This window comes from Castanea sativa, chromosome 7 (genome assembly GCF_040712315.1).
Source record: "Castanea sativa cultivar Marrone di Chiusa Pesio chromosome 7, ASM4071231v1".
Classification (NCBI taxonomy): domain Eukaryota; kingdom Viridiplantae; phylum Streptophyta; class Magnoliopsida; order Fagales; family Fagaceae; genus Castanea; species Castanea sativa.
In genome coordinates this window covers 18,519,621-18,591,709 of record NC_134019.1, presented here as the reverse complement: position 1 = coordinate 18,591,709, position 72,089 = coordinate 18,519,621, and the positions used below count along the sequence as shown (strand labels likewise).

At 36.6% G+C, this 72,089-nt stretch overlaps 3 protein-coding genes and 1 pseudogene across 9 annotated transcripts; all 4 read right to left on the bottom strand.

The window, feature by feature from the left end:
• Positions 1–57: 57 nt before the first annotated feature.
• On the bottom strand, positions 58–19,617 carry LOC142642675 (putative DNA helicase MCM9). The gene is made up of 20 exons (XM_075817078.1): positions 19,412–19,617; positions 19,214–19,316; positions 19,032–19,137; positions 18,774–18,912; positions 17,746–17,812; positions 17,139–17,313; positions 16,833–16,932; positions 16,345–16,442; positions 15,953–16,018; positions 15,640–15,732; positions 15,291–15,407; positions 9,071–9,143; positions 7,528–7,594; positions 5,587–5,668; positions 5,229–5,350; positions 5,068–5,135; positions 1,504–1,613; positions 1,376–1,423; positions 1,136–1,288; positions 58–471 (listed from the first exon to the last, which is right to left on the bottom strand). Exons 1-20 carry the CDS (start codon positions 19,567–19,569, stop codon positions 389–391), a joined length of 2,028 nt encoding a protein of 675 aa, XP_075673193.1. The 5' UTR covers positions 19,570–19,617; the 3' UTR covers positions 58–388.
• A 12,786-nt stretch (positions 19,618–32,403) lies between these two features.
• On the bottom strand, positions 32,404–32,522 carry LOC142605424 (U5 spliceosomal RNA; annotated as a pseudogene).
• Positions 32,523–38,078: 5,556 nt separating this feature from the next.
• Positions 38,079–44,471, bottom strand: LOC142642583 (uncharacterized). 4 transcript variants are annotated; one of them, XR_012845684.1, is made up of 3 exons: positions 42,512–43,822; positions 38,621–39,078; positions 38,079–38,287 (listed from the first exon to the last, which is right to left on the bottom strand). XR_012845684.1 is itself a non-coding variant. In XM_075816968.1 (2 exons), exon 1 carries the CDS (start codon positions 43,734–43,736, stop codon positions 42,540–42,542), a length of 1,197 nt encoding a protein of 398 aa, XP_075673083.1. In that variant the 5' UTR covers positions 43,737–43,822; the 3' UTR covers positions 38,297–39,078; positions 42,512–42,539. The 4 variants fall into 4 exon arrangements, 1 of the variants encoding a protein (XP_075673083.1); XR_012845683.1 differs by lacking the exon at positions 38,079–38,287 and adding an exon at positions 39,561–39,672 and having other exon boundaries at positions 38,291–39,078; XR_012845685.1 differs by lacking the exons at positions 38,079–38,287; positions 42,512–43,822 and adding exons at positions 44,081–44,183; positions 44,277–44,471 and having other exon boundaries at positions 38,297–39,078.
• A 4,174-nt stretch (positions 44,472–48,645) lies between these two features.
• On the bottom strand, positions 48,646–68,940 carry LOC142642048 (uncharacterized). 4 transcript variants are annotated; one of them, XM_075816400.1, is made up of 14 exons: positions 67,090–67,481; positions 66,168–66,244; positions 61,254–61,412; positions 60,125–60,338; positions 59,045–59,131; positions 58,804–58,943; positions 58,222–58,302; positions 55,797–55,861; positions 55,079–55,254; positions 52,898–53,028; positions 52,694–52,781; positions 50,145–50,358; positions 49,782–49,888; positions 48,646–49,603 (listed from the first exon to the last, which is right to left on the bottom strand). In XM_075816400.1, exons 1-14 carry the CDS (start codon positions 67,255–67,257, stop codon positions 49,157–49,159), a joined length of 2,154 nt encoding a protein of 717 aa, XP_075672515.1. In that variant the 5' UTR covers positions 67,258–67,481; the 3' UTR covers positions 48,646–49,156. The 4 variants fall into 4 exon arrangements, with proteins under 4 accessions (XP_075672515.1, XP_075672516.1, XP_075672517.1 ...); XM_075816401.1 differs by lacking the exon at positions 67,090–67,481 and adding an exon at positions 68,736–68,940 and having other exon boundaries at positions 48,647–49,603; XM_075816402.1 differs by lacking the exons at positions 66,168–66,244; positions 67,090–67,481 and adding exons at positions 63,483–63,526; positions 65,000–65,218 and having other exon boundaries at positions 48,647–49,603.
• Between the last annotated feature and the right edge of the window lie 3,149 nt (positions 68,941–72,089).

Here is a 72,089-nt window from a genome sequence, read left to right as displayed (position 1 = left end):
AAGACTTCAAACTACAAGCGGTTCAATGACACATCCAAAACCAAATATATCCCAAAGGATTACCACTTTGCACAGCAGCAAATAGGGACCCAAATCAATTAAATGTTAATCATCATAATGCAACAATCCAATTAAATGTAGCACTGCCACCAAATCAGAAAATAAATCAACAGCATAAATGACATGGAACAACATTTAACAGGTATTAAAATCAAATATTTTTCCATTAAGCAGAGGACATATATTCAGACAAAAAAAAGCGGAGGACATATTTGCCTTACTTTTGGTTGTTGTTGAAATTGGCAGTGTAAATAAATCCTTGCCTTGAGATCATGAACTAGAGTTATTTGGCAACCCTAGATGCCTGTCCTTTCTGTAGAGTTTCATTTCACAATCCTTCAATGTCATTTATGTCAGGAAATTCGTCTATGGACCTCAGCTTTTCAAGAATCAGCTTTTCTTGCTTGACATCTATGTATTCTCTAGTTAAGGGTCAAAGTTACATGCAAAACGACATTAAATTTAGAAGATGTGAACAAAATTTATCATGCTTGCTGTAACTTTAAAATGCATAAGCAGTGACATATATGTTATTTTTATTTTTCTGCGTAGTATAAAGTAATGAAGATAAAAAATATAAGAAGATAACAGTCTACTACATGGCTAAAAGACATAAAAACAGACAGATGCTCTTGGCTATAAGCTCAAAAGTCCATATTATTAACCCTCAACATTGAGAAATTGTATTTACATCCTACAATTGTGTTTGAATTAATTTTGCAAAATATGACTTTGGTACCCTGAACAAATTGTTTGAAAGTAATGCCATTACATCCATGATGAATTTTTTTCCATGACTATGCTGAGAGTTTGGGTTTATTTATTAGACGTCACATGTCAAGGCAGACACAGGCACCACTTCACCACATACTGGACAATATTATTTTCTCAAATTAATGTCAAAATCTCTTGGGTAAACTAATACAAATGATAGACATGTCATGTTCCTTTTTATTGGCATGTTTGCAGTAATGTTTTCCTCTTATTGAAGTTGCACATAAGCACAGCTTGTTGAGAGTTGATGCATGCATGCCTACATGGTGGTTATGCATGCAAAGACAATAGGAAAGGATACATTCCTGATCAGGGTTTTCAGCAAAATTGGAGTGCAGGGCATTCCCAACACTATCCACTATAGCTGACGTAGTCATGGATGATTCAATGCATAAAATGGCTGTAACAGCATCTAACCGAGTCACCTCATTTCGGAACATTAGTCTTGCATGTGCTGGAAATGATTCAATGCAGAGTCAAACTTGTAAGGGAGAAAGAAAAGAAGCTGAGATAGGATAATTGCTTATGGAAGGTAATGTACCTTGAGCTAGTCGTATCAAACTCTCCAGCATGCGCACAGTTGTCCTAGCTGCATTAAGAATGCACGACCTAAACAGATGGAATAATTGAAACCACTGATTTAGCATAGACGATTAATTTAGGTCGAACCTGCATTATGAGCTGCAGATTTTCTTTGGAGCTGATAATAGCTTGAAATAACTGTTTCAGCCTCCTTTGTTAGGACCGGTTTGAAGTATCCTTTTACAAAGTGTATATACCTGCAACTTTGAAAACTTAAAAATTCGTTCCATTTCTGTGCAAAAATGTAGATTGTGAAGAAACAATGGTTGAAAATTGTTAGAGAAGCATTTAGAAAGGAATCATATGCAAAAGATTGAAAAAAGATAAGCTAAAAAATCTTGTCTAGCCTCATCCACTATATTCCACATATATGGGATAGTTACTTACAAAAAATAGGGAAGATTCTTGACAATGACAACTGGTGAGGTACACCTCTCCCCTAGGATAGTCTAGACTCTTCAATAAGGTAACAACACAATTATTCTAGAGTACCATGGTACTACCAACACAATATTGACTCTCTAAAATTCCCTTAAAACTAGAGCATACATATCATACAAGTCCAGCTTGGAACAAATGTACTCTAATCATTTCCTACAAAATGACTTCGTAAAGGTATCTGCAAGTTGATATTTAGACTTCACAAATGGCGTAGTAATTTATCCATTTAGCAAATTTTCCAGTACAAAGTGGCAATCTACTTCAATATGCTTGGTCTGCTCGTGGAACACAAGATTGGAAGTAATGTGTATAGCAGCTTGGTTATCACACTATAGTGGAATAGGAGTAGGTACTAAGAAGCCTAACTCCTAAAGAAAGTGTTGTAACCAAGATAGCTCACTTGCAGCAAGTTCCATTGCTCTGTATATTCAGCATTTGACCGAGCAACTATGTTCTCTTTCTGACTTTTCCAAGTTACAAGGTTCCTAGCGTTAGGCCCCTATTGAAGGCGTTACTGCCCAATATGCCACAGCGAAACCTTCTATTCTGAGATGACCATTCTTAAATAATACGCTCGGACCTAGAGCTTTCTTTAGGTAACAAACAATCCAAATGAAAAGATCCCAATGTGAAATTCTCGGGGCTTATAAAAACTACCACACTAACTGCAAGAGAGGTATTTCTTACTTACCTGATTCCTTTCTTATTCCACTCCACAGAGGAGCTAGCAGAACAATCAACACAGGAGAGGAAAGTGAAATTATATATTATGGAAAGCAGTGCCATTGTATGTGTTGTGGACAATTTGATGGGACAGAATGACGCAAGACAAATCCAAAAAGATGCAACAACATAATTAATGAACAGAAAGTAAAGGATAGGTAACATAGGAGTCAGCACCTAAGGCTTACTTGGAATCAGCACCAAAAAAGGAAACCTTATGTACCACTAAATCGTTAAATTCTTCTGGAATTACAAAGTCAATGTGGAATCAATGTTACACATAAACAACCTGATCATAAAACACAGGGTGGACCATTGTATCAACAGTTTCCACTTCATCAAGACTTTAATCTTCATGCACCAAGGAGGGCTAATTGCTGACCAGTAGCACATGCACCAAATTATATTGTCACATAATGATGCACCCTCTGACTGTTTCACTCTAGTTGAGTTTCTCCTCATCAATTATAGTGAAATCTTCCTCAACAGTAAGCAATATATCTGACTCTTAAACAAATTAGTAAATGTACTAAACATGGTTCAGATATCTCACCTAGTTGTTTAGGATCTACAATATGTTCCTCTTGCTGCACAAACATTGAATTAATAATTGTTGGCACTTGTACTCCTTTTTGAACATTAGGTTCTGGTGGTACTTGCTGTCCCTTCATTATTAGGATCTCATTATCAATGTAGTATTCTATGTGGGGAGCAGTAATCTCATCACAATCAATCATCCTTGAGGCTTTTAATGAATTAAGGAAGGCATTGGTGTCACCATGCATTCAAACACTAGCAGACATGTATTGAATAATTTTCGCTAGACTCTAACTTGGCTTCATGGTGGACTACACTGCAGTGAGCTAAGGACTAGAAATTGCACAAACATTTATCTTGTTTTCTTCACGTTGTTCAACTGACAGTTAGTTCCATTGTTTTATACTATCTCCTCGATCTAGAAAGTTACCATAATGAGATTGGGCCAGATAATTCTATTGATAAGACTGGTAAATATTCCACACTAAGTTGTTCTTTCATTTCTTCCCAAGTAATTCGAAACATATAATAGTTCCAGTGATCCTAAGGTCAGCCAAGTTTGTCTCTGTCATCTGATAATTCTACTAAGTTGTTCTTTCTTTTCTTTACTTTTTTTTTTTTCTTTCTTTTTTGGTGTGACTTGTCAGCTTTAGTATTGGGTGTTCAGTTTTTTTTTTTTTTTTTTTTTGGCCAGGTTAGGTGAGAATTTAAATGGGTTAGGTTGGGCAAAAGGCTTGGATTTCAAAAAATTGGGTTAGGTCACGGGTGGAGCTGGGAAACAGGGGGGATTGAAATGTGGCATCACAGCATAACACTAGAGTCACAATAAAGCAGCAAGACGGTGATTGACAATCAAGATCAAGGTTTGCAGCACACGAGCAGTCTATATGAAACCTTATCGCCTAGCTCAACACTGCCTTTCTTCCATCGGTCAATCAGACCAGATCTCTAGCGAGCAGACTAAGGTGGAGACGTGGGCTGGATGGAGAGAACTTGATTGGTCCGAGATGGCTAAGGCTAGTTTGGGTTGGGCTCTGAGTAGATCTGGAATTGGAGAGTTTGGGGTGGAGTTCCAGATCTTAGCAGCAGCAGTGGCTTGGGATTGTTATTGGTTGTCAATGAGAGATGGATTAAAACAATCTGGGTTCCTTTTCTTCTATTCTGGCTTAATCCACAGCTTCAAATGGACTGAATTTTGCTCTAATACCAAATTTGACTTAAGAAGACAAAAACAATACAAGATACGACAAAAATTAAAATGAAATAAAGGATAGGTAACCTAGGCACCCAGGCCTGCCTGAAGTCAGGCCAAGAGAACCTCTAGGAGGCAACATCTAGGGTTAGCTGGAGTTAGCACTAGACCATAGGGACAACTTGAAGAGAAATATTATTCATCATCTTAATAATCCATCTTCATAGGCATAAAATACCATGCTTATATAGTTTACTAAACCCTAATTTTAAGTTTTTAACTGACATAGGAAACCTTATTTCTAATCAACCTAGGAAACCTAATTCTAAATGACCTTAGAAAATCCCCATTATTGGATTTTAAAAATAATTTTAAAATAGAACTCTGTCCCCCCGCATCATAGGAACAATAGAACTTTTGAGGGTGTCACCCAAAGCATGTTTTTAAGCAATCTGTAATAGGATCTTCAATGGATTGGATGACTACCTTGGCTTAGATCTCTTAAATATCTCTTATTTAGGAGCTGTCCAATGCACACTTTGGGTATTCAAACTAGCTCCTCTTTCTATCGAAAAGAAAACTAGCTCCTCTTTCAAATGAAATTATCTTACTTATCAAAATAATAATAAAATAATAATTGAACTTCTTTCTACACAAAAACCTAATTTTTTGTATTCAAAGTAGCTCCTCTTTCAAATAAAAATAGACAGGGCATAAAAACTAAGGTATTAGTTGCTAATTCTCTTAAGTAATTTTACCTCTGAAGCATAGGAAGTGGCCAGATATTTGCTAGCTCTTCATCATGCTTGCTTTTGTCTGATTCACCCTGCACATTACTTTCATAAAAGTCAAAATTTGTATTCAATTAAATGCTTGATAACACCACAGAACCAGTTACATGATCTCAGGAGCAGATTACCTCAGCAAGAATGTGAGAAGAAACAACTGCATCCCATTCAGGATTCTTTGTATCCAAGAGGACCAGGACAATATCAAACCTGCTCAATAAGGGTCCGGAGAGTGTTGTATTGACAGACAGAGCTAGATCAGGTTAAGGAAAATGAAAATGAGAATGATGGAAACTTTAGAGAAAGCCTGTTCAAAAAGAACCAAGACTTAAGGAGACCATGTATGTTATATTTTGCATTTACCTGAAGTCATATATGCAATAAAATTTAAATTCATAGCTGCCTCATTATAAAGCTAGTCTACTTCCAGAATCAACAGTTATCTCAATAGTAAATCAAACTATCATATACTCTGAATGAAAGTGATACATTGATCAGGATCGTAATGTCCCTTAGGATTTGTTGCACCAAAAACGATTGTTCTAGTGCTGAGAGTCGTTACAAGACCAGCCTGGAGAGAGTGAGAATGTCATTGAGTAGCCAGGCTTCTACCAAGCATCCAATAGAGCAAGATACAAATTAATCAATAATCATAGATAAAGAACCTTCAAACAAAATAATCATAGATTAAGAAAGAACTGATATTTATCTTGACGAATTTTTAAGAAAGTGTAAAACGATAAAGTAAATCAAATGGCCACACTGTAAGGGCCTAGACAAGGGGGCACATACAATATTATTACACACCATCAGAACAAATATTAATAAAACAAGACACAAAGGGACATGCGATTAATAGACATTTTATCTTTAATCAAGACATTACATTCTAGTATTTAATGGTATCCTACTTGTCTTTCCTCTACTATCTTTTTATAATTTTCTTAATTATTATATAATTTTTCAATAGAAAGGAAAAGTGCGTTGTGAGGTACTCGGGCATGTTTAACCTGAATTGTCAAATATTAGCCCTGAATATCATATGTCAGCGTGTATGACATCTAAAAGCTTGTGCACAGTCCCAAACATGACCTCAACAAGTCCAACATGTCTAAGAATGTTGAGTCCTGAGGACATGGCAAAAGATCCTAATAGAAGTGTCCGCACATAAACTTCTAAGTTCTAATTCACTAATTCCAGCTTAAAAATGAAAAGGTGACAAATGTCATATCTCAACACAAGAAAGCATATCTCACCTTAAGAAGAGTTATGTAACTTTAAATTTTAAAATAATGAAACTGTCAGGGACTAACGAATAACTATGGGAACATTATGTACAGATAAAATCCACATACTCTCCAACAGCAGGTACTAGATTTGTAGAACCTTTTTAGAATTCTTAACATCCAAAGGCAGTGTTGCCAAAGCCTTTAGGAAGCTTCTAGCTATTGGGCCTTCTTAATCAACACACTAAATCTCAGAACAGGATATGAAGCAAGTAAATTTAACCAATGTATCCAAAATTCTTGATTTAAATCTTCAAGGTTTCAACCTACTTTATGTAAATGTTAAAGAAGATATATAACAAGATGTTATAAAATAATTGTAAGTGAAAGATAATTCACATTCATTTGTGCATTTGTTTGACTCACAAGCAATAAAACAAATCAAGACATTGTGAGGATTGTTATACCTTATTAACCTATATTCTACATAATGTTTAATGCATAGAAAGGACAGAGCTAAATCATATGCTACATAATAAAAGTTATGTCCTACATGTTGTCGATACACCATATGACTCAACATAAGTGTTACACATCATATGGCACATTATAATTTAATTAAAATTATTGACATAGTTGGTTTTAAGTGAAATTCAAGAAGTTTAAAAATACTAGTCCGATTAAAATTCTATTACCACAGTTTTAAAATATTTCTCTAATTAAAACTATTGTACCAAAATTTCCAAGAGATTTAAAAGAAGTTTCATTATTTATTCCAAATTAGTTTTTAATCTATTATAGTTTTTGGTTTTATATGTCCTTTCCCCACGTAACTTAAAGGGATTTTTTTAATGCTTATCTTATCATTCAAATTCAATTATATTATTGAAATATTTTGTAGTTCACATATAATGATAAACCCATGCATCAACCAGGCATGACAGTAGTTCTCTATAAAATTCCACAGTGACAATTAATAGAGATGAAATTATTCATGTGTCGTCAATCCTCTTAGAAAACCCCATGCAGGAATTGAATGGCAGGAACTCATGCTTGAACTGGATCATGATTACATCAAGGAAAACAGACGTAATTCAAGCTTAGATGGATGCCAAATATGATATAAATTATTAAAGGACTAGTTAACCACAATTGACATAGAGGCTTTGATAATTATTACATCAACTAAAACAAGATATTCTACCTTGGCAACACTTATGGTCTGCTGCTCCATGGCTTCATGTATGGTTGACCTATCATGTTCTCTCATGCTGTCAAGCAAAACTTAAGTTAGTTTCTTGGCAAATTTAAAGAATCAGAACCAAAAATCATCTTGGTCTACACAGCTTTGCTTTTCACGGGAAATACTACTTCATGTCCAATTTGCATGTTATACATGCCACTAAAAGTCATTTAAAGGAAAATTTTCATGCTCCAATTGTTTAAAAGTGAGTTTAGGGGAGAGATTGCATTTAAACTGAAGCGCACATGCATCTTTTGTAGCCTCCGGTATCATAATCAAGAAAAGAATGAGTGCAACTAAAGTATTAAGGCTTTTGTTCCTACCCTAAGGTAGAAATTAGAATAGCGCTTTCTATAACATAGTTTGGATATAATGCTATTATAATCTTAAAAGAGAATAAAATGCACAGGACAAAGACCTAAAGTTACTTGATGTTGGAGAACCAATTGGCCCAAAAACTTAAGCTAGTAGGGCATGAGCCAACTGTGTATATGAGGCTTCACACATATTAACACTTATATCATTATGTCCTGTAAAATAATTTGATTCCGCATACTCAAATATACAAAGATTTTCTTGCAATTTTATTTTTTCTCTTAACTACCAACTTTGATCACAAGCTATGTTTGGCCTAAACAAAATAGAAATATCTTAAGAGATTGCGGCCCTTTGAGACTAAATGCAACCCAAGTTTCTTCAAAATAATAAGTTTCTAAATTCATAGGTGAATTCAAAGGAGATAAGGATAGAAATAAATATCAAATGTCTTCCCATAAACTTTTAAAATAAAAAAGAGAACTATGAACTTATATTTATAAAAAATTTCCAAAAAATTTCTGAATTCTAATATCTTAAAGAGCAAATCACCAACACATGGACTATAATCATTCAAACAGAAAGAAAATGCCAACAGGCCTACTTAGCCCGTTCTTGTTGACATGCTCTGCATAAGAGAAAGAGACACAGAGATGCTTAGATTAAGCAGACATGAATACTGTGGAAGGGAAGTTGCCCTGGACTTTGATGGCTTTTATGCATCTCTCCTAATAGTTTTTAGTTGTTTTGTAGTTGCCAAATTTAGCTTCATTTCACAAGACTGTTATCTCACTAGTCACTACTGTAGTCAAATTACCAAAGCTAAACCAATAGACCCAACACAAGCAGCAATCCTACAATCAAAGGCTATCAAACTACGAGAATGGTCTCACTGAACATTCTAGGACCTTTTGTCTTCCAAATCTGAGATTGCTCCAATCACTGCCTTTTCATAAATAGTCTCATTGACCAAGAGTCACTTTTTAAAATTAGATTATCAAAGTTATACATACAAAGCAAATGCAAATACATTTTTGGACATGATCCTTATCCTTATAATCATTATGATAAGCTAACACAAGGAAAAATCTGACACTGGAGTATGAAAAAGATTCGTACTGAAACAGTGAAGTTGAGCACCAAACAGATAAAAGCTAAAACAGAGTTCTTTCTTGGCATCGCTTCTTACCTATCAAATTCGTCTATGCAACAAATCCCTCCATCTGCAAGAACAAGGGCTCCAGCTTCTAACATCCACTCCCCTGGGAATTTGATAAACATGGTTTATTAATGTAAAACAAATATAGGAATATTAAGCACCAATATGGATATGGATAATGATATTGATACAGATAATGTAAATTCCCAAAAAATTTATGATCTAATACACGATAGGGATCTACTAATTGATTAAAACATAACTAAATGTTTTAAGTAGATACTATGCTAATGTTTAGTTTGATAAATATCAAAGCCATAAAATACATATAAATAACAACCACAATCCATGTTTCGTATTCATTAAAAATTCGGAAATTTCAAGAATTCTAACTTTCTAAAACATCTGTTTCTTATGAAAAACCAACTTATACAATCCAAATATGGACATGCTATATACACCAGATTTGGATTGATGGTGCAATCATAGTGATTGGAGAAGCAATACCCTCTTTTGAAGCCTAAGATTAAGACAAAAGCCAAGAATAAGTGTCCATCTAGGAAGCACGGTTTCCCTGATTGGGCCCACGCACCCAAGTCGGATACGAACGGATGCGCCGTGCGGCCGTAGACGTGGCCAAACTTTTTTTTTTTTGGTTTCCGATTCAGCCCGATACAGTCCGATTTGGGCCAATATGTCCAATTCAGTCTGAAATGGGCTGAACAGGCCCCAAATAGGTCCGATTCGGTCCAAAACAGGCCTCGAATTGATCCGATATGGGCCAAAATAATTGTCAAAAAAAAAGTAAAATATTTCATTAAAACACACCGTTTTGACAACCTACTTTAAAGAAATAACCCTAAAATAATTTCAAAGTTTCTTGTTCTCTCCAACGCTCCCTCAAACTCCCTCTATCTCTCGCTTTATTACCTACTACTGCTCTTAAATTCTATGAAGCACGGGTGCGGGTGCGGGTGCGGGTGCGGGACTCGGCAATTTTTGAAAAAGGTGGGTGCGGGTGCGGCGGGACTCGGCGATTAAAAAATTATTAAAAATATATTTATTTATATTTTTAATATATTACTAAGCATACTTTTTCACATTATATAAACATATACCAAATTTAAGAACAACAGTAGATAATAACTAAAACATGATGTTCATAAATTAAATACAACCCACAAGATTGAAACTAAAACATTCCAAGATGTTCAGAAATTAGAATACAACTCATAAGTTTGAAACTAAAACTAAATAAAAGACAATCAACAAGACAATCAAATCCCAACATCTTCATCATCAAGATCAATAGATTCACTTCGAACTTCACTTTCACTAGTAGCAGCACTAGTGCTAACATTCCCAATAACTATGGCCTCCAACTCTGGCTCATCAAGAGTAAGGTTTGCACTCTCAAGAATTCCAGCTCCTCCATGTATGTCGCTCTCATTCCAAGAGTCTCCTCCAATGTCCCACATCTTTGTTGCGGTATGTATGTACTCCGCATTGCGCCTTGACAAGAGTCGAAGATTAGAATGCACATATACCAAATCATCAGCACGTGCAGGAGCCATTTTGTTTCTTTTTAAGGAATGAATGAATTTGTATGTGCTCCAATTCCTCTCAGCACATGAGGATGAACAAGGTTGTCCAAGAAGCTTAAGGGCAAGGGTTTGAAGAGTTGGAAATGCGGTACCATGGTATTGCCACCAATCCAAAGGTTGTAAGATCCACCTATCTGTCAAGGCAGCTGGTGAAGGAAACCTCCCTCCTGAAAATGCTGCAAACTCAAACTTCACCACACTTAATTCATTCCCATCTTCAAAGTATCGATCTAAACACTTGCACCTTTCCATAGAAATTTCATAATCTCGATGTGGAGCAACGCGTTTTGGATTTTCCGAAAGCCATTCAATGGAGTAATACCTAGAGTTAAAGATTAAAAAACAAATATAAATAAAAGGTGTGTTTTACTAGAAAGGGGAACTAAAGAAAATAAAAAATAAATGTACTTACTTAGGATTTAAGGAATGAGCTAAGCAATGTAGTGGTATACAGTTTTTAGTCCATCGATCAATGAGTATATCATACACCACACTCCAAAATGAGCAATGCTGATCATCTTCCAAGCCTTCGTGCCGATATATTGTTGCTTTCACCTTCTCTATCATTGAATCCCACATTTCATACATAAGATGAAGACAAGGCTTATCTGGGTGTCGGCCATTCGTAGCATATCATAAATAGGTGCTGTGAATTCAAGGATATAATCAATATTATCCCACCAAAGATCACTTAGAATCGATCTTTCACTTTTTGAGCTTTTCCAACATCATCCTCCCTATAAGAAGCCCATTGGTCACTAATAGCCATGGCTTGAAGGCATCTTTTTATCAACTTCAACCTTTTTTAGCATTACAACAACTCGAAGCAAATCTAGTATCGCAACTTGGAGCGCTTTAATGGACAAAATTCATTAAACATTGCCAACCTCATTGAATGGTTCATGATAAAAACACGTATGAAGGATGCATCATCACCAATACGTGTAATCCAACTACATTCCTCATATGTAACTTCATTCTTTTCTGTTTTTTGCCACAAATATTCTTCAAAGCTAGATTGAGAGTGTGGACAACGCGGGTGTCCAAAATATTTTAGGATACTCACTTTCAATAAGAGATCCAAGCACTTCATCACACTAGCATTATCGTGATGACTTGGACAACTTTTTCATGTCCAATCTCTTTTATAGCATCCTTCAACACCCCAAGAATATAATGTTTGTCTTTGAATTCACCTTCGACCCATCAATTGCCTTTATAAACACCGGACCCCCATTCGATACAGCCATAATATTAATAAGAGGCCTCCTTTGTGGATCGACCATCCATCGAAACTATACTTACACCATGTTCAAGCCAAAAGTCCTTAATTGGTTTCGAAGTCCTTCAACATGAGCTCTTTCTTTTTGCAAAAGTGTTGTTCTCATAGCATTGTAGACAGGAGGAACATAACCCGGTATGATATGAGTAGCAGCATATGCATAGGAATTACGATAATATGGGTTCTTTGCAAAATTAAACGGAAGCCCGGCCGGTGTAAAACATCCTAGCAATTGTACTATCCAACTCATGTCTAGCATTATCTCCGGTATGCTTTCTCCAAAGTATTATTTACACCACCTTCCTCCTCTTACCATCAATCGGATTTGTACTATCACTCCTTTCATGTCTCCGAAATTGGGAAATAGGTATAGGCCCACGGCCTGGGGGAGGTGGGGGTAAGGGAATTTGACTTCTCCGTTCTCTCTCTAACTTATCATTCTCAACTTTATCATACATTTGTCGCATTTCCAGCCTATGACTCGGTGTCACCTTAGGGCACGGTTTAATTCCTTTATTAGGAATTTTTAACAAATGAGCCTTAACCCTAGAATAAGATCCCATATAAACTACACCACAATAATTGCACTTAAAGTATGTGTTTCCCCCTGATTTAACAACATGCACCACTCGGTTTTTCTACTTTAGTCACATACCGCCAAAGAGAAGATTCATCATTTGGCACTTCTTGATTAGACGAAGGTGAAGTTTCGTGCTAGTAACTTCGTTCATTGCAAATTCAATAAATTGAATTTAACCTACAAATAATAACTATTAACTAAATAAATTTAGAATAAATCAAACCAAGTTCACAAATTCACAAGTGTCACATTCATAGATTCACAACATGATATTAACCAAGTTTACGATTCACAAACTATTATTCTCAACTCAAACTATTATTTGATAACTATTAACTAAATAAAACTAAGAATTTGAAAGTGAAAGCTAAATCAAACTAAGATTCACAAATCACATTCACAAATCACAAACTAAGATTCACAAATCACAAATCAAACTAAATCAAACTAAGATTGAAAGTGAAAGCTTTATTAATACCTGAGTTGAGACTTGAGAATGCGTGAGAGAGAGTTGAGAATGCGTGAGAGAGATTGAAACTTGAAACTTGAAAGTGAAGGCCGAAGGGTTGAAGGCTTGAAGCTTGAACAGGGGAGACGGAGAGAGTAAAGGCAGAGATGGAGGGCTGAAGCTTGAAGGCAAAGACCAAGATGGAGGGCAGAGCACACAGCTCACAGCTGAGAGGCAGAGCACACAGCTGAGAGCAGAGAGGCAGAGAGCTATGAAATAATAAGAGCACGGATGAGATTTTTTTTAATTTGGTGAAGTGAGAATGTAGTGTTCTGTTTTGGCTGAAGTAGGTTTAGGTTTAGTTCATACGGTGCGTTTCGCACCTTTCTATTTTTTTTTTTTTTTGAATTTCGGCCTGAATCGGCCGTATCGGGCTGAACCAGAAATTTCGGCGATTTCGCCCGATACGGCCGATTCCGGCCGATTCGGTGCGATTCCGCCCGAGTCAGCGCGAATCGCGCCGAGTCCACGCCGCGTCGGCGCGAGTCGGCGTGAAAATCCATCTGCCACGTGGCCGACGCGGCCGGACGCCGCACCGACGCGCGAGCAGCGGCGTCCCTCGCGCGTCGGCGAGTCCCGCCGCGTCGGACGCGGGTGCGGCACCTCCGGTGCCGCGTCCGTGCATCCCAGCTTAAATTAGAATATATTTACCATTATATGAAAAAAAAAAAAAATGCTTAGCAATATATAGAAAATATAAATAAAAATATATTTATTAATTTATTAATAAACATATCCCGCCGCACCCGTATCCTATTTTTTCAAAAATTGTTGTGTTGCCGCACCGCACCCACATTGGCACCCAAACCAAAATCCGCACCGTGCTTCCTAGGTGTCCATGTTAGTTAACTAGGTTTTTATATTTGATGTTATGTTTTATTTGGTTATTCTAGACTCAAAGATATTTTAGTATTTCTGTTGGGCCTTGGATTTTCTTGTATTAATAAGTATGTCGTTTTTAGTTTATGGGTCTTTATGCATGGGCTTTGATTCAATTCAAATAGGATTTGGTTTACTAATCAAAGTAGAAGTCCTAGTTCTCCTAGGAGATTTGGGGTCTATATAATTTTGTCATTGTACTAAAAAAATATGGAGTTAATCAATAAAAATATTGAGTGTTGTGAGCATTGAAGTATGTTGGCTGTGGGTACTCAGGATTTTCACCTCGGACCAAGGGCTGGCCTTGTAGTCATGCTGGCTTGACACCTTTGGTATCCCACATCGAAGAGAACTCCTCCCACTTTCTCACTTATAAGCTTGCGCCATGGTGAGGAGTGTACCATCAGTTATTAATAACTGATGGCGCAAGCTTATAAGTGAGAAAGTGGGAGGAGTTCTCTTCGATGTGGGATACCAAAGGTGTCAAGCCAGCATGACTACAAGGCCAGCCCTTGGTTCGAGGTGAAAATCCTGAGTACCCACATTGGCCATCATGTGTTTTTCTTTTTTTCTCTTCTCTCTTTTCTTTATCTCTTTCTTGTGCTACAGTTCATGAACACTATTCATACAGCCTTTGAACATCATTAAACAGAATAAAATTATAGAAATGCAACCTGAACAATAGGATAATCCCAAGGTTCAAACACAGGAACTCTTAAACATATAACTTTGGACACCAAGTTTTGAATATAAGAAATAATAGAAGGGGAGTAAAAAGACATAAAAGAGAAAGGAACAATGTCAAAATTCACTTTAATATCCAATGAAAGACTGAAGGTGGTTTCAACATGTGTCCAGGTAAATCAGAATAGCATGTCAATAATAGCATCGGGTACTGTCACAGCTTCCACTTAGAAGGATCTGCTCTACATTTGTGTACAAGTACTTTCTAATTCTATAGTGACAAACTGCAGCTTGTCCCAGAAGTTTAAGCTATTAGGAAATGGTGAATTTAATTATTCAATCAATATTCTAATATTCGCCATCACATGTGGGCCTAGACTCTCCCTCAATAAGTGCGTCTCAACTTGTGAGATTTTCAACTTTTTAAATGGGAGGTATAGTGGAGACAAGGTTCAAACTGAGGACCACCTGATTTAATACAATGATAAACTACCCATTGTCCCAAAAGCTTAAACTCTCATGAGAATGTAATTTAATCATTATTCTAACATATAGTACAATTCTAATTATAAAAAAATAGAAGAGGAATAAAGAAGTTAAACCACAAGAATAATGTCAGAATAAATGAAGAAGAAATTAATGGAACAAGATATTTGTAAAAATTGTCCAACCTCCAAAAGAAGGTTTAAGGTAGAGGTTAGGTGAATGTTTACCTCCATCCTTGACTGCAGTGACAGTCAATCCAGCACTGGTGCTTCCTAACCCAGTAGTGATAACAGATCGGTTGCTCAACTTTGCAGCAAACTTTAAGAACTGAGACTTCCCAGTACCTGTGAGATATATCTAGTAATGTTTACTTAATATTTATCATGCAATTTTCAACAACTTGTATGGATCCCTCTTATTCATCCTATCAACATCTCCATAAGCAGATGGAGTATAGAAATACACACACACACGCACGCACACTTGTATGTGTGTGGAGCAAGAGAGACAGAGAGAATGAAGAGTATCATATAATTCAAAATAGAAGTAAAAAGTAACAAAAAATAAGACTGCTACCTGGATCACCAACCAGAAGCAAATGAGACTCTCCTCGAACTTTTGTCCCAGAAGCATCAATATGTTGCACACCCCCAATAAGTGTTAACGCAACTAAATTGAAGATTGAAAAGGTAAATGTGATAAGTAGGAATTGATGATCATACTAAGATTTGGGGGGGGGGGGGGAGAAAGACACATCAATTACATTTTTTTTATTACCAAATTAGGCAAAAATTTTAATCCGAACATTTTGAACCCAAACAATGCAATGCAGTTTGAAAGTATAAAACAGATATATAATTATTAGATGTTGTATGGGATGACAGCAAACCTGCAAGCTTGACAGTAAAGAGTCCAAAAATTTGTGGGCAAATACCTCGTAGGATGGCATTTCTCCCTGAGTAAACATTGAACAGATTTTAAGTTATACTAGATAACAACATTGTAAATTTTGCAAAATAATTTTTTATTGATAATTCAATAGTTGGGGGAGGTGGGATTTGAAGCCTAGACATATACATTGAAAACACCAAAAGGTGCTAGTTGAGCTACAAGGTTCTTGGAGAATCTAGCAAAATAAGAAAGCTAAACTTTAAATAATATACACAGAATGAATAATAAATATAAACTATTCTCTTCAAATGAAATATTGACAGTCCAGAAAAATAAACTCTTCAGTTGCATATTAATTTATAAGATAAGTATATGGTCAACAATTTTTACCTTTTAATGGTGCATCATGGAAATCTGACCAGAACTGCTTGAATTTCATAATAACATCATCAGGTATATCAACTTCTGACTTTAGCTCATTGGTTCTTCTAAAAAAATGAAAAGCTAAACTTTAGCAGAAAAACACAGAAGGACAAGTGTTGTAGCTTTTCATTGCATAGAGTGCCAGAACAATTGACTGTTTTTTTCATAATAAAGTAACTAAATTTTATGTTGGCCATCAACCCACCATGACCACCCTCTTTTTTTGGGGCTTGGAACTGGCTATAAACAAAATATATGACACTAAGCACAGAATTAGGTCGCAAAAGCACCAGAATCATGCATTGCTTAACAAGCCAAAAATGCACCTTTTCCTAATTTTCTTGCACCTTTACTTCTAAATAAATAAATAAAAATTTGGTGGATAGAAACCCCCCAATTCTCCATAAGTAGTATTAAATCTTTTGACAATTGAATTCAATAAGTATAAGACTTACCTCACATGATTAGCAATTAGTATGGGATCAAGGTCACAACGCACATCTTTTAAGTCTGGAGACCACTTTGCGGTTAAAATTCCAGTAACGATTACGTCATCTGTGACAGGAAGTAATTACCACACAAACCTCCCCTCCCCCAAAAAATTAGATAATCTAAACCATATAATATGTTCAAAGAATGGCATGATTCAACAGCTAGTATAAGCATATAATTGGATATTTGTTATGAAGTTTTTGCTCAAGGTAATGCTAGGAAGTAAATTCATAGAAAATTGAAAAATAGAGCTTCCCAGAATTTCTTACCTCCAGCTTTAACAATGTCAACAAGATCATCCTTCAATATGACAGGAATTGAACGAGGAATCGCCCCAACACCCAACACTTGTGTGCTTTCTTGGATTTTGATTTCCTGATAATCATGGCGTATTATAGAATCTTCTAATTCCTTGAACTTCGTGCCTTCACAGGGTTTTGAACTCTAAGATTGAAGACAATCAATTTACTATCAACTCCAAAAGAACAACTAGATAAGACAAACTAGACATATAGCAAAGAGCCAAATAATGTCTTGTTGCAAACATAAGAAGGTAAAATATATAATACAAAAAATATATTAAATCCATCAAAATGATGATAAAGTAGAAAAAAATAAACAGATCTCATGCCTCAATTCATAAAATTCTTATCTTAATGCACATGAAGATCAAGAATGCATCCTAAAATGCAACTGCACTTATAAAATTTTGCAAATAGCTTAAGCACATACTATAAGTGATACTTTTATCATATTACATAAAAATGTATGAGACCATCCGATTGTTGCTACCACCACTTATGTTTTCTTCAAAATTTTCATATGACACAGTTAAAATAATGTGAGATATAACCAGAAATTGAGTAAAATATATACCAGAGAAGGGCAATATGAAGGTAGTGATATTGAGTTTCTAGCTTCCAGCTCAGGATAAACTAGGAATCTGCAAACATCATCAACCATAAGAAGGTAAAAGTTTAGTGCAAACTACAATTGGCATAAAACAGGTATCTCCAAGTAGATTATGACAGGAATGTTAGTCTCAAAGATAACAGATCAATACACCCTAGGTAAAGAATGTCAGTGACTATAATATGTCATTCAGAAAATTTTGAGGAAAAGTGACTGACTGCGTAATTATGGATTTCAAAATTATGCAGTCCATATCAGCTGGAGTTTGAAGTTGTTCAGATTGTTGTAAGGCCCTAGAGGTGGCATGGCAGTGTCAGAAACTTGGAGGACACTGGCACTTTCGTGAAATGCACCCAACATGCATCATATGTGCCATGAGCCACAAATATTTTTTTCATTAAGGGAAATGCCTGGTCATGTACAGGATATGGTGGGCTATGCAAGGGATATGGCTGGAACACACAGAGGTTCCAGATTGGAAACAGCTAAATACTCAACAATTTAAACTTTTTTTTTTTTTTGGGCATCTTGATTATGGATTGGACACAAAAGGAAGACATAGTACAAGCATGCAAGGATTGAATGCTAAAACTTTGTTGTTTTGCTTGGAAAAAACCAACAGATGATGTTAACTTGTTATGTCAGAATATTTGTTCTCTCTTTCATATATCTTTTTGAAATTCTAAGCTACTTGATTGAAAATTTTGAAATACAAAATGAAAATATATTTGGCAATGTTTGAAGATGTGTTTATCAGCATATCCCGAAAATGTCATACATGTCATTGAGACATGTAATTTAGCTTAAAGGCAACCCTCTTTCCTTCACAAGGTTTAAGAAGAAACTAAGTTGACAAGATAGATTGCACTATTTTTTCTGCATTCCCATTCATAACCACCACAATACACCAAGAAAATTAAGCTACTAAAAATGTTATAGCACAATACAAATGTACATTGGTGCATCAAAAGTAACCAAATTAAAAACCCTACTTGTGCTTGCATTTCTGGCACATATACCATCTCTCCCCTTCATACATCTTGATCGCTCCGGAACGAATCACGGTCCCTTTGAGGGTGAGAAGAATCCCACGATGCTTCACTCGAACACTTCCAATGCGTGGAAAAGTCTCTAACCAAATCCAAACACATTCACACACAAATCAAACAAACAATTATCCAAGCAAAGAGTTGAAACAAAACCAATATCACAGAGAGAAGAATAGGGAAAGAAAAAAGAAAAAAAAAAACCAGGGCATTCGAGTGGGGAACCGCTGATGTTTACACGAACATGAATGAATTTCTTCTCAACCACACTTTTGTGACCTTTCAATTTCAAATCCCCCAATACAATTTTCTACATACACAAAGCAAAACACAGCCAAATCAAAAAGTGTACTTTACTCGAAGGAAAACAAAATGCGCATACTGACATGAGCCCAAAGAGCAGCATCGTCGAAGAGGCGCAGATGATCGGTGGGTTGGGAGAATAGCGATTGCGCAAGCGGCGGGTCGTCGTCCATTAGCTCTGCAAAACTGAGAAACATGGAGAGAGAGAGAGAGTGAGTTTTAGAGAGAGAGAGAGAGAGAGGAAAATGAGAAGAATAGAGATGATTGATTGATGATATTACTCGATGTGGAGAGGGTAATGAAGGTTGGGGTCAGGAGAGAGAGCGATGGAGCGGAGCTGGTCGGAGTGGCGGCGAATGAGAAAGGCAGCTTCGGCTTTCAGTTGAGAGGGAGAGGGAGAATCGTCCATTTCGTTTTCGTGCAAGGAGGACATCGCCATTATTTGCTGTGCACTGTGCACACTGCACACAAAAGAGGAAAGGTAGGAGACGGGTTTGGGCGGGAAGATATAGATACATTGGTCACCAACCTAGACAAAGCACTAATATACTATACTATGGGTCAAGATGATTTAAAATTTTTAAAAAATAATAATAAGATAAAATTTCAACTCATAGGTTTAATTTTATTATAAGTCAATAATTATTTTTATTGTCAAAGTTAAGATATTAATTGATTTTTTGTTCTATATATAAAACTTTTTTTTTCTTTTTTGAGAATTTGGGTTTTGCCTTTTGCTACATTAAATTAGTCCATTGATAAATGGATTTAATTAGTGTAAGGACACAAATCGAACCTTCAATCCATAATTAAATGGGAATAGGCTTGAAAGGCCTTTTACAATAAATTTGTAGAGAGTGAGCTTGAAATCTAGATTTTGAGGGTGGTTCAAACAACAGAAAATAAACGAGCCTCGGACCCAATGGCACAAACAAGGATCACCTATAAGAAGATGAATGAAAAATCTCTTCCTCGGACACAATCCGAGGATAGTTTATAGTATTGCTTCTCAAGGGTGATTACAATTATAGATCGTTAGCTTATCATCTACTATTGTCTTTCTTCTCATAGGAAAGAGCTCTCTCTCTTCCGAAGGTCTTTTCCTTTATTTATACTCCCTCTTCCCCCTCTCTATCATCCTCCACCTCATGGTTATAACGCTGGCTTTGGATACTTGTCCCATCAAATTTTTCCGAATTCCTCTAGGATCAGGGACCAAGTTCCAAAACCCATGTTCAGGTCTCCTTCCTCCATTAATGTAGTCAGTATATCAATTGCAAAGTCTTTAATGTGTGGGCGGTGGTAGCAGCTTTACCTTAGATATTCCACCGCCCTTCTACTGTCTTCCACGTGTACTGCATCTTCCCGTAGCCATAAGATTGTTTATATTATAGCTTTGGGGATATTAAACCTCCTTCCTATGACCTCGGCTTCAATATCCGAGGACTAATATCTTCCTCGGACTCAATTGTTCACTTTTTTATCACATCTTTACCTGGCATTTCCTTTAAGAGGTACACTAATGTACTCCTAGTTTGTTTGATGTCCTCGGATTGGGTTTTTAGCCCAATAGACTTTGTTGGGCCATCCTTCATAAATTACTGGGCCCAACGTCCCTACAATAGCCCCTCGAGATTCTTATTTCTTCAACTCGGGATGAAAAAATGATCTCGACTTAAATCTCCCTTTATCCTGCAGATTTCTAGCAATATTGCTGACAGGGACAATGACCTTTGAACTACTCATCGCATATTCCCGAAGCTTCGGCATGCGAAGCGTCCCTGAATTAAATTCTGGCGTCTCTATATTCCCCACGTTCAGCGATGTGACACATATCTAACGGTTGAGATTTGTTCTTGGGATGAGGCGGGAGTTCTCCCGCTTCATAATTCCTATTGACATATAAATATTAATTTCTTTCAAATCTTCTTACACACTACAACACTCCTGTATCATGCCTGCCATAATTTGCCAACTCCACGTGCTTTCTCTTTTTACCAAATACCTTGTCCGAGGTGACCGTGCCTTCTTCTTTTTCTTAAAGTAAATTCTCCCCTACTCTCTCCATTTCTTATCAGCTCTTGTTCTTTTTGTTTTTCTTCCTTTCTTTTTCCTTTTCTCTGTACTCCGTTGTCCTCGGCTTAGTCTAGTTAGTTACTTTACACCTCTTTTTTTTTTTCTAAAAATGGGTAGATTTGCATCCTTGGTGGATTCAAACGAAAAAATAGAGCAATTTAAGACTAAATACCGAATTCCTTCGAACGTATCAATTAGATACTGTAACGAAGAGGAGTATTTTGAAAAAAGAAAAACGGGGGAGGTAGTAATCCCGATGATTGCATTCATCGAAGGAGGAATGAGAATTCCAATGGGGATAGTGACTAGGGATTATCTTAGGGCCTTTAAACTAGCCCCTACCCAATGCGCCCCAAACGTCTTTAGGATCCTAGGTTCTATAGATGCTTCAAATGAAAAAATGAACCTAGGGCTCACTCATCATGATGTGAACTGGGTTTATAACCTCCATTACCTAACAAAAAAAGATGAGTATTACCTAAAATCTAGATATCTAGCAGTTAGGTTAATTCAGTGTCTGCCCGAATCCAATAAGGGTCTAAAAAACGACTTCCTGATCATATCAAGAGATTGGCACGACGGCTTACCCTGTCCGACAAGGGAGGGGACCCCAGGTGAAGTTTTGGATTTTTATTTAAAACTCTTAAAAACTATCCCTTTTATCCTCTTATTTATTCTTACCTTTGTCTTCTTTCGGACAATACTGTAGATCCACACGCAGCAGATCGTCATCCTTTCCTCGTCGATTTTGGGCGATTGGACAGAATTTTACAAGCCGAAGTTTTCGTGCATTCAGACGGTCAACTCCAAGCGGCTCATCTCATCCTCGGCTACGATCCAATATCCAAAGCTTTCCAAGCGCCGAAGTGTGTGATCAAAGCCAAGGACCCCCGCCTTCCCCGGATCAGCGTTGTCGTTGAAGGTTTCCTACTACCCGAGGGGGCTCTTATTCCTCAGGGTACTCTGGTTACTCAACCTATACAACCGCCACAACCCGTTCCAGTTGGGATTCCCCTAATCCCTATTCCAACACAAAGCATACTTGGCGAAGCCACATCTTCCCATCCTATCGTAAAGGAAGAAGAAAACATCGTCGAGGTATCTGACTCCGAGGACGAGTTCGAGGTTTTCAATCAACCCCACTCTCCCGAAGACCCAATTCATATCCTCGATAACCCCTCTCAAGTCCTCCAAGATACTGTTCAACAATCTGATAGTATGGGCATTCAGCGTAAGGCCAAGCCCAGTTTAAAAGACGTACTTGAGGGTCACGCAGGTTCTCAAGAGCCTCCTAAGGAACTACGTCCAAGACCCCAAGATAAGGGTGTTGATAAAGGCCCCGAGTCTAGGGTCCCTCCTCCTCCTCCTCCTTCCCAACCTCAACGTACCAACCTGACTGACCTTAAAAGGAAAAGGCATCAGCAAAAGGGAAAGGAAGTGATAGAGGTAGGAAAGGGCTCTCTTCCTAAAGAGCCCGAGATTGAAAAAGGTGGGAAGCAGGCCCGCACCATACAGATGAGGACGGACAAATGGACCGAATCCCAAGTGGCCGTGCACGCTCCATTATGGCTCCCAGACATGACGATGGACAACCGGGCCATTACTGTTGACGCGTCCATCAGAAACTCCGATGAGGGCACTGCTGCGTGTGTAGCAGACGCACTGGAGCAAGCATTGTTGCTCCCTAAGGACATGGGTGAGCTCAGAAAGAAAAGAGACCACAATGTCTTCATGATTCTGAAGAAGGAGCTTGCTATGGTAAGTTTTTCTTTTAGACCTTATCTGTTGTATATATATATTTTTTCTATTTTTATAAAAACTTATATATATATATATATATATATATATATATATATATATATATATATATTGTTCACAGGCTGTTCAATCTGTCCATAGGGCAGAAGAGATTGCCATCAGCTCATACAAGTCTCTGAGGGCCGAGGAATCAAGGCGTGAAGCCGCCCAAAGGATCTCGGATATTCAGAAGAAGAAGCTGCAGGAGGTCTCAGCCAAGTTGGTTAAGGCAGAGAGTGAAAGGTCAGGTTTAGAGGCCGATCTCAAAACAACCACTAAACAGGCCGAGGACCAGAGACTAATGCTCCGACAAACCGACGAGAACCTCGCTGCAGCACGAAAGCTTATTGAGGATCTGAAAAAAGATCTGAAGGAGTCTGAGAGGGTTAAGGAGGAGGCCATCAAGGGAAAAGGCAAAGCCCTTGAAGAAAAGGAAAAAGCTGAAAAGGCAAAAGAAGAGGCCGAGAATTCAAAGGAGCTAGCTGAACAAGAAGGTTACGAGATAGGTGTGAAGGAGACCACGGAAATGTTCAAGGCTCAGGTTCCCGAGGTATGTAGACATTACTGCCTCCAAGTGTGGAACAAGGCACTTTCCCAGGCTGGGGTTGATGCCTCTTCTACTCTTTGGAAAGCAGAGAGTGTCTACTATCCTCCAGCAATTCGAGCTTCTGACGTTCCTCAAGCTGACAATGAAGCTGCCCAGGTATCATCTGAGGATAAGAGAGGTGAACAGGCTCAACACTCACCTCTTTCTGAAGATCTCCTCAAGCAAGTTGATCCCATACAAGAAAAGGCACTAGAAGACATACAACCTTCAAGTGACCTTCAGGAATCTTCCAAGGATGAGCTGGATGATCAAGCAAATCCGATAACCTTAAAGGATGATTCCAAAGGCAAAGGAGTTGCCGATGAGGCCTCGGCGAAGCTTCCACCTCCTCAAGACCCTAAAGGCCCTCTGAAGATAAAATTGAAGCAGTGACTGCCTTTCCTTAGCTTTGGTTCTTTTTTCTTTATTTTCTGCTAAGTGTAATTTCGCAAGTTCCTTGTATTTACAAAGTACTTTCTAAATCTAATGTAAGCGCAAGTTCTTTTTTGTTTGATGGCGTTCACTTTTGTTTTGTTTTGATCATATCGCTTCATATTTGTTTTGCTATATATTTAGAACAGTAATTCTTTTGCCCTTATTAATTTACTAAAGTCAAAGCCATAACCTGGATCGAACTTGATACCATAGGTAGGTTCAATATGCCAGGAAATGCATTAAGTGATGCTTATGAATTTCTTATCCATTTATCACTATGTTAGGGAGACTTTAAGCAGTTGATTTTTCATTTAGACCTCTAATTGATCTATGTCAAATATATGAAATAAGGCATACCAAGCTTTGACACTTTAAAAGAAAAAGGAATGTTAATTTTCCCAAAGTAGATGATCCGAGGACTAGACATAACTAAGGTTCTGTTTAACACTTAATAAAAATATCAATTTAGACGAGGCATGTGGTCCGAGGATCCAGACACACCAAGTTTCAGTTTGATACTTAGATGAACCAATTGAAATGTTAATTTTCCCAAAGTAGGTGATCTGAAGACCAGACATAACTAAGGTTCTGTTTAACACTTAATAAAAATATCAATTTAGACGAGGTATGTGGTCCAAGGATCCAGGCACACCAAGTTTCAGTTTAATACTTAGATGAACCAATTGAAATGTTAATTTTCCCAAAGTAGGTGATCCGAGGACCAGACATAACTAAGGTTCTGTTTAACAGTTAATAAAAATATCAATTTAGACGAGGTATGTGGTCCGAGGATCCAGGCACACCAAGTTTCAGTTTGATACTTAGATGAACGAAGACAATGAACGCAAGGCAGTTTTAACAAAAATGGCCGAAGTGCCTTTCATTTAATAATAGTACCTTCGTAGGTTATTTACATTCCAAGGACGTTGTACAACATGTTCGTCCAAATCCTCAAGATTGTAAGCCCCTATTCCGGCGACCGAAGTAATACGATAAGGTCCTTCCTAGTTGGGCCCCAGTTTTCCCCATGCTGGGTTCTTTGTTGTGCCCAAAACTTTCCTCAATACCAAGTCGCCAGGTGCAAGAGGTCGCAGTTTTACATGAGAATCATACCCCTGCTTGAGCTTATGTTGATAATAAGCTAATTGAACCATGGCATTCTCTCGTCGTTCCTCAACTAAGTCTAAATTTCTCCTTAATAGATCATCGTTGCTATCTCGAACGAAGGAGCTTTTCCTTAGGGTTGGGAACCCAGTTTCCAGGGGAATTACTGCCTCGGCTTCATAAGTCATGGAGAAGGGTGTTTCTCCTGTGGATCTTCGTGGGGTAGTTCGATATGTCCACAAGACATGTGGCAGTTCTTCCACCCATCTTCCCTTAGCGTCACCTAACCTTTTTTTGAGTCCATTAACTATCACTTTATTGACAGCCTCGGCTTGGCCATTCCCTTGGGGGTAAGCTGGAGTGGAATATCTATTCGTGATGCCCAAATCACAACAATATTTCCTAAAGGCCCTGCTATCAAATTGTAAACCATTATCCGAAATGAAAGTATGAGGGATGCCAAACCTGGTAACGATGTTTTTCCATACAAATTTTTTTTCTTCCATGTCTCTGATATTTGATAGTGGCTCAGCTTCAACCCATTTGGTGAAATAATCCGTTTCGACGAGGAGCCATCGCCTGTTTCCTGTTGCTTTTGGGAAAGGTCCAACAATGTCCAAGCCCCATTGAGCAAAAAGCCAAAGGCTAGATAGAGGATTAAGGACACCTCCTGGTTGATGTATGTTTGGAGCGAATCTTTGATATTGGTCACACTTCTTCGCATAATCCTGCGCCTCCCTCTACATATTGGGCCACCAATAGCCTTGAGTAAGGGCTCTATGAGCCAAAGACCTTCCCCCAGTGTGACTTCCACAAATCCCTTCATGCAACTCTTCCAAAAGTAACTCCGTTGCCTCGAGGTGCATACATAACAAATATGGTCCCGAAAAAGAGCGTTTGTATAATTTCTGGTCCTCGGATAACCAGAACCAAGTTGCTTTCCTGCGAATTTTATCTGCATCGACTTTTTCTCCAGGCAAGATGTCATTTTTGAGAAATGTTACTATTTGATCCATCCAACTAGGACCAGTCCTAATCTGGAGAATTCGACTGATGTTACCATTCGTCCCAGCGGGTTTCAACAGATCTTCGACAAGGATAACCCGCGGTAGGCTTTGCACCGAGGACGTTGCGAGTGTGGCTAACGAATCGGCATGGGTATTCCAACATCTGGATACATGTAATAAAGAAAAAGACTCAAATTTAGATTGCATACACCTGACCTGAGTTAGGTATCCCTGCATTCTTGAATCTCTTGCTTCTAGCTTCCCTTCTACTTGGCCTACCACCAATAATGAATCCGAGAACATTTGTACCGTCTTCCCTTCCATTTTATGAACCATGTTCATCCCTGCGAGGACGGCCTCATATTCTGCTTCGTTGTTGGTGGCCGAGAACCTCAATCTCAAAGATTTCTCAAAAGTAACTCCCTCCGGGGATACCAAAACTAACCCTATACTCGATCCTCTTTGATTTGCTGCCCCATCAACGTGCACTTTCCACAACGGAGGCTCTTTGTGTGAAATCATGCCTACTGATTTTTTACCCGCGCCTGATCCTTCAATATATTCTTCTAATGAGGGCTCAGTAAACTCTGCCACAAGATTCGCGATGACTTGTCCCTTTATAGAGATGCGAGGCATATATTTGATGTCAAAAGCTCCTAGGATAGTGCCCCATTTGGAAATTCTTCCCGTATAATCCGCACTCTGAAGTATAGATTTGAGAGGGAGTTGCGTAAGGACAGCCACCGTTTGGGATTGGAAGTAATGAGGAAGCCTTCGTGTAGCATGCACCACCGCCAAAATAGCTTTCTTCAGTGGCAAATAACTCACCTCGGCTTCATGCAGCGACTTACTTACATAATAAACTGGCCTCTGGATATTATAATCATCTCGTATAAGAACCAAACTAACTGCATGGTTAGCTACTGCAATATATGCAAACAAAACTTCATCAATTTCTGGCCGAGACATAATGGGTGGTTGCGAGAGATAATCTTTAAGCTGTTCAAAAGCCACCGCACACTCCTCGGTCCATTCAAAACCCTTCCATTTATTCAGCAATTGAAAGAAAGGCTTGCATCTTTCCGCGGACCGAGATATAAATCGGTTGAGGGCAGCGGTCATACCTGTTAGTCTCTGCACTTCTTTAGGATTTCGAGGTGGGTGTAAGCTGTTAATGGCCTTAATCTGAGCAGGATTCACCTCAATTCCTCGGTGAGTTACCATGTAGCCTAGAAACTTGCCCGATCCCACACCAAAAGAACATTTAGAGGCATTGAGTCGCAATTTATACTCTCTTAGCGTTTGAAAAGTGTTGCTCAGATCTTCCAAATGCGTAGAAACTGCTTTACTCTTTACCACCATATCATCCACATATACCTCAATAGTTTCTCCTAGCTGTGTCTTAAACATTCTCGTCATCATCCTTTGATAGGTAGCCCCTGCGTTTTTCAAACCAAAGGGCATTACCTTATAATGGTAGTTTCCTGTGGGAGTGACAAATGCAGTCTTCTCCTGGTCCTCCACAGCTAAAGGTATTTGGTGGTAACCTTGGAAAGCGTCAAGAAAGCTCATCCAAGGATGTCCAACAGTAGCATCCACCAATTGATCAATCCGAGGCATAGGGAAAAAGTCTTTCGGGCAAGCTTTATTTAAATCTGTGAAGTCCACACAAACTCTCCATTTCCCATTTTCTTCTTCACCACTACCGTATGGGCCAATCATTCAGGATAAAAAACTTCTTTGATAGCACTCGCCTTTTTGAGTTTCATCACTTCCACTTTCACAGCCTCGGAATGCTCTTTGGAGGACCGCCGAGGTGGTTGCCTCCTTGGTACCACAGCCGGATTGACCTTTAAATGATGACAAATGAAACTCAGATCAACCCCAGGGGCCTCATAAGCATTCCATGCAAATACATCCATGTTTTTCCTCAAAAACAAAATCAGCTCTGCCTTCTCCTCCTGTGGCAATTGAACACCTACCTGAAAGAACTTCTCAGGGTCGTCATCTATGAGAATCTTCTCCAATTCCTCACATGCCGGTTCATCTACCTTGGCTGCGCCAAAAGACTTTGATTGCTATGCCTCTCCGCCAACCGAAGACGAGGATTCCGGCTCAGGTTGACGCAGAATTGCAGCCGTGACACACTGTCGAGCCACAGACTGACTCCCAAGTAGCTCCACCACCTGGTCTCCAGAATGAAATTTAACTTTGACATGCAAGGTTGAGGAAATAGCTCCCAATGCATGCAGCCAAGGTCTTGCCACAATAGCCGTGTAGGGAGAGTAGGCATCCACCACGATGAAATCTACGTTTACCACCTTTGGGCCTGATTGCACAGGCAGTCCAATTTGGCCTTTTGGAACGACAGCCTTTCCCTCGAAGCTTATCAAGGGTGAGTCATACGCCGTAAGATCTTCAAGCTTTAATTTTAAACCTCTAAACAGGTCAGGGTACATGATATCTACGCCACTGCCTTGATCGACCATCACCCTCTTCACATCATAGTCCCCTATTCTCAAGGTTACCACCAAGGCATCTTCATGAGGCTGGATTGTCCCCATTTTGTCCTCCTCCAAGAAACCCAAAACCGATAGGATATTTGCCTTAATTCTCTTCGGCTGATCCCTTGATTCTTTGGCTAAAGTCCAAGCCACTGACACCACCCTAAAAGGAGCTGAGCCAGTCCTTCCAGGTGCTGCGAAAATTACATTGATTGTACCTAGAGGAGGCCTTGACGAAGGGCCCCCGTGATTTGCCACTCCTGATTGATTTCCTTGCCCATTAGGCTGATACAGGAATTGTTTTAGCTTTCCCTCCTTAACCAATTGCTCCAAATGATTCCACAGAGTGCGACAATCCTCGGTGGTGTGACCCCTCTCTTGGTGATAATGGCAATGGAGATTTTGGTTGCGTCTCAAAGGGTCCCCTGCCATTTTATTTGGCCACTTGAAGAAAAACTCATGCCTGATTTTCTCCAACAGCTGTTGCACTGGTTCTTTAAAAACGGTGTTGACCACATGTGGGGGCGTATGACCAGCTTGTCTGGAAAAATCTCTTGCAGGCCTATTGTTGTTGTATCTGTCCGACCTGAAATCCCTCCTTTCTTGTGGGATAACCTTCGCCTTACCCTTCCCCTGCTGCTGATCTTCCTCAACCCTTTTGTACTCGTCGATGCGATCCATGAGCCGGCGCACGCTTCTGACAGGTTTCTTTGTTAAAGACTTCCTCAAGTCATCCTCCGTCGGTAGGCCAACCTTGAAGGTCCTTATCGCCACATCATCGAAGTCTTCGTCAATTTCATTGAACATCTCCCAATACCTATCCGAATACGTTCTCAGGGTTTCCCCATCCCTCATGGCCATGGATAATAATGAATCCAATGGCCGAGGAACTCTACTGCATGTGATGAAGCGGGAACCAAATGCTCTAGTAAGCTCTTTGAAAGAACTAATAGAGCCTGCCCTCAAGCCATCAAACCATCTCATGGCCACGGGCCCTAGGCTAGAGGGAAAGATCTTGCACATCAAGGTCTCATTCCTGGAATGTACTGCCATTCTCTGGTTGAAATGGCTCACGTGCTCCACAGGATCCGTCCGGCCATTGTAAATAGTGAAGGCCGGTTGTGTGAAGCGCCGAGGTAACCTTCCTTCCTCCAGTCTGCGCGCGAAGGGTGACTTGGAGATTTGGTGCAACGCCCTACCCATCACATCATTTCCCAAGCCCTTCGAGGAGAAGTCCCTGCCATGCCTCCCATGCAGGTTGTCCTCCTTGGAAGAGAAAGATTCACCCGGGGGAGTCCTGGACCTCTGCCTGTAATTGTCATCCTCGGATCCCTCCGAAGAGGGGTCGGATTCCAAAGGAGTTCGCCTTCGCCTTTCGTGACGCAACTTTCTTTTCAGGCCGTCAATCTCCTTCTGCATGGCCTTGGTATTCCTTTCGTGAGGACCTCTACTTCCTCCTTGTGAATGACTCGTACTTCTAATAGTGTGCGTAGTATGTACACTACCTTCCCGGTTCTCTCCGTGATCAGGATGCAAGGAGTGATCCTCATGTTGGGAGCCTACGGACTCTGCACTGCGTTGTGGTCCTGAGCCCACCATGATGTTCTAAACCTCCTCAAAGACTAAATTCCCACCATCTGGAGTCAGGCTGGGCAATCACCAGACCTTGTATCCCCGAAGTCTCGGCGAGCGCGCGCTCGTCGTCTGAGAGAATAACAAGTGGATCTCCTCGAGGCCTTTTGACATCCTCGAGTTGAAATTGGTCTATCTCTTCGTCCAACGAGTGTTGCGAGGACGCTTGTTCTTCTCGGACGGCGGTTGTCTGGGAGTGCGTCGTGAGGGGAATCGCTGCGAAAGGGCGTGTGTTTAGAATGGTGGTGGGATCGTCGGGAAGTTCGCGATTGGATAGGAAGCCTGGTCTTACCACGTTTATCCTTCTGCGTCGCCTATCCCCCGCAATGATTGCGTTTTCAATTTCCTGGAAGTCCACTGATATGGGGTCGTATCCCAATATCAGGTGGGCAACCCTCACTTGTAGGTCCTCACTGACAAATACTTCGGAGCAGAGGACACGGTTTAAGTTAGCAACGTTGCAAAGGCTGAGGCATGGACGTACGTGTTATTTATCTGTGAGAAAAAAAGCATCCGAGAAAACAAACATGGTCAGATTAGTGATAAACATTAAGACAAGAAGTAATAGTGTGCAGTATGAATTGAAAGAATAAAGGTAACGGGATTGAATTACGAGTTAAGAAATTTAACTCCTAAGGAGTCACACCTGGGTCTCCCCATTTGACTGGGCAATGAGGACCGTCATACTAGTTTCCTGAGGTGATGAGGTAGTCGTCCTTCATGCCTTTGTTGGATTTAGGAAGACAGGAAATCAGCCTAACTATGCTAGATCGGGATTTGATGTAATATTCTACATTTTTGAGTTTGTGACACTCGTACATATAGGCAATGTCGTGCCATGTAAGGTTTAGGCCCATTTGCTCGTTCAGAGGGTCGACATTACCTAAGACCCTAAACACGTTTGACGCACACTAGTCTAGGCATAACCTATGGTTGCGAAGGCATTCGTTGGTCACATTTCTCATGGGGAGAGTCATCCCACCTTCTATGAAGGCAATCATGGGAATGATGACTTCTCCATCTCTCCTAGCGCTACCTACGGCTTCTACTGGGCAGTATCTCAAGCCTATGTCATTGGGAATTCGGTACTTGGCCCTAAAACCCTCCATACATCGTTAGAATCCACCAAACACTTAAATCTATCCATTTGGCGAGAGCGAAAATGAAAGTTAAAGGAAGAAAAGGAGTTTAAATGGTGGCCGAGGACAGAAGCCGAGAAGGAATGAATAAAGAAAAGCGAAAACTTACGGGAGTTGGTTATGCGATACTTCACGAGCTTCTGGAGAGAAAAGGTGATGATTGACACTTAGATGCGATAGATCTCTGAAAGAATGAATGAAGGTACAGGTTCCCAGGCATTTTGACGTGCAGGAGGCGGCCTCGAAATTAAACTTCTCCCGCTTAAATTTTCGGAGCCAAATTGGACCGTTGGATGTTCATCTCACCATTGAACGTGGGGAACAGGATGTAACTTGCGGTCATAGATGCGCGCGTTCCGGGTTTTGAAGCGTCAGAAGCGTTTTCAGGAAACGAAAGGACCCATACACGCGTGGCGGTTTACGAAGCTTGTGGGAGGTATGCTCGTCGGATCAAAACTCTATTTCTCTCCTTGGATGGGAAGGGCAAAATAAAGTTTTAAGGGGCTATTGTGGGGGGTAAAAACTCTTGAATAAACATTTGGACTTTGGGCCTGATTGGCTGGTATCAGTTTGTTTTGATCAGGGCCTCTAGGCCCACAAGTCAGTCTATACTGTAAAGGTCTGAGAAGTTGTCCGAGGAGGAATGTCTCCTCGGACAGGCTCGGCAATGACCCTGGGACTTACTAAAGGGGTTAGGGGCAAGCTTCTGGAAAAACTGATGGGTAAGAGGGTGGTCTAAGCACTCTTTAGAAGCAAGGATGTGTGAGAAATATCTGAGAAAAAAGCTGCTACCACCACATTAAAGACCCTGCATCTACCTCCTTAGCCGCATTAATGGGAAAATGACCTCTGAACAGTAGAATTGAGCCTTTCTGCTATTGTTTAAAGACTTCACGAAGGTGGCGGATGAGACAAGTATCCAAAGGAAAGATTTGTGTGACACGTGGATGAACCGGTAAAGAAGAAGTATATAAGGAAACGAGAGAGAAAAGAGAGAGGGATCTGCACCTTCTACGGAAAAAAAATAGGCGTATGCCACTATTTGTGGCGTGCATACGGTATTCTTTAGTAAAAGGCGAAAGAATAGTTCGCTCTGTGCTCACCGCGTGATATGGGGTCGTATCACCATTCTTTCGCCAATTGTAAGGACACAAATCGAACCTTCAATCCATAATTAAATGGGAATGGGCTTGAAAGGCCTTTTGCAATAAATTTGTAGAGAGTGGGCTTGAAATCTAGATTTTGAGGGTAGTTCAAACAACAGAAAATAAACGAGCCTCGGGCCCAATGGCATAAACAAGGATTAACTATAAGAAGATGAATGAAAAATCTCTTCCTCGGACACAATCCGAGGATAGTTTATAGTATTGCTTCTCAAGGGTGATTACAATTATAGATCGTTAGCTTATCATCTACTATTGTCTTTCTTCTCCAAGGAAAGAGCTCTCTCTCTTTCGAAGGTCTTTTCCTTTATTTATACTCCCTCTTCCCCCTCTCTATCATCCTCCACCTCATGGTTATAACGTTGGCTTTGGATACTTGTCCCATCAAATTTCCCCGAATTCCTCTAGGATCAGGGACCAAGTTCCAAAACTCATGCTCAGGTCTCCTTCCTCCATTAATGTAGTTAGTATATCAATTACAGAGTCTTTAATGTGTGGGCGGTGGTAGCAGCTTTACCTTAGATATTTCACCGCCCTTCTACTGTCTTCCACGTGTACTGCATCTTCCCGTAGCCATAAGATTGTTTATAACATAGCTTTGGGGATATTAAACCTCCTTCCTATGACATCGGCTTCAATATCCGAGGACTAATATCTTCCTCGGACTCAATTGTTCACTCTTTTATCACATCTTTACCTGGCATTTCCTTTAAGAGGTACACTAATGTACTCCTAGTTCGTTTGATGTCCTCGGATTGGGTTTTTAGCCCAATAGACTTTGTTGGGCCATCCTTCATAAATTACTGGGCCCAATGTCCCTACAATTAGCATAGTATCAATATTTTTTTAATAAATTTTTTTACTAAAATATTATTTTCATGCTTAAAGTTTATACAAATTTCATTTTTCATCCATGAACTTTAAAAAGAACCCAAACCAATTTTTGATCAACTAAATTTCAAACTTGAATTCACTATTAATCAAAGTGTAACTCTCTCCATCTCATCTACCAATAAATCTCTTACCTCAAGATCATCTCCCCGACTCAATACTCTTGACTTGCCATGAGAGAGAGAGAGAGAGAGAGAGAGAGAGAGAGAGAGAGGTGGAAGATAGCTGAATGGTGGAGAGAGAAACAAATAAAAAATGATTTTTTAATGTTTTGTTGAGGAACAAAAATCTCAACAAATGTATGGATGTTAGTTCAAAAATTATTTTGGTGTACCATCTGTGGAGCATGTTGCAAAAGTGTTTTAATTGAGGTTTTTTTTTTTTTTTTTTTTTGAGGGAAGTTAAGTTTAGCTACATTTTAGCTTATCAAATTTTGGGTAAAAAAAGAAGAAGTTGATTTTATGTGCCTCTACTAATGCCCAAGTAGTTAGCCTAAAAATCAGTCTTAAAAAAAACAAAAAACAAAAGATTGCTTCTAGCAAATTATTTTTGTTATTTTTTTAATAAAATTTTATTCTTCCTTTCCATGCACGGGTTGTCCTTTTTTTTTTTTTTTTTTAACTCATGGTTAAGTGCAAGTTTTGGTCTACAGTGGTTGTCACCAAAGAAATCATCACCAAATTATTGTCTCTTTTATAGTTTTTGGTTGTGTTTACCCTAACATCATAACAAAATATCTTTGGTACCATATTTTAAATTTAATAATGCCCGAACATATCATTATGGGTTTCCATTTTTCAGTTTGCAGGTATTAACAATAATTACATCAACATGGATGAGTACCATGTCACCACTAAGCTCCAAGCAGGTATTTTATACACCTACGTACACTTAATTGATCTTTCAAATTGTTGAGGTCTAAAATGTATGTAGAAAGCATGGTAAAAGGCCCAAGGAGGTGGTACATTGGGCCAATCCATGGGAAATTAAAAAAAAATAATTGGAAAGGAAGAGAAAGATTGGGGCTACAAAGGAAAGAGAGATGATGGACCTGAGGCCCAAAAGGGAGCAAGGAGCCCATAGGAAACACAGAAAGGGGAAAGAAAAGAATTCAGCCCGCCAAGACCAGAGAAAGAAAAGGAGCTGGGGAAGGACACCGGGGGGATTGCATGGGACCTTTGGATGTACGGCATGGCTAAAGGAGGATTAAGACAGTTTAGAAGGTCCCAGGAACAAGAAACAGATGGGTCTTCTTCTTGAAGCGACCAGTAATATAGCGCAAGGCCTGAAAATTTGAAAAGCAACAGCTCAGGGGTAGGAAGTCGGTGTCTCGGGAACCCAGAATAAGAAACCCACGAAAGGAAATGGCTAGGGAAACCTTCGGTTTTCCCAGAAGAAGACTTCACTTACTGGGAAAAATGACAAAAGGAAGGAGCGACTAAAAGGGGTTGAGCCTGAAAAGAGAAGATAGACAAAAGGGGGACTTGGAAGGCAAAAGCGTCTTAAAGTAGAAAGTCAGCAAGACACTTTCAAAGAAAAAAACATCAAAAGAAGGAAGCTATGAAAAATAAGGAATGGAGTAGTCGTCAAAAGAGCTGAGATGAACAGGGGGCTCTAGTACCCAGTGGGCCAAGGGAGAAGAATCAATGGTACCCCGAAACCCTAATGTGACACTATAAAAGAGGGAGATCAGCCAACATTAAGGGGCATTCGGCAGTAAGGAAATCATATAGAGTCATTGAGAGAAAACTCTATAAAACTCAAGGAAAATAGGGGAATATCTCTCGGTATCCCAAAAACAGCCACTACAGTACATACTTGGATTCAAAAGGATTCAAACTTTGCAAGTCTTAGATGCTTAAATAGTCATCTAAGTCTGTTTGAGCTTATTTGGACCTTGTATTATGTCTTGGTGATCGCATTTGTAATCCATAACTAAGAAAAATTAATGGATCAGTTCTTATTGATCTGAGGATCCCGAACAATTACTCTGCATTTTATTGTTATAATCTTGTCTTCCTTTGCTGTTTTCGTGTTGCTCAACACATATTCTCGCTTGTTAGTGTGTATGTATTGCAGGAGTCTTGGCCTGTGCACCACTTGGTTTTGTAAACAACCCATTTAGCTGCGATGAACCAAGCCCAGTCCCTTCAAACTACAACAAGAGGGCTTGGTGTCTTTGCTTAAACTTGGGCCTGGACACCGTCCAAGAAATTGACCCTCACACAAATATATGCATACTTTATTACTTTACTAGATACAACCATGCACAAAAGTACATACTCTTTTATATATATAAACATCTAAGTCTACTACATTAGGTCTAAAAACCGATAGGTGTTTTGATATGATGATAAAGAACATAATCATAAAAAACAAACGCTATAAGTGGAAACTCTATTAAAAAAAAGGTCTAAACTAAGTTAATAATTATAAGACTTCTAAATATATGCATACAATCACATTTATGGTACCATTAAGAGTTTACAGCAATTTTGATTATCATTTTGTAACTCAATTAGATACACAATTCCAATGCAAACACATCATTACGAGCAACTACAAATGTTATATAATAAGACCATCAGTACGTTAGATGCGAATTCTGAAGTATGTTGTAACTTATAATCATTCATATAGTTATTGTTTACAAAATAAATTATATACTAGCTAGGTTCTCAAATGTTATTACGTACAAAAACATTCAACGGCAGATGTCATAATTAGATAAAGTACGTGTTATGAGTAGGGTAGTTAGAAGGTAGTTACTAGTTAATTCTCTTTGAAAGGGAGGATCGTGGACCAACCAATCCTATTGATCAATTTCAATGGACAGAGGGATATGTAACCACTGATTCAAAAGTAGATCCAATTAGAGGTTTCCCTATCTTTCACCTCTTCTTTTTTGCTGAAAGAGTAACTATCTTTCACATAAATTGACAATTTGACACTAATAACACTTCATATATTACTGAGACAACATTATGTGAAGTGTGTCCATGTTTGTGTGCCCATGGGACACACTTCACATAAATTGACACTTAATCATCCTTTGATCCATTTATGTGAAGTGCGTCCCATGTTTGTGGATTTGAAGCTAGCCTCGGAAGCACTCGAGTGCCAAGACTAGTGTTTCTAATTGTAAAAGTGAGCACAAGACCTCCTTTTCCTAGGGTATCTTTACATGAACCTATGATGAGACGCTTGGTCTGGACACCACTTCAATCACACATAAGCTTAGGGACCCGGGCACCATGTTGTTATGTTGATGAAGCAACCAAAGTTGGATTTCTACTCAGAAGTGGATCTCCAAATTTAATAGAAATAGAGAAGATAATTAGGGTAGGTACCATCACCCAACATACCAACAATATGCTAGTACAAGAAAACAAAAGAATGGGCACATCAGGTGATGCATGGACTTCTAAGACCTGAACATGCCTAACAAGATGATTTCTAGTTGCCAAGCCTACTCAATTGTACATGCAATGTTGTGAGATGTTCTCTTTTATATATGATTTCATTGACTACAACCAAATAAGAATGCATCCTTAGGATTCATAGAAAACCCTTTTTTCATATGCTAATAAAGGCCACCTGTGCGCTCCACCATCTATTATTACATGTTCCATGATATCATAGAAGACCATGCAGATGATATTGTGGTTAAATCAGTGGTGGCTCCAGGATATTTTTTAGGGGGGCCAGTAAAAAAATGCATCTTGAGTAAGAGATGAATTTTGCAGTTTACATAGTTTCCTTATTCAAATTTGTCTGTAATACATACTAGCAATAGAATGAAAAATAAACTATAAGTTCATTTAACATATTTTCTCTTAGTAAAATGAACATATTAATTATTGTTGTTAAGTGAATTTTAATTATTACTGCTTAAAATACTTTTATCTATTAGTTTAGGACTATTATATGTTTAGATTGTACTATCAATGTAAGATTTACATTGTAAACAATTATACTATACACATTTGTTTAGAATCAATGTAAGATTTACGTTGTAGATAATTATATTTTACACATTTGCAAAAAAATATACAATATTAATTGTACTATACACATTTGTTTAGAAACAATGTAGATCTTATATTGATAGTAAATTATAAACTATGAATTTTCTACTCGTTTATTTCAAATCTTTTTTAAAATCTAAATGGGCTTTTTTTTTTTTTTTTTTTAGATTTAAGATGAAAAAAAAAATTTACTTTTGTTGTTGGGCTTATTATCTCCCCCACCCCCACCCCAAAGATGTTAGATAAAATTGGTTTGTTGGTTTTTTTTTTTTTTTTTAAGATCAAAATATTGTTAACATGATCATATTTCAGCTTATTTCAAGTGGATTTAAAAAAAATTAGGGTCAGCATGTTCAAATTTTTATTTTAGGAGGGTCAAATTAAGAAAATAAATATATTATTTATTAAAAAAAAAATTGCCAACTCAAGGGGTTCAAATGAACCCCGTTAAATCAAAGTAAGCCATGGATCATGTGCAAAAATTGAAACAAAAACTAATAAAAAAAGTCCCTTCATGTGGATGATAGTAGGAAATTCACTATCCACAAAAAAAAAAAAAAAAAGGTCCCTTCATAGAATTTCTCTCTTTACCAGCCTTGAACCTTTTCCCTTAATGAAGATAATATTAGCACTTTCCAACTGTGTGTGTGTGTGTGTGTATAATCGCGAGGGCTTGGACTTGTACAATATGAATTAGTATTAAGCAACATTTCAGAATCATTCTTTGATGGAAGCCAAGTGCATGAAAAAATCTGCAATGGCTTCTGCATGAAAATATCTGCAATGGCTTCCTTTCTGGTAAAAAAATAGATTTATATTAGGTCGGAGAAAAATGTCACATGTATAAATGACTATACACAAGATGCATGCAGTAATCTACCACATGCTTACAATTACAGTACTTACCGGCTGAGTTCCCCATAAATCACTCCTCTTCAAATCATGGGCCATATTTTCTTTTTACATTTACCCCCAATCAACTAGTAAAAAATGTGTGTGCTTTTAGCATGTTGAGAATTCTCTACACCACAGGTGATCCAGTCACAACAGAATTTGTTGAAGAGTAAAATTCAACTATCCTAGAAACAAATCTCTAGAGTATTAAGTATTAACCCAAAATGATTATACCTATTTTCATAATGTGTAAGAGACTATCTGGATGATCACATCTCCCTGATGTCCAAGCCATGATCATCATCATTGTAATAACCTCTACGTTCATGGTTGGCTGTTTCAATCGCTCAAATATTTCACCAAGTGATTCAGATGAGGAAACATCGTCGATTTTGGTTTCTTGACTCTGGCGTAAAGGAATCAATCTCTAGGCAACAATGTAAGACTTCAAGTTTTGAAAACTATTCTTCATGGCTTCCCACTTTGGTGAATCTAGATGATGATCCTGCTGTTACATTTTGAAGATTGCTTGAATCAGCTGTTGAGGAGGTTACATTTTTCTCAACCAAATCCATATTGTTGATGGCTTCTCTGCTTGTGTCAATTAGGGCCTCTTCCTTTAAAGATTGTAATTGACCTCTCTTTCCATCCTCCATCACTTCCGTTGATTTCAATTCAGTGTCAACCTTCTCCTGTTACCAATTTCAAATATTCATTATGAGAATATAGAGGAAAAAATAAACAAATTGCTATGTCAAAAAAATCCATGTTGGCAGTATAAACATAAGAATGCATGAATATCATCATTGGAATGCTTTGTTAAAAGGAATGATGAAACAGGAGTGCTTTCTGATGATTTTACATACCACGCTATTGCTCCCAGGTTCAATGTCAATGGTAATATAGTTGAATTCCTTGCTAATGGAATAACATGCTCACCAACATAGTTTTAATTATTATAAAACTCAACTAACAGTTAACAACTTTCATTTTTACTCAAAGCTGATATATTTGAACAATTCTAATGTTTTTTTAAAAAATTATTCTTCTTTTCTTTTTAATATAAGTAATATTTCTTGTGCAAGACTGCAGCCAATAATGTTCCCCCAGATTTTCGTAACACCTAGTGCTTTTCAATTAAGCAAACTACTTCAGTATGTCGTAATTTGCTCACCTTTTTTCAGAATAATTACTCCTGATTGATCAAATCCATCCATATCATCTAATTCATTTTGAAACTTGAATATCTTCCAATTCCAAAAGTATTCGATCACCCGACGAAAAAACTGCTTGCAATCAAAATGGTATATATAAAACGGCATCATCTATATTTCCCATTTTCTGTGCAGAAATTTAAAAAAAAAAATTATCACACTTCGAGTAAAATAATGAAATCTGGAGAGAGAAAAAAGAGGGGAGGGGGAGGGGGGAGTTCATAAGAATGCAGTATTTCTGCATAAAGTTCAAAATGATTTGTCACCTTTTGTGGCTATCCTAATGTTCACAAACCAATACATATAGCATCCATTAAGTTTAGAAACAGGTATAATGTAATCTAAACAAGGGAAAGCTAAACCAAAATTCTTTGGCTATATTTTTATGCTGAGAACTGTTTGTAAGAAGTGTTAACCAAACCATATATTGCTCTATTGCTTATTTCCACAAAGCTGTAATGTCCTAGTAAAAAACATTTTTAAAAAACCCTCCCACAATGCTGAAGGATAACTCACAAAAATAAACATTGATAAAGGGATTCTTAAAATAAAAATAAAAATAAAACAAGGTACACATTGATAAATTGAAATAGTTAAACTAAATCATTGAAATATTGATGCGGGGCCTACTAATTAGTAGATCAACCTAAACAATTTCCTTTTGTGAGTTAACAACCGTTCCCAACAATATAATTATCATTTGAATTTAAAACCATGAAAAGTATATGTGTACCTGAATTTTACATAAAACTAGAGGGAAAACAGATTGCAATGGTTTAGCCGGTAATATGAAACCGACAAATGAGAAAAGTCTATTCATTTTATTTCAAATGTTTTATCAGGTTTTGCCCACTTTGTCCTAAAAAGTTTGACTTGTATATGGATTTTTTTTTTTAAATTGTTCTAGTGGAATGACTAGATGCCAATAGAAAGTCTGATTTCTTCCCATCAATACTTTCAGATCAAATGGAAGGATTTTCTGACTTGACTGCAAGTCAGGGATCTCTCTAATCCTGTAAGTGGGCATTTTTGTTAAAATCTCCCCAGCCCATCCGGATACTTCTCCACAAACCACAACCATGGCCACCCTTCCCAACTTAGAGGTCCTTCCCCCCAGGACGCAAGCATCTAAATCAAATCCTTTGGCAACACCCAAGATACACCAAATAATGAAAACACAAATGATCAAGAATCTCTTGCCACCAAGCAATGAAGTAGAGGATGAACAATTGATTCCCACTACATTTTCACATGTAATACCAACCAATAGTCACTGTGTTCCAGCTTGGAAGATTATCCACAATTATAATCTTTCCCAAAGCTGGTGTCCATGTCAAAAAAGTTATCTTCTGAGGCACCTTAGCACCCCTAATACTTGTCTAGGGGACTTTACTCTTGTAGATCCTCTCAAAGCATCATAAAATAACCAAATCTCAAAATTTCTAGACTTAATTAATCTCCAGACATTTGATCTACACCTCTACTAGAAAGCAAATGTGAATGTAACATATCAAAAAGCTTAACCATGCATTCCAATTCCCAATTCCCAATTCCCAATCTTGCAAAGCACAAATAAAACAAGGACTCCAATATCACATTCTTCTGTTTGTTGAGTTGCTATATAAGATACAACTGAAGCATAACAGCAAAATAATTAGATCAAGGAATAGATCCTTTGTAGAAGCATCACCACACCAAACATCATGCTGAAAATAGACTTGTATACCATCTATAACAAGAAATTTAATATTTTTAGAAAATAAGATCCAACCTTCTCTAATGCTCTTCCATAAACCAACCGTGTGATCCTCTTATTCTCTTTTCAATCCCCTACTCCCATGCTTCTCATATTTCACAATAATGACACCCCTTCAGTGTGTACAGGTTGGGTATCCAAAAAGCCTTTCCAAACCCAACCCTCTATATATTACATGCCAAAACATCTATTAAATTTAAGGAATTCCATCCCAAACTCATCCCATTATATTTAAAAAAACTCAAACCAATCCAAAATTCGTCCTACTTATCTAATTATGGGTTGGGTTATTTATCTAATTATGAGTTGGGTTGAATGGGTCAAGTCAACCTAAAAACTGAACCTCTAAAATACTCTCTCTTACACTAAATTAAGTCATATTTAGAAACATAATCAAGTACCATAACTATGATAATTTGATAGTTACTTCAAAGGGAGAGGAGGGATTTGAACCATGGACGTCTCTGTTGGAAACACTAGGAGGTACCTGTTGTGCTATAAAGCTCTTAGCCATAAGTGCCAAAACTACTCAATTGTCATAATTCATAATGTTCAAACCAATTAAAAATACTGAAAATCCAATATCACAATTTACATAACATAATTTTTTTTTTTTTTTTGATAAGTACATCACATAACATTTAAATTCTAACCATCTAAGCAAACATAACTTATCACACATATATCTAAACAAACATATATGTATCTATATAATTCAACACATACATACACATATTTATATTTATGGATGTAATTATATGTCTGTATTTTACAAATGCATAAAAATTATCAACAAACCTTGTTAATTGAATAATAAACGATAGAAAACACATAATAGAGTAACAAGTATATGGTCTTAATGATGGCTTATTCAAATGAAGATTGAAATATGTGTTCATACAATTATCTATGTTGTACGCTTCCATACATATACAAATTCATGTGAACAAAATAAGGAAGTGAAATTTATATACATGTATGGTTGTACTTGTATACACATACACCCACTGTCACATATACACAGACACACACATACAGAGAATTAAGCATTGACATTTCTCAGATTAAGAAATAAATGAAAGAAGACTTAGTAATCACAAATACTAAGAAGCTGCTAAATTCAAAATGACTCAACTTCCACTCCATTATCCTTACAATTCAAGTCATTCCGGCCATTCTTGATTTAGAATTCGTAACTTCCATCTTGTTGCAAATTCATATCATAAACATCATCAGACTGTGAATCTCTCAACCCCAACAAACCATTAACTTGAACATTCCGTCTAATGGGGCCCTTTTCTCTATGTTTTCTATCAAAACCAATATCATAAACATCATCAGACTGTGAATCTCTCAACCCCAACGAACCATTACCCCGAACATTCCGCCTAATGGGGCCCTTTCCTCTCTGTTTTCTATCAAAACCAGCTTCCCCTGACTCCAACCCACCGGAACCAATGGGGCCCTTTCCTCTCTGTCCTCTGTCAAAACCAGTTTCCCTTGACTCCAACCCACCGGAACCATTCGAACCCACATCCTGAAACCTATTCCTATTCACATTCTTTCTCAATTTCCCATTTCGCCTATTCACACCCGATAATTCCAAACTATGTTTCTGATACGAACTCCCCGAATCCAATAAATTCTGACCCTTCTCCTCCTTTAATTCATCCAGCCCACCATTTCTTTGATAGGGTTTGATACTATGAACAACCCCTTTAGGGAAAAAGCTAGCTCTAGCTGAGGGTAACTCATCCACAGTCTCAGTCTCAAACAACTGAGGCCCATCTCTCTGAGTCCACAAATCGAACCCACCAGGCCTTTGGAACCTATCAGCCAAGACTTTGACTTGCTCATCAGCGCCAACGGAGAGCAAGTTAGGGGCTCTCTCGACAACCTCCCAAGGCCTCTCGAGCTCTGACACAGCAGCCTTGAGCTCTGCTCGCTTTCGCATCTCGTAAATATTGCGCTCGCGAGCGAGGCGGGCCTTGAGGAGCTGACTGGCTTTCTTTGCCTGCATTCGCTTCCATTGCCACTTTGATACGCCACCTGGGTAGGTTCTGGGACCCCCTCCCATACGAATAATAGTCGTCGTTTTGAGTGTGATGGGTTGGGAGTAGATTGAAGAGATACGGGGTTGTGGGTGGAGGAACAACTTGGTTGGAGTTGGACCTGTCAAAGAATTTGAGAGTGCTTGGATTTGAAGGATTGACATTTTTCTTAAACCAAAACCAACAAAACGAAGAAGAAAAAATCGTGAAGTTACCGTGAATGGTTTAGGAGTCGGGAGTGAGAAAGCATAGAAGAGAAGAGAAGAGAAAGATAGTGGAGTTTGTGGTTTGGTTTGTGTGAACAACGAGTTAATGCTGTCCTGGGTCATTTCTTTCTAGCTAATGGGTTGGGCCAACTTGTAACGAAGGCATTTGCGCTTGTGTACTAGTGTAACGTGTTGAGTTCCATTTCCCCCTCGGCCCTCCCCTCCTCTCTGTTGTTGTCGAGTTCCATCACTATTTAATAATAGATACGGGTCGTCTTGTCTATTAAAAAATGCCAATGCTACTCATATAATGCAAAGTGTCATCATCATATTATTAACGAAATGGATTAATATGAAAACGAAATGAAAATTTAGATTTTTTTTTTTTTTTTTTTTGAGAATGGAAAATTTAGAAATTTTAATGGGCAAAAGTGTACTTTACTCGAAGAAAAACAAAATGTGCATACATGAGCTTAAATAGCAGCATCGTCGAAGAGGCGCAGGTGATCGGTGGGTTGGGAGAATAGCGATTGCGCAAGCGGCAGGTCGTCGTCCATTAGCTCTGCAAAACTGAGAAACACGGAGAGAGAGAGAGAGTGAGTTTTAGAGAGAGAGAGAGAGAGGAAAATGAGAAGAATAGAGATGATTGATTGATGATATTACTCGATGTGGAGAGGGTAATGAAGGTTGGGGTCAGGAGAGAGAGCGATGGAGCGGAGCTGGTCGGAGTGGTGGCGAATGAGAAAGGCAGCTTCGGCTTTCAGTTGAGAGGGAGAGGGAGAATCGTCCATTTCGTGCAAGGAGGACATCGCCATTATTTGCTGTGCACACAAAAGAGGAAAGGTAGGAGACGGGTTTGGGCGGGAAGGTAAATTGGTCACCAACCTAGACAAAACGCTACTATACTATGGGTCAAAGATGATTTTTTTTTTTTTTTTTTAAATAACATTATAACATTTTGATAACAAATTCTAGCTGGCAGATAATTACAGGTTTTAATTTTTTTTGAAGCCAATTACAGGTTTTAATATAAATCTACTACTAAAATTACTTTTTTACTCACTAATAATAGTAAGTAACAACCTGCCAAACAAGATTTAGTGTAAAAATATTATGGACATAATAGCATTTCTCCATAAAGTTTCAACTCATAGGTTTAATTTTGCAATAAGTTGATAATAATTTTTATTGTCAAAACTAAGATATTAATTGATTTTTTTGTTTTATATATGGAACTTTTATTTTCTTTTTTGAGAATTTGGCTTTTGCCTTTTGCTACATTAAATTAGTCAATTGATAAGTGGATTTAATTAGTTTCGTCTCAATATTTTATTTTTTATTTATTTTTATTTTTATGAATTTTTTAAAAATATTATTTTGGTACTTAGAATTTGTACGAATTTCATTTTTCATCTATAGACTTAAAAAAAAAAAAAAAAACCAAATTAAGTGTGCGTTTGGCTTCAAATTAAAAACTAATTTATTTTACTATTCAACTTATTTTTGCTACTATTTATGGACTTCACTACACTTTTTGGTACTAAATAGTAATTATAGATCTCACTGTACTATTTCAACTAACTTTTACCTTTATCTACAGTACTTTCAATAAAAAAAAAATTCTAATTTCAACAAAATAAACAGATCTCAAATAGACCCTATTTCTAACCAACTAAATTTCAAACTTGAATTCATGATCAATCAAAGTGTAACTCTCTCGATCTCGTCTACCTATAAATCTCTTACCTCAAGATCGTCTCCCCAACTCAATACTCTTGACTTGCCATGAGAGAGAGAGAGAGAGAGAGAGAGAGAGGTGGAGGATAGCTGAATGGTGGAGGGGGAAACAAATAAAAAATGATTTTTCAAAGCTTTGTTGAGGAACAAAAATTTCAATAAATGTATGGATGTTTGTTCAAAAATTATTTTGGTGTACCATCTGTGGAGCATGTTGCGAAAGTGTTTTACCTGAGTTTTTTTTAGGGAAATTAAGTTTAGCTGGTGAAAAAAAAAAGAGTTGATTTTACGTGCCTCTATTAATGCCTAAAGAAACATCACCAAATTATCGTCTCTTTTATAGTTTTTGGTTGTGTTTACCCTAACACCATAACAAGATATGTTTGGTACCAAGTTTTAAATTTTAATAATACCCGAACATATTAGTATGTGTTTTTATTTTTCAGTTTGCAGGTTGCCATTAACAAGAATTACATCAACATGGATGAGTACCATGTCACCACTAAGCTCCAAGCAAGTATTTTATACACCTACATACACTTCATCGATCTTTTAAATATAAGCATGCTTTATTACCCTACAAGATACAACCATGCACAAAAGTACATACTCTTTATATATACACACACACACACACACAAACATATATATATATATAGAGAGAGAGAGAGAGAGAGAGAGAGAGAGAGAGAGAAGTACATACCTTATTATTTTGCTAGGTCGTTTGCCAAATTAAAACATCTAGGTCCACCACATTAGGTCTAAAAACCAATTGTCATCTTAGTCTGATAATAAAGAGCACAATCATAAAAAACAGACACCGTAAGTGAAAATTCTTTGAAAAAAAATTGAAAAAAAAAAGGTCTAAACTAACTTAATAATTATAAGACTTCGTGGGTTCCAACTAGCTCAATTGGTAAAGTCTCTGATGGTTGAATAAGAGATCTGGGGTTCAATCCTCGCCTACACCAAAAACTGATTGGTGTCTTAATCTGATGATAAAGAGCTATCATCAGGAGCGGACGTCATAGGTTAAAACTCTAAAAAAAAAAAAATTGAGTTACAAAATGATAATCAAAATTGTTGTAAGCTGTTAATGGTACCATAAATGTGCTTATACGCATATATTTAGAAGTCTTATAATTAAACTAGCTGGAACCCACTTTTGTAACTCAATTAGATACACAATTCAAATGCAAACACATCATTACGAGCAACTAAATGTTATATAATAAGATCATTTCAAAACAAAAAAAATGTTATATAATAAGACCATTAGTACGTTAGATGCGAATTCTAAAATATGTTATAACTTATAATCATTCATATAGTTATTGTTTACAAAATAAATTATATACTAGCTAGGTTCTCAAATGTTATTACATATAGTAATAAATATGTTATTACTTATAATCATTCAATAGCAAATTTCATAATTAGATAAAGCACGTGTTATAAGTAGGGTAGTTAGAAGGTAGTTACTAGTTAATTCTCTTTGAAAGGGAGGATCGTGGACCAACCAATCCTATTGATTAATTTCAATGGACAGAGGGATATGTAACCACTGATTCAAAAGTAGATCCAATTAGAGGTTTCCCTATCTTTCACTTCTTTTTTGCTGAAGAGTAACTATCTTTCACATAATTTGGCACTGATAAAACTTCATATATTACTAAGACAACATCAGCAAAGAAGCATCCTTTGATCCCTTTATCATCCATTCATGTGAAAAGTGTCCCATGTTTGTGGATTTGAAGCTAGCCTCGGAAGCACTCGAGCTCCAAGACTAGTGTTTCTAATTGTAAAAATGAGCACAAGGCCTCCTTGTTCTAGGGTATCTTTACATGAACCTATGATGAGACGCTCGGTCTGGACACCACTTCAGTCACACATATAAGCTCGGGGTTGAACCAGGCACCATATTGTTCTGTTGATGAAGCAACCAAGTTGGAATTTCTACTCATAAGTGAATCTCCAATTTTAATAGAAATAGAAAAGATCATTAGGGTAGGGTTCATCAAACTTTACCATCGCCCAACATACCAACATTATGCTTGTAAAAGAAAAAAAGAATGGGCAAATCAGGTGATGCATGGACTTATAAGACCTGAACATGCCTAACATGATGATTTCTAGTTGCAAAGCCTACTCAATTGTACATGCAATGTTGTCACATGAGATGTTCTCTTTTATATACGATTTCATCGACTACAACCAAATAAGAATGCATCCTCAGGATTCATAGAAACCCCTTTTTCATATGCTAAAGGAGGTATTCTATATTTCTGTAGAGGCCACCTGTGCGCTTCAGCATCTATTATTACATGTTCCATGATATCATAGAAGACCATGTGGATGATATTGTGGTTAAATAAATGGTGGCTCAAGGATATTTTTTAGGAAGGCCAGTAAGAAGATGCATCTTAAGTAAGAGATGAATCTTGCAGTTTACATGGTTTCCTTATTCAAATTTGTCTGTAGTACATACTAGCAATATAATGAAAAATAAACCATAGGTTCATTTGACATATTTTTTCTTAATACAATGAACATATTAATTATCGTTGTTAAGTGAATTTTAATTATTATTGCTTAAAATACTTTTATCTATTAGTTTAGGACAATTATATGTTTAGAATTTGTACTATCAATGTAAAATTTACATTGTAAACCATTATACTATACACATTTGTTAAGAATCAATGTAAGATGTACATTGTAGATAATTATATTGTACACATTTGCAAAAAAATATACAATATTAATTGTTCTATACACATTTGTTTAGAAACAATGTGGATCTTACATTGATAGTATAGTGTAAACTATGAATTTTCTATTAGTTTATTTCAAATCTTTTATAAAATTTAAATGGGCTTTTTTTTTTTATAGATTTAAGATGAAAAAAAAATTTACATTTGCTGTTGGCTTTTATTTTTTTAAAGGATCATAATATTGTTAACATGATCATATATCTAGCTTATTTCAAGTGAATTTAAAAATTATTTAGGGTCAGGATGTTCAAATTTTCATTTTAGGAGGGTCAAATTAAAAAAATAAATATATTATATATATTAAAAAAAATTGCCAGCTCAAGGGGTTCAAATGAACCCCATTAAATCAAAGTAAGCCAAGGATCATGTGCAAAAATTGAAACAAAAACTAATAAAAAAAGTCCCTTCATGTGGATGATAGTAGCTAGGAAATTCACTATCCAAAAAAAAAAAATTCCCTTCATAGAATTTCTCTCTTTACCAGCCTTGAACCTTTTCCCTTACTGAAGATAATTTTAGCTCTTTCCAACTCTGCAAAGATGTGTGTGTATGTGTGTATATATATAATCGTGAGGGCTTGTACTTGTACAATATGAATAAGCATTAAGCAACATTTCAGAATCATTCTTTGATGGAAGCCAAGTGCATGAAAAAATCTGCAATGGCTTCCTTTCTGGTAAAAAAATAGATTTAAATTAGGTTGGAGAAAAACGTCACATGTATAAATGACTATACACAAGATGCATGCAGTAATCTACCACATGCTTACAATTACAGTACTTACCGGCTGAGTTCCCCATAAATCACTCCTCTTCAAATCATGGGCCATATTTTCTTTTTACATTTACCCCCAATCAACTAGTAAAAAATGTAAGTGCTTTTAGCATGTTGAGAATTCTCTACACAGGTGATCCAGTCACAATAGAATTTGTTGAAGAGTAAAATTCAACTATCCTAGAAACACATCTCTAGAGTATTAACCCAAAATGATTATACCTATTTTCATAATGGCTCTGCTTAATGTGTAAGAGACTATCTGGATGATCGCATCTCCCTGATGACCAAGCCATGATCATCATCATTGTCATCATTGTAATAACCTCTACGGTTCATGGTTGGCTGTTTCAATCGCTCAAATATTTCATCAAGTGATTCAGATGAGGAAACATGGTCGATTTTGGTTTCTTGACTCTGGCGTAAAGGAATGAATCTCTTGGCAACAATGTTAGACTTCAAGTTTTGAAAACCAGTCTTCATGGCTTCCCACTTTGAGACGAATCTAGATGATGATCCTTCTGTTACATTTTGAAGATTGCTTGAATCAGCCGTTGAGGAGGTTACATTTTTCGCAACCAAATCCATATTGTTGATGGCTTCTCTGCTTGTGTCAATTAGGGCCTCTTCCTTTAAAGATTGTAATTGACCTCTCTTTCCATCCTCCATCACCTTCGTTGATTTCAATTCAGTGTCAACCTTCTCCTGTTACCAATTTCAAATATTCATTACGAGTATATAGAGGAAAAAATAAACAAATTTGCAAGAGCTATGTCAAAATCCAGGTTGGCAGTATAAACATAAGAATGCATGAATATCATCATTGGAATGCTTTGTTAAAAGGAATGATGAGACAGTAGTGCTTTCTGATGATTTTACATACCACGTTATTGCTCCCAGGTTCAATGTCAACGGTAACATTGTTGAAATTCCTTGCTAATGGAATAACATGCTCACCAACTTTATGTCCTTGCTCAAGCCCAGACCGTTCTAAGTATGGAACAAATTTAATTATTATAAAACTCAACTAACAGTTCACAACTTTCATTTTTACTCAAAGCTGAAATATTTGAACAATTCTAATGTTTTTTTAAAAAATTCTTCTTCTTTTCTTTTTAATATAAGTAATATTTCTTGTGCAAGACTGCAGCCAATAATGTTCCCCCAGATTTTCATAACACCTTTGAGTTCTTTTAAATTAAGCAAACAATATATGAACAACTTCAGTATGTCGTAATTTGCTCACCTTTTTTCAGAATAATTAATCCTGACTGATCAAATCCATCCATATCATCTGATTCATTTTGAAACTTGAATATCTTCCAATTCCCAAAGTATTCAATCACCCGATGAAAAAAACTACTTGCAATTAAAATGGTATATATAACCATAATAAGGGGATAGATTTTGTTGAATCCTTTTCCAAAGAAAGGGACGGCATCATCTATATTTCCCATTTTCTGTGCAGGAAAAAAAAAAAAATTATCACACTTTGAGTAAAATAATGAAATCTGGAGAGAGAAAAAAGAGGGGAGGGGGAGGGAGGAGTTCATAAGAATGCAGTATTTCTGCATAAAGTTCAAAATGATTTGTCACCTTTTGTGGCTATCCTAATGTTCACAAACCAATACATATAGCATCCATTAAGTTTAGAAACAGGTATGATGTAATCTAAACTAGGGAAAGCTAAACCAAAATTCTTTGGCTATATTTTTATGCTGAGAACTGTTTGTAAGAAGTGTTTACCAAACCATATATTGCTCTATTGCTTATTTTCACAAAGCTGTAATGTCCTAGTAAAAAACATTTTTAAAAAACCCTCCCACAATGCTGAAGGATAACTCACAAAAATAAACATTGATAAAGTGATTCTTAAAATAAAAATAAAAATAAAACAAGGTAGACATTGATAAAAAGAAATAGTTAAACTAAATCATTGAAATATTGATGCGGGGCCTACTAATTAGTAGATCAACCTAAAAAATTTCCTTTTGTGAGTTAACAACTGTTCCCAACAATATAATTATCATTTGAATTTAACACCATGAAAAGTATATGTGTACCTGAATTTTGCATAAAACTAGAGGGAAAACAGATTGCAATGGTTAAGCTGGTAATATGAAACAAATGAGAAAAGTCTATTCATTTTATTTCAAATGTTTTATCAGGTTCTGCCCACTTTGTCCTAAAAAATTTGACTTGCATATGGATTTTTTTTTTTAAACTGTTCTAGTGGAATGACTAGATGCCAATAGAAAGTCTGATTTCTTCCCATCATTACTTTCAGATCAAATGGAAGGATTTTCTGACTTGACTGCAAGTCAGGGATCTCTCTAATCCTGTAAGTGATAATTCAATATAGATATTTTAAAGATGTAACAACACCTTAACTCACTAGTTAATTGGAGCATCCATTTTACTCGAAAAATAAAGGATGAATTATAATCCAGAAGAAGATTTCTTATGGGGTGGTAATTTAACACATTAAGATTAGTAAGTCCAGATTTTTCTATCCGTTAAATAGAACATGGAGATGGTGTTTACTATCTTCTCTATGAATCATTTTGGTTTCTGTTATTAATCAAAGACATGTAAAATATTTAAGATTATTCTGTTCTTATAATGCTCCAAGCAACAAGAATAAAGGTGCTTATTTTTGCTTTCCAAACAAGATGTTTTACTTTCATTTTTCCAATTGTCCAGCAGATATTGCCTTTAAAAACATCTAGGTGAAATTTCTCATATATTCTATGTGTACCATGCCCTAGCCATTTTCTTTTATAATATAGTTCTTATTACTTGTAGGGTAAACTACTATAGTAAGCAGTGTTAAGACAAAAATTGCAATGATCTTTTCTTGAAATCACTCTGGGTTGCACCAGTGGCATCACTTCAGAGTACTATTTACTTCTGTTCCAGACAAATTCTAGTTGAATTTTTTTCCACTCATTTGTTCGGCCTTATAACTGGCTTTCACAATCTACAAGAGTGTAAAGAAACCACCATGCCACATGCATGGCACATTATGTCATTTTACAATCTGATATTTGATAAATACCTCTAGATAAACTAGACAACATGAGAGTTTCTGGACAGCAAAGCTGGAACTGATGAACATGCTTACAGAGGATGGATCTCAAAACAAATATATAAAAAACAAAAAAAAACCCTACTAAATATAAGATAATATATACCGTGAGGGAAAGAAGTTTAACGAAACAAACACATATAAGAAGTACATCTGAAAGTGACAATACTTACGTAATCAAAGGAACCTCAAAAACTATCATATCCTCTGTGATTATTATATTTTAACCCTTATGTCAATCACTTGACTTGTTAAAGAAATGATTATAAAACTAGGAAGTAATAAAAAGAAAGGTTGTATCTGGTGCAAAAAGCTCCCACTTTTTGCAGGGTTTAGGAGAGGTCATGATAGGCAGCCTTATTCCCAATTTTTTTTGGAGAGGCTGAATCCTAGACTCAAACCCGCACTATCGCTTTTGGTGGAAGACACTTGCCATTGCACCAAGACCCAACCTCTAGGAAGTAAAATAAGGAGGGGCAACATAATTCCCATCTAGAATCGGAATATGACCAGCCATATGTGATTATGCACGCTACAAAGATTGAAAAACCAAATATATCAATGCAAAACCAACTCCTCTATCTTCAAGATTTATATCATAATTTTATTTATAATAGTTTTGGAGGACTGATAAATGAAAAGATTATATTTAATATTTTAATATGACTAGCCATATGCGAGTTATGCATACTGTAGCAGAGAAAGACCTGTTCAAAGATAGTTTTTTCATCACCATCAAGACGAATGAGATTGAGAAAGTTGTATGAAATTGGAGGTGCATATCGCGCAACCATCCTGGAAGAAATGTGAAAGTGAGATCTAATGACCAATTCCTTTTAAAGAGAATGTTTATAAAATAAAATCCATTAAGGGGTGAAAAAACATATTACAGAGAAAATTACAAAACTTACGAGCATATCATAAGCAAGCTGACCGAGCTTGTTTGCCTGGGTGTCAGTGAGTAAAACATCAGCATTCCAATTTTGAATAAGGAATAATATGTGCATATGCACATATACATCAGAGGAACAAAAGCAGCTACCTGCAAAAACAATCCTAGAATTAAACCATTATGACACAAGAAAACTTCAGAATAGGAAACAACCCCCGTGAAATGCAATGATGATCTTTATTTACTCCAAACAAAGAGGAGGTCCTTGGACCTGTGAACTGGCAGAAGAGAGCTATTGAATTTAAACAAATTTGCACAAGAGTCATGGAAGATAAAAATTGGAGATGACTGCAGGCACCCCATCACTCAAGCAATGACCACCTATAATTTAATCTCTTCTTTAATTAATTAGATACTGCATAAATTGAAGGAAGTAGATTCTCATGCTCACTCAAGTTTTCTTGGAGCATCTGGACCAAGAATGAGAAGATTCAGGGGTTGTCTATAAGAGAACCAGCTAAAACGGTAAATGTGGAAATGTCATATGTGAGTTCTAAGATTAAATACAGGTTCTCTAAAAATGTCTTTTGCGCTCTTGCCATGCATTTTGAGCATGAAAGGTAACTGGAAAACTTGCATGTTCACGCAATGTCACTGTTCTATCTACTGTTCACATGCATTGTTCTCACTACTCTCACAAATTGTTGGCAGGTTTGATTTCATTTTCTTCTCACCTTTTTTGCAATCCTCAATCGAAATTTTATTCCTTCCCTACTAAAACTCTAGTAATTTCAAACCCTAATTCTTCTTTGTAAAGTGTTTTTTTTTTTTTTATAGGTAAGAAAAAGTATATTAAAGAAACTACAATATGCATAAAAGGCACATAGTAGTCCAAAAGCACAAAAAGCGTAAAGAAAAAAAAAACAAAACAGAAAACTGGATACAAAAAAGAAGAGAGCTAATGAACAAAAGGATTGAGTCACAAGCCGTGAGTTCTTAAGCCGAGAACAATCAAACCAATAACCCAAGATCCACAAACCCTCTAAACCCTAAGCTCACCACAAGTGCTGATGGACAAAATTTTCCAATTTGTCCTATGTCAGCCACTCAATGACTACTTGTAAGGTTTTTTTCTATTATCAAATCCTACACTGGCCAAATACTCTCTACTTACACTCTGTATGCCAAATATTAAATTAATTCATCAAAAAATAATCAAAAAACTTTATATCTATCAATCTCTAATCAGAATCATCTATGGTGGGCATGTTGGTCAAGAAAAGAACAAAAATCCAAAATCCAAAAGAGGGTTTGTTAAAATATAGCTCCGAAAATTTTTTTTACAGGTAAAAGAATATTAAAATATGTTATACTTTGAGTTATTTTTTTATATTAGCATGTTAATAACAAAAATACCCTCATTAACAAGCTAATAAAAAAATAATTCAAAGTAACTCTAAGAGTTTAGTTTTACACCAGTGTAAATGGATTGTCCATTCATTCAACCATGTGAGGTGACCTCCAAACCATAGAGAACCAACCAACAAATTTGTCTACAAGAAAGAAGAAAAACATCACCATTTCAAAGTAGTCACCTAAACAGTAAAATCATCACAACACCACAGTAGGTTGTGTTGTCATTCCCATTGTAATTCCCATCCTATTCATCCAGGGTATACTTTCATTCAGCAGTACAAAAAAGAAGAACTAGCACCAAAAATTACCATCCCCAACTTTAGGTGAAACTAAATAACGCAGACCACACTTCTGACATTAACATTATGCCACTTGGAGTTTCTATGCCGGTTGTAACCTTTTATGCTCCAAACCACTACAGTACCCTAACTCCCCAACTTCTTTTTCTACTAGTACCAAGTACCAACACATAAGAAACCAAACACCCATCAGTCACTAATCCAAAAGATCATACATCAAGGATGCAAAGGCCACTGAAGTTCCATAAATTATAATTTATCACCCAGCCATCCCTCCTTGCAACATTTAAGCTTTATCCATTTTCTACACTATCTTTAATTATAAATTCATTATGCTAAGATAATGGTCAAATGATTAAATTTACCATTTCCAACAGCTTAAGCTTTTTGGACAAGTGATGAATTATCAAATATTTTGAACATTCAATAGAGAGAGAAACCCTCTAGAAAATGGAAAAATTCCATGCCTCAAAAAGAAATTTTACCTGCACAAGTACCTCCTGCCTTCCTACGGCATTTATGAGAATAGAGAAAAGAGATAAATCAACTCCACTGGGCAGTATTGTGGCCTCCGCTAAAAGAATTGCAGCTGACATGCAACCTAATATAATTGCCAAGAGTTTCTTAAGTTGCTTTCTTAGAATACACCGCCACATCAACTCTGCAAAGAATTGAAGTATATGAGAATCAATGGAATTCATATAGAAATCATAAAAAAATGTATTTAAACAGTTACTTTAATGCACAAAATCATTAAGAGTACATCCAAATGAAGCCTTGCATCATATATCATCCAAATAAAGAAATTCAACTCTTTTCACATTCAAAATTGTATTTAGAATGTCAGCAAATTATAACATTTCAACTTTTTTATATGATTATTGATGGTTTACTTTTTTTATGGAACAAAAAGGTTCAATTTCTTGTAGCAATTCCATTCTAAAAGAGAAATTGTGCTTTCGAATGATAATGAAAAAAACATTGACTCATTTTATTTTATTGGAACAGAATAGAGCCCTGTTGTTCAGTAGCTCCAGTAATCCAAAATCCCATTGTAAGATCATCAGATGAATGACAAAACAACCATTATTTAATTGTCTGTGTGATTATCATGTTCCACCATCCCCAAAGTACCCCCCATTTGGAAAACAGAATTGAAATTACATACATATACAGAAACAATATTCAGATTCTGGTAATTACCAATCATATCAAGAAAAGAACCTAGTGTGCCTGATCGTTCAGGCCTAAAGCTTGAAATATATTTCCTGCAAAATTAAAATACGAATAACTAGCATCAAGAAAAAGCAGCATGAAGTGATCATCAATCCAAAAGAAAGGTACCAAGCTGTACTACTGATGATATTACCACTGATCATCTATAATTATGTACTACAGTTGATTGTTTCCAATGTGTGACAAGAAATTTTTTTTATAAATAAATATACTTTATTGATAAGAGAAGAAAATTCAAATACACAGGATATTTATCAAGCTACTCCTAGAGAATTACAATCTGAAATCTAAAAAGTTTAAAAATACTAAAAAAGGGCATGGAAAGGACATTGTCTAAGGTAGGCATCCGATCGTACAAAGACCAAAAAAAAACTACTTTATTACATGCAGGAGATGACGTTCATGGCTTAAAAATTCCTACTATTCCCTCTTTTTATTTTTTCCAAAAGAAACAACAGCGGCATTCCATATTGATACAGTCTCATGTCAACCAAATCATCCTTCCAGCACGCAAGCATCTAAATCAAATCCTTTGGCAACACCCAAGATACAAAATATAATGAAAACACAAATGATCAAGAATCTCTTGCCACTAAGCAATGAAGTAGAGGATGAACAATTGATTCCATGACATTTTCACATGTAATACCAACCAATAGTCACTGTGTTCCAGCTTGGAAGATTATCCACAATTATAAACTTTCCCAAAGCTGGTGTCCATGTCAAAAACATTATCTTCTGAGGCACCTTAGCACCCCTAATACTCGTCTAGGGGACTTTACTCTTGTAGATCCTCTCAAAGCATCATAAAATGACCAAATCTCAAAATTTCTAGACTTACTTAATCTCCAGACATTTGATCTACACCGCTACTAGAAAGCAAATGTGAATGTAGCATATCAAAAAGCTTAACCATGCATTCCAATTCCCAATTCCCAATCTTGCAAGGCACGAATAAAAAAAAGGACTCCAATATCACATTCTTCTGTTTGTTGAGTTGCTATATAAGATACAACTGAAACATAACAGAAATATAAATAGATCAAGGAATAGATCCTTTGTAGAAGCATCACCACACCATACATCATGCTGAAAATAGACTTGTATACCATCTCTAACAAGAAGTTTAATATTTTTAGAAAATAAGATCCAACCTTCTCTAATGCTCTTCCATAAACCATGTGATCCTCTTATTCTCTATTCAATCCCCTACCCCCATGCTTCTCATATTTCACAATAATGACACCCCTTCAGTGTGTACAGGTTGGGTATCCAAAAAGCCTTTCCAAACCCAACCCTCCATATATTACATGCCAAAACATCTATTAAATTTTAGGAATTCCATCCCAAACTCATCCCATTATATTTAAAAAACTCAAACCCATCCAAAACTCGTCCTAATTATGGGTTGGGTTATTTACCTAATTATGAGTTGGGTTGAATGGGTCAAGTCAAGTTAACCTAAAAACTGAACATCTAAAATACTCTATCTTACACTAAATTAAGTCATATTTAGAAACATAATCAAGTACCATAACTATGATAATTTGATAGTTACAACAAAGGGAGAGGAGGGATTTGAACCATGGACGTCTCTGTTGGAAACACTAGGAGGTGCCAGTTGAGCTATAAAGCTCTTAGCCATAAGTGCCAAAACTCCTCAATTGTCATAATTCATACTGTTCAAACCAATTAAAAATACTGAAAATCCAATATAACAATTTACATCACATAACATTTAAATTCTAACCATCTAAGCAAACATAACTTATCACATATATATCAAAAAAAACATATATGTATCTATATAATTCAACACATACATACACATATTTATATGTATGGATGTAAGTATGGATGCATATATGTCTGTATTTAACAAATGCATGACAATTATCAACAAACCTTGTTAATTGAATAATAACTAATAGAAAACACATAATAGAGTAACAAGTATATGGTCTTAATGATGGCTTATTCAAATGAAGATTGAAATATGTGTTCATACAATTATCTATGTTGTATGCTTCCATACATATACAAATTCAAGTGAACAAAATAAGGAAGTGAAATTTACATACATGTATGGTTGTACTTGTACACACATACACCCACTGTCACATATACAGACACACACACATGCAGAGAATTAAGCATTGACATTTCTCAGGTTAAGAAATAAATGAAAGAAGACGTAGTAATAACAAATACTAAGAATCATGCAGATAAGCAACCAATTTCCTAGAATCAGAGATGCTGACCCAATTCACATAGTTCATAGCACAATCAAATGTTGGATACTTTTGCAGCATCCATAAAAGTTGAATCTTTTAAAGATAGAAAGCACGTGTTAGACTTAATAAAACCAAAAATAAGTGGTTTTAGAGCAAACCATCCAGTCACATCACGGCGCTCATTATTTTTCACAGTATCTTCCAGCTCAAGGGCTTCCAACACAAATTTGGTATATTCGCTGTGACAAAATAAGTTAAATTTAATTACTACTAGAAAAAATATACAATTAAAAATAATCAGAAGCAAAGTGAATTAATATCATCTCTGACTTTAAACGTTAACAGCATAGCAGAACTACTTGCGTTAAAAAGCAATAAAATGCCAATGCTTTTATAAATGAAATTCAAAAAGAATACCATCAATCAAAGACCTATGCTCTTTTCTTATATACAAAATGCATTTATATAATTACTAAAGGTAAGGAATAGCTTTGTAATGAGAAATCAGATCGATGAATTACGTGAAGTGGGGGATCCACAGTTCTACCACAAGGAAACAAATGAAAAATATAAGAAACGAACATGAAAAAACTTTCACTACAAGGCACCAGAGAGGAAAGTCAAATCTTTCTGAAAAATCAGTATTTGAATACACACACACACTTACACATGCATAAAATGTTGAATAATTCAGAGTGTACAGCACCTAAAAATTCTTAACCAATTCTGTTAGAGTTTACCTTCTATACCGGTAATACTCCTCTCGAGCTCTCCTAAGTTGACGCCTTAATGTTGCCATTGATTTCTCATCAGTGTCGTAATCCATATCATTTTCTCCTAATCTCCCACCTTGAGGTTTGAAAGAAGGATCTTCTTTTAACTAGAAAATAGAATTAAATATATATATTTTTTTTTAATTATAAAATCAAATAAAAAAACATTTTAAGAGCAACTAAATGAATTCAGTACAAGTATTACTACCATTTGAAACAACATATCATCAATGATATTCATGTAGGGTCTCAAAGTATCACGCTTGGACATCTGCTTTGATGTTGCCTGAGCAATCTGATCATACACAGCATCAGAAACTATTTAAGGGGCAAGTGAAAAAAGATTTATAGAAATAAACCAGTTACAAGACATGCATAACCGAAAATTATAGAAATCTATATAATGCCAAACAGGAAACCGGTGGTGCAGAATATTACAAAAATCTATATAATTTTGTGACAATATATCAACCTAAAACAGGTTTGGGGCTGGCTGGTTGGACGGGGATGCAAAAAATATACCAATACAATGATAATTTTGATGGTTGAACGTAGGTGGAGGTGTCAATGATGAACAAGATATGAAATTGGCTGATCATTGTAAATGAGGCAATTTTTGGATATATTGAACATGTTTGTGGAATTTATTAGATTACGATGTACATATTTGCTTAAGCTTTTTGGACAAATAGTATTGTATGTATTTGAGCAAGAGATCCTGGACTCTGAAACCTCCCACCTGTTCAAACTCACATTTGGCCTACTCATTGAAGGAATTTTTAAATCTACAGACAAGATATTGTTGAAATAGATAAATCTACCCATTATTAACAGCTTAAGGTTTTCAGTGAGATGCTTTAGAATAATATCTGAGTCCACATGCATCTGCCACATTGGTTGAATGTGGAGCTCCATTTGGGTTTACATGATAGTTTGGCATCTCTGCCTAATAGCTTAAACTTTTGGGTTCGAATATAAAGAAGGTAGACTCTAACATGGATTACTGGTGATTAATTTCTTACTAAAATGATTAAACACTTCAGACTTATATCTTCACTTCAAGGGAACACAAGATTAGACATTCAGGCTAAGACTGAAATTTTAAAGCACCAAAAACAAATGCTGATTAACTACTTAATAAAATGACTAAACACTTCACATCATTAAACAAGCAAAAAATATATACAATGAAGACCTCAAAAATTTATAGAGAAATCACGCTCCTCATAGCTAATTATATAAAACTGCCAAATAAAGCTTTGACTTTCACAAGGGGAATTAAACTTACCACAATAGCATTTGAAAATTCTTGATGTGCATCATCAAGTTCCACAGCCATTTTGGCAACTTTATGTGTCAGAGCCTTTTGGCGAGCAGTCCAATCTGCATTTTTCCAAATGCCTTTTGGAATTTCACTCAGACCAAAGCCAAGAAGAAATGCACCAGTAACAAGTCCAAAAGTATTTGAGCAAGCCATGGCTAAACCCAGAATACCACCACTCCTGTAATAACTGACTGTTAAGAAATGAAAGAAGAGAGAGAGGGAGAGATAGAGAGTGCAATCAGCTGGAAACAAGCAAACAAGGAACTCATAGTGCTTAGAAAGATAAAACAGACATTAATGCAATGCAAATTGAATAAAAAAGAAAAGGGAATTCTATAATTTCAGCTTCTCAATCAGACACTTGCCTAATGACAATGCATGAAACATCAAAAGGCTAAGATAAAAAATGCTTTCATCTCACATACACAAATATTAAAACATTGCAAGAACTATTCTCCATGCTTTGCCTCATGTAGGACAAAATATGTGTGTCAAATGGTTAGTGTTCCTACTATACCCCAAAGCTGAACATAAACAGAAGTTTTGAAAGGGGCTTTAAGCTATAATTTTATTGCTAAAAAAATACACTTGAAACATTCTTCAAAGCTACCTTCTCCCATCCAAAATGGCAGCTAAGACCAGTGTATTTGATTTGATCAGGACATATAGGAGTTTTAACTGACTTCCATGATGGAAATAAAGTAAGAAAACAAGTGGTAGGCAATGGCTCTACCAGTAATGCTTCCTTCCAAGAGGTATTTTCGTTATGACTTCGACTGTGGTAAGTGAGATTAGCTTATTCTCCTCCTGCTGATCTACCAGGCTAACAGCTTTATCTGACATTACTACGATCATTTTCTGATGCATGCAATTTCAACATTTATCTCTCTCACTAATCTAAAAAGAAAACTTATTCCTTTTTTTCAGAATAAAGGTCATGTGTGAAAAGTTAAAAGCATTTTATCTCTTTCTCATAAAAAAGTATATTATGGCAAAAGGAACACATTGGCATTAAAGAATAGAAGGATCACAGTCAAACAAAGAGATAAATGACAAGAATAACAATAATAAGTTATCAAGGTAAGAAGCAAACCAATTTCTGCGTAACAGAATGAGTAGTATTAGTCCAAAAAGTCCAATAGCGCCAATGCATACGTAAAAGACTAAGTTTGCATGTATGCTCGTTTTCAATCTTTCTGTCACAGTGAAGTCTCCAGCATCTTCATATCCCTGAATAGTGGGCGCCACAACCCTGCTTAGAGAAATATTTTAATATAAATCTATGAGAATACACGTTTTCCCAACCCAAATTACTGTTAGGCACCATAAAATGCCATGCTTACAAAGTCAAATCATTAAAAAAAAAAAAAAAAAGATCATAAAGCATAAAGTTAAACAGCAAAAACACTATATTGCAGTAATTCTAAAATCACTCCACTTAACAAATCCTTCATCCCAACTAATTGAATTAGGCTCTATTAATACCTTCATCAACTAATAGAAGTTAGTTACTTGCATCCTTTTTGCCATTGTATCCTATCTAAGGTCATACTCTATCACCACTCTTTATCATTTCCTTTTTCACTACTTATATTCCTTTTTCACTACTTATATCCATTACGCCTCTCTCAAGTCCCTTTCACTCCTTCAACTTAAATCATAGCTAGCACTTACAAGGGGTGGATGTGCCAGTTGAGCTAGAGCTAATTGGTGAAGATCTTCATTTCTTATTCTGTATTTCCGGTATTCCACTCATCCAAATTAACATTCTCATTTCAACTATACTCAATTTAAGAACATCTTACTTTTTAATAACCCAATCCAGTCCATTAATCTCTATTTTTCTTTTTCTGGATAAATAACATTACACTGTTTCAGTTACAGCACTCTAAGTTGGTTGTTATCAAAAACGGCTTAAAATGGGGGGAAGAATTCTCAGTTGGTTGTTATCAGTTACAGCACAGTAAGTAACACATGTCAACAAGAAAACTTCAAGTTAGTCTAGCAAGTGATTGTAGCGATTATACACTACACTAGCTAGTTACAAGTTCTTACAACAGCCCTATAATATAAATTAGGGTAAGAACTTGTAACTAGCAAGTGTCATTTATAGAAACCTCAAGGGGGGGGGGGGGTGGTCGTTTATACAAACGTTTGGCAAAAAGTGCCATTTCAATAAACTTCAGAGTAGGTTAGTGTAATTTACCCTCTAAATTAAGTTCCAATTTTTAGTTGCAACTTATGTTTAGTTGAAAATCAGGAGTTGCTTTCTTCTGGTCAAGAAAGACTTGTTATCAAGGTTTGCAAATCAATCTAATATTTATAATAAAATATCACTGCTTATGTAATCCTAGGTGTGATTGCCTAGATTTCTCTCCTTTTAACCTCTCTGCAGTCAAATAAATATTTTTTTTTCCTACAAGAGCTCAATCCATTTTACTGTAAAATTACTGGTTTGCATATTTGCATTGCAAATTTGGAGATCCTCAATCTTAATTCCACAGACACCACATAGTCTTCTTTTCCAGCATCCAATTAACATAAGCATAAGCTCCTATTGCTAGATTCCAACAAATTATTATAGACTTCAAATCCTGCTTTGGAAATTTCTAAGAACCGGAAAGGGAAGATGTTCAAGGTTTTAAGGTCAGGTTAAGGTTTGAACTCAATGTCATAATTATTTTAGTAATTAATTCAAATACAAATATAAATAAATTTGTAAATATTAGTAAAATTAACTAAAAGAAATTTAAACAGCTTTCAATTGAAATTTATGGATTTTATAAGGTAAAATAGAAAATAATAAAAGAACATGCATAAGAAGTATTGTGTTTAGTAATCCTTCAAGTAGAAAACATTTAAATCTAAAATAAGACCATTTTCAAAACAAAAAAAAAAATCAAAAATAGCACATTCACATGCAAAAATAAAAATATTAAATCACAAACAAATTTAGCAAAGAAAACAAATCGAACGGTATTAATATATTTAGAGAGTATAATTAACAATTAAACCAAAGAAAAATGTGTGTGTGTGTGTGTGTGGGTGGGGGGGGGGGGGGGTTTGGAGGGGTGGTTTCACAGGTTCAAATCCTCATGGTAACCTTTCCAAATTTTTATAAAAATAGTCACTTTATTGAACCATGAACGATTCAGTGGTTTGGTAGTTCACCCAGTTCATTAATATTATTTAAAATGCAAATTTCTAAATAAAAAACCGGATTGTATTTTTATTACCCAAAATGTGGTCCAGTCCGGGTTTCAAAAACCATGTTTAAAAGTCATCCAAAAAAAAGGAAGACTAAATGGCTACTTTCATTTACCTCTCTTGTACATATATCCAGTACTGCATTAGGCAGTTCTTCATCTGAAAAGAATTAAACTATCCCAGTTAAACCATTACTAGCTAAACAATGAGAAATGAATATGCTTCATTAAACCCATCAAATAACAGAAAGATTAAAACATTCATGCAGTTCAGCCTTTCATCCTAGATATTCTCCTTTCATGAACTCCATGATTAGCTGTTAAAACATAATGCCAGACATCGTCAAATTAAAGGCAAAGTGATTTACTATTGAATAGTAACATATTTACTACAATAGGAACTATCTCATAATGAATAATGTACAGAAAGGATTACATTCTGGACTAGCTTTTTTTTTTTTAAAGTAAAGTTTATTAAAACAAAAGGAATAAAGAAAAAGAAAATGGGTGTTATCTGGATGGCTATCCTCATTGTTTGATTTAATGCATTTGGCGAGAGAGAAATAAATGGTGTTTTGAAGACCATGAAAGGACAGTAGCAGGCTTAAAACTTTTCTTCTTTAAAACACTATCGGATTGGATGTCTATCATAGCCAGTCCTTCTATTTCTTTGGTTTATGATTTGATGGAGGCCTCTAATTTGCGTATTTGATTGTTTTCATCCCCTGTTGTATACTTCCTATATACTTGGGTAACTCCTTTCTATGACTTTGAATAATATTTTTCATTACTTATAAAAAAAAAAATTAAAAAAAAGGGTGCTATCCAAGTACTGAAGGAGTATATAGCGAGTATAGACAAAAACAAAAGAGAACAAGAAGCAAAAATAGAAACACTAAGACACAAAGCTAGTGAAAATTCAAGGAATTGAGAATCCCACAATAGAAATCGTGGGATTTTTCTATTCTAGCGAATACAGACAAATACTTTTGCATGATGTAGGGCATACATCATGATGAACTACTATAGCAAAGAATACCATACCCTTTGTGATACCTCACCCCAAATCAAACATATGTTGCATATTCATTTCATCATGGATGAACTAATCTTGTAACATACGTTTGAATCAAGGTGAGATATGGCACAAGGGTTCATTTTTGGCATGATCATTGGTGTGGGGATGACACTTTTAAAAATGGATACCCAAAGCTCTTCATGATAGCTAGAAATAAAGATGCCCACAGTGTTGGATTACATGGATGCCTTAGATGGCAGTGTGAACTGGGTTCCTTCTTTTACTCTAGCAGCTCATGATTATGAGTCACTATCTAAAAATCAGCCTTCTAAAAGTAATTCTAATTATCAGGTTCAAAGAAAAGGCGGTGACAAGTTTTTTCCATGGAAATCAATTTGGTGTGTAAAATGCCCTCCTCAAATGGTATTCTTTGTTTGGACAGCTGCAAAGGGCAAAATCCTAACAATTAATAACTAGGGGAAAAGAGGTATTATAATTACAGATAGGTGCTGCATGTGTAAATCTAATGGGGTGTTAATGGATCTCTCTTCCTCCATTGTGAGGTTGCAAGAGACCTGGGATCACTAGGAATCGTTAAAATGTCAAAGGGCTCACCTGAACCAGATAGATCAATGTGTGAATTGCTACAAATCTTGTGCATGTTAGGGGTGTGTTGGGCAATGATGAGGACTGTACTTGAAGATTTGGCTAGCTGGATAGGTCTGTTTGGTAAAAAAAGTAAGTTTGGAGACTTGGAAGGTCATTTCATTGTGTCAAATGTGGTGTTTTTAGAGAGAGAGAGAGAGAGGAATGCGCAAACTTTTGAAGGATCGGAATTATCCGTAGCTCAACTGAAGTTTCTTTTTCTGCAGTCCCTATATACATGGGAACATGCTGTCAGTTTCATTGACTCATCAGATTTTTGGCTTTTCTTGATAAATTGAATTATGTATTTATTTTTAGGTTATACTTTTATACATCTTGTGGACATGGTTCACGCCCCCTTTTTGTGCTATGTAATTGAAATTTTATATCTTACTCATCAAAAGAAATACATTTCAAATTAGTTAGATAATCAGCTGATAAGACAGTTACAGTAAACAACTCTTCTTTTTACTCTTTAATGGATTTAAAAAAGGAGCGGGTCCTACTTGCTGTTTCAAATAATTTAAAACTGCAGTTTGAGAGTTATATTTGGTTGAATTTGATAAAGGTTTTTTAAAACCAACTTGCTGATTGAGGTAACTTACAACTACTATTGCAGTACATAGGGATTTTAGTAACAAGAAATTCATTACAAAAATTACTTAAACCAACTTCAAACAAAGTCATTCACAAACATTTTCCACGGAATATTAAAAGGACATACACATGCACATAAAGTTAAGCAACTAGGCACATAGGCTCATAAGTAAGCTCTTTGACTTCTGTAACAGCAAGCAGTGAGAGAGAAAATATAGAAAACAAAAAAACAAAAACAAAAATCTAAATTTTCTAATAAGTTACCACAAAATCATTCTTAAAAGATTTACCTAAGTGACTGCTATAAGTTTAAAGAAAATATAGAACAAAAAAAGAATAAATCTAAGGACTTCTACTTAAGGTTGAAGATTAAATGAAACAAAGAAGTGTAACAGATATTCTAAGATACCAAAAATAGGTTCCAATGAAATAAAATTTCCATTACAAACTAGATAAGCTCAGATGAAGGCTAAACCTCCTTTATCATAGGGCTCAGGAAATAAATAAATATAAAAGATAAACTAATTAGTCCATAGGTTACCAGGTAAGTAAAAAAGTACTCCAATATGAAAAGCTCCAAAAGAAAGATATCCCTCCATTGTAGTGGCCCATTATTGTCTGCATGATAAAAATTAAAGAATTATGTCATAATCATTAAACCAATCAACTCTGCAGCCAAATTTAATTAGAAAACAATACACAATATCACATCAAACACACACACAAAAGATTAAATAATAAATAAAATAGAAATTAAAACTTCATGTCTGAGGAGATAAAAAATGAGCATAACAACACATTATGTATAGCAAATCTACATTACGAACATAGCTTCAAAGCTATCAAGCAAGAGAGATGGAGACCCCAAAACTATAATAAATAAATAAATAAGTTTTTATTCGCATTCTTGCTCAAAAGCAAAGAATTTTTCAAGGGCTGAATCTGATCATCATATAATATTACAATCATGCATTTAGAGAAGTGTTCATGTGTGATAATCTAGGAGGGAATGACAACTTATCAAGGTCAATTGGGCGTCATCCACGACGGGATCATTAATAACAAGATACAATAGGATTTAAACATATGACATCCGCTCCATCATAATTACTCTTTATCATCAGTCTAATAAACCAATTGGTTTTTGATATAGGCGGGATTCAAAGCCAGGTTCCTTATTTAACAACAAAAGACTTTACCAATCAAGCTAATTTTACGTAAATTAACTCTTCTTTTTAATAATATAAAAACGAAGTGTTTTCAGCTAATGCATCAAATACTGTATTCTATATACCATTTCCATAATCAAAAGAAGTAAATATATAGATCGATGCTGGATTTATTTGAAAGGTTTGGATACGCAGATGATCAAACCAACCATGACCCATCATAGATCATATGTGAATATTATCAAAAATCTTTATAATAATTCAAAAAGTTGCAAAATGGAAAATGAAAATTACGGTCCAAATGTCGGCGGGTACGAGGATGATGAGAGAGAGAGAGCAGAACCAGGTGTATCCAACGGTGAAGAGAACGTATCTGGGGACATGGGGACCCGCGAAATACTTCAAGGTCATCACAACCATCCCCATCGTTAGAGGCAGCGATAACAGATAGAATACCCACATTCTTCTTCTTCTTCTTCTCTCTTTCAAGAAAATTTCTGTTAATGAGAGAGAAGAAGAAGAAGAAGAAGAAGAAGAAGAAGAAGGTTGTAGAGAGAGAAAAGGAAGGTTTTTGTGGTTAACGCTTTGATTTCATTTGAAGGCAAAGAGAGAAGAGAACTGGTCAAGAGGGAGTTTTTTTTTTTTCAAGTTCCTGGACCGCCTAACATCAACCCCACTCTAACGACTTGAACGTTTTTGTTTTGTTTTGTTTCTCTCTCTCTCTCTCTCTCTCTCTCTTTATTACACCAAAGATTTGTTTTGGTTGGGCCAAACAAACACTGCACCTCTTTCTCAACAAAAAAAAAAAAAAAAAAACAAACAAACAAACACTGCACCTAAATTATTTTTCTTACCAAACGTTTGTATTGAAGTATCCACTTTTAAGGAGCCTTTGGTTTTGATTTTTCAAATTCTTGGTAATGTGATAGGCATCCAACTAAGTCTTTGACCAAGAAATAAGAGAATTCACACTACCATTGTTGGCAAGCCAACCGGGTTGTGAGTGTGGTGGGAATGAGCTTCCCAAAAAGCCAACCCCGAGCCGAGGTTAGCATAGAATGAAGGGGACAGTCCCAATGTTGGGGGGAATGTGCAGACTAGCGGTGTGAGGGGCATCTATGTAATAAGTTAGGCAACGTTTGAAAGAATAAAGGAAACTAACATCTCGAGTTTTTGAAACTCGAGATCCACATTAAAACTCGAGTCTCAAAGACTTGCTTTGTGCTCGCTGAGGTGGACAAAAATGCCACCTAGATCTCGAGTCTTAAAAACTCGTTTTGCGCAAAATAAAAACCGAGTCTTTAAGACTCGATTTTCTTAGGCAAAAAGTAAATCGAGTCTTTAAGACTCGAGTTCCACTAAACAAAATAATAAAAACTCAACACTCAACCCGTATTATATAACACACGCTCACAGAAAAACCCAAAAACAGAGCATCCTCAGTAGTCTCTCAACCTCACTAACTCTCACCCTCACTAACTCTCACTCACTCATAACTCTCACTCACCCATAACTCTCACACCACATTGCCTCTCACTCTCACAAAACCACATTGTCCACTCTCATTGCTCTTCCCTCTCAGCAAATTCATATTTCAGGTAAGGGTTTGCATAATTTGATTGTCATTGTAGTTGGGTATGTTGTCTATGGTTGTGGGTTAAAGAGTTTGACTATTTATTTTGTAGATAATTAACATAACTTAGGACGCGTCGGACATGGTTGTGTGCTCAGCTGCCTACAGGAAGCATCTCCAATAGCGCTAAATGGCTTTCAATCTGAAACCGAGAAAGAACCAGTACAATCAGATTTGAGACATTTACGTATCAATTGTAGAATGGATAATATAGTACTTATTAATCTACTCAAATACTCAACTAAGATATATCTAATTAGAACACATTACCGATATATCTAATTTTGCGCTGTTGCGGTCGACATACTTTCGAGTGACCGGACGGTACCAGCGGTAATAGTCATGATCGCGAGGCATCTCACCAGTCTGAGGAGGTGCATGGCAAAGTCATTGTTGTCTCATATCCCATGTAAGGATATACGGTCCATGCTCCTCCCTCCAATTCTTTTCCACCTTCCCACGCAAGTCTATTCTATGCAGTCTTTCATCATACACAACATGGTCGGGCCGCTCTTGCACCAACCCAAACTGACAAAGGACACGATCTGGGTGGTGTATCTCTACTATGAAAAAACACACAAGTGGCATCCTTGCCGTCCACGTATCTTTCCCTGCAACGCAAAAGTCAAGAAGGTGGCCGAAGTCTGTCTCGTATGGCTGCCACACAATCTACAATAGAAACAAAAAACAATTATCATAACATCAAGGAATGTGAAACAAGGGAGAATACATAAATAAAGGGAAAAACAAAAATTAAAACAGAAGATATGTTAAAGGATGAAGCAATCATATTCTTAAGGAAAATTAACATAACCAAACGAAATTTTTGTATACTATTACTTGGTCCGGCTGCATTCTAACTAATTGCTCGCGATAGTGGATCAAGGCCATGCTGGATGGCCTACTCTTCAAGCTTGGCACCCGCACCCACCTACAGTTACGAGCGAATAACATAAGATAAGATAATACCCATGTTATAGTTACTAAGAAGAGTACATTGCAGAACACACTAAATATCAGGAAAATACTTACTTAAATGCAAGTGGAGCATATGGCCATGGGCCATAATCACATCCAAGTGGGGGCTCTATCCTCGAGCACAAGAATGGCAACCTTGCCCATGCCCAATACTGGACCAATGTGCATGCCCCACCAATCTGCGATGCCCCTTTCTCGCTTGCCCGACACAACTCTCTGTACAACTAGGCCAAGCAACCACTACCCCAACTATACTGTGGCGGATCACGAAGGTCACGCAGGAACGCCAAGAACATCAGATGCACCCTATCTCCCGACTTGTCCATGAAAAGCTTATCCCCTAGCAGCGCTAAAATATAGCACCGGGCATACTGGTGTATTTGCATCTCCGTTGCGTCATAAGGCAGTGGCGCTGCCATGGCATCAACAAGGCAGCTGATGAGAATTCTTTGCTCCACCAAAGTTTTGTTGTCATTCGTCGAAGTAAAACCAAGCAACTCCATGCACAGATCTCGCCAATCCCCATCCACCATAGCAGTCGGCCCAACCAAGACCTCACCGTCTATAGGAAGTCCAAAAATGACCTCCACATCTTGTAGGGTGATTGACATCTCACCATGTGGAAGATGGAACGTATGAGTCTTCGGCCGCCATCGCTCAACTAGAGCCGATATTAGGCAATGATCTATCTCTCTGGTAGGGGCCCTAAACAATCCTTCTAGCCTTAGCAACTTGATAATGTCAATCACCCGATTATCTCCCATCTGAATGTTTGCCATCTCCTTAGTGCGACCACGGCACGTAAGTGGGCCCGGGTCCTGCAAAATCCATAAAAATTATAGCGGTTGTTACAACTACAAATACAACTTTGAAAGAACTTGCTAACTAAACATCAAAGACAACATAAAAATTAAAACAGTTGTTAGAACTAGATATTTCACCTCGCCATTTCAAATGTCCTCTGATCGATGATATCGTTGTCGCGTCAACAATGACTTATCAAGCGGACCAGGGTGCAAGATCTGTGGCTCGTCATCAATCCGAGGCTCCATACTGCAAAGAGTGCTACTGTGAGATCATTAATAGTATGGGGCCAAAGGAATGCTATTCTATATGCAAGGAAAATCTATACTGAAGAGCAGCTTATTGGCATTATTTAAAAAAGGATGCTAAAAGAATGGAAAGCAAGAAGAAGTACATCTATAACTAAAGATTAAATAGAGTACTTTGCTATAATTGGGGATTCAATCCAACCTTGATCTTTGTTGTTCCTATGTAATTGGTAAATTATTTTTAAAAATAATACCTCAATACAAGTGGAATCCTTTATTTCTCTAGCCTTTTCTGACACACACATGCACATGTAATGTGCAAATTAGTTAGAGTCGGCTGTATGTATTTTTTTTTTTCTCCATTCTACTCTACCTAAAGTCATACTTTTTGCTACTCCCTTAATTGACATGCTCTTTTTTATTATTTCTACTAATGTGAGTTTTGGTCTTTTTCTACCTTTTTTTGTTCCCTCAACTTAGATCAACTCACTCTTTTTTGCTAGTGCATTAGTTGTTATCCTTTGAACATGACCTCACCATCCTAATTGACTCTCCCTCATCTTTTCATCAATAGGGGCTACCACTCTCTTTAAGCAATTTCCTCATTTCAAATCTTGTCTTTCCTTATATTTCCACTTATCCATTTTAGCACTCTCATTTCAGCTACACCCATTTTAATAAGATTATGCACTCATTTCAGTGACACCCATTTTAATAATATGATGCTCCGTAATAGCCTAATATCTGGTAACATAGAGCTGGTCATATCTTACAAAAATTTTTCTTTAACTTATGAGATATTTTATGATCGCACAACACTCTTGATACACTTCTCCACTTCATCCACTTTGCTCGTATCCTATGATTCACATTCTCTTCGATATCTCCATCTTTATGAATTATATTGACCAAAGATATTGAAAGTTGTCGCTCTTTGGCATCTCTTGACCATCAAGTCTTGCTAGTCTTTTAATTATGTTTCTACTTTTACTAAATTTACATCTCATGTACTCTGTCTTAACCCTACTTGATCGAAAACCTTTAGATTCTAAAGTGTCTTACCAAATTTCTAACCTGCCATTAACTCTACTTCTAGTTCATCCACTAAAAATATATCATTTGCAAAAAGCATACACCAAAGCACTTCCTCTTGGATCGATTTAGTGAGCTCATCCATCACTAGTGCACAGAGATATGGACTTAGTATTGATCCTTGATGCAAGCTTCTAACATTAGCAAAAAAGAAAATAATAAGAACAATCAGAGGGCAGAAAATAATTAGCCCTGGCTCAAATGACACTTCCTCCTCTCACAAGTATAGGTGAAGGGTGAAGACATGGGTTCAAACCCACTAAATACATGTAACTTTCCAAGAAACTATCTCACTCACGTTCACTCTTTAACCCTTTCCACTCTAAAGATATTTAAGGTCAATATTTTTACATTCAAATCAAACTACTTCCATGAGACTAGGTTAGTATTGTTGATATCACCATATATGATCAACAAATTCACATTTCTTACATTTCGAAATTTTACTTTTAATTGATTACTCCAGCAAATGTCTGCCAAATTCGCTAAATATATCATAATACTTTACATATGGATCCACATTTATTCCACACATCCAA

What these genes read in the sequence shown, in the direction of transcription:
- LOC142642675 (XM_075817078.1), bottom strand. Translation starts at nt 19,569, where the DNA reads ATGGCGATGTCCTCCTTGCACGAAAACGAAATGGACGATTCTCCCTCT. An exon ending in ATGCTGCTCTTTGGGCTCAT is followed by an intron (nt 19,138 to 19,213) that starts GTCAGTATGCGC and finishes TTGTGTATGTAG; the next exon opens with AAAATTGTATTGGGGGATTT. An exon ending in CTTTACTGTCAAGCTTGCAG is followed by an intron (nt 15,733 to 15,952) that starts GTTTGCTGTCAT and finishes TCTTCAATTTAG; the next exon opens with TTGCGTTAACACTTATTGGG.
- LOC142642048 (XM_075816400.1), bottom strand. Translation starts at nt 67,257, where the DNA reads ATGTGGGTATTCTATCTGTTATCGCTGCCTCTAACGATGGGGATGGTT. An exon ending in TACCCGCCGACATTTGGACC is followed by an intron (nt 66,245 to 67,089) that starts GTAATTTTCATT and finishes TTTATCATGCAG; the next exon opens with ACAATAATGGGCCACTACAA. An exon ending in AGTACTTTTTTACTTACCTG is followed by an intron (nt 61,413 to 66,167) that starts GTAACCTATGGA and finishes TTCTCTAAGCAG; the next exon opens with GGTTGTGGCGCCCACTATTC.
- LOC142642583 (XM_075816968.1), bottom strand. Translation starts at nt 43,736, where the DNA reads ATGACCCAGGACAGCATTAACTCGTTGTTCACACAAACCAAACCACAA.